Raw genomic sequence first — 72,089 nt, 5'->3', positions numbered from 1 at the left:
TGAATATAGGTTAAGACTAAACGGAGAGCTATACTTGAAAATTGAAAAACTGATATAATGAGGAAGAGGAGACTACAGTTTTTTGGACATATATTCAGAATGGTTAACAACAAACCAAGCGGATATTCACATTACTCAATAGCTACAAATCTAAGCCCGTATGGTTCATAGACACTGCAAAGGACATGGAAAACGCTGTAATTACAATAGACACAATAAAAAACAGAACACATTTCCGAAAGGCAGTTCAACAGGCAGAATTTCAGGAGCAAAGAAAACAACTACACGAAAGTGGACTCAAGAAGAAAGGGAACAACACTCTGAAAGGATGAAGCAAATAGCCAAAGTTGATTCATCGAACCCACCAAATGGGTTATTCGAAAGACGAAGAAGACGGCTTATCGACTTTTTGACGGCGTGCTAGGGTGCTTATATCTATTATAAAATTTAGAGCGCGGACGTAGCTGTTATGAAAGACGAGTAAATCCCAGATTCTTTAAAGGAAAGAACGACAGTGTATACGACCGCTTCACAGAATACGACCGCGAAAATGTAGGAAGCGATAAACTTCCGTTTTAGCATTTTGTGGGGGATGTCAGCCAAAACGTTTCGGGAATTACCTTCTCAGTTTATCAGAAGTCGCTATATGCTCTCATTTTGAAATATTGGCTGAATGTACTCTGGGTAATTTTCGCATCGCCAGCTACGCTGCCTCACGACAGACACGCAGTTTCTAACTGCAGTACTTGTCTGGCGGTGTTGAACCTTTAACGTAACATTATACCTCTTAATGAGTCGATTACGACAACATTTTAAATTGGTCAAGAATTATATAAAAGTCTGAAAATCAAGGATCTGTGTCCCCGGACGGCGTTGGATATGCAATCTGCAACTGTGCCTCACCATCATAAACCATGAACCGTGTTTGCCATTCGAGCATTATGCTATCAAATTTCTTTGACAAAATAAATCGATCAAGTATTCATTATACTTCTTTGACAAAGATCTCTGAGGTGGCGCAAAAAGGCGTATTACATTATCGTCAAATATTTTGTCACAGTGGCGCAAAAAGGCGTATCTATGACATTTTCAACGATTCCTTAATCACAAGAGTTTTCCCTGAGGCCTGCAAACTGGGACAAATTGAGCAGCTGCCGAAAAAGGACGTTGCCACAGCACCCTCTGACTACCGCCCCATCTGCATTCTCCCTGCACTACCAAAAGCTTTTGAATATATAGTCCGTGACCAGCTCACCATGTACCTAATTACTAACAACCTACTAGACGAATACTAATCAGGTTTCCGTAAACATCGAACAACATCCGCATTGATAAAGGTGAAAGATGACCTGAAACTTGCCATGTATCGACAAGAAGCGACTACAATTTGCTTCTTAGACTTCAACAAAGCATTTGATACTGTCGACTTCGACATCTTACTTGCCAAACTTAGCGGTCTAAATTTCTCACCAAGTGCAGTGCAAAAGTTTCACTCATACATGACGTCTCGTCAGAAACGCATCCTGTCCGGGAGTATAAAATCACAATGGCGGCAGATGGTGTCAGGCGTTCCCCAAGGCTCTGTATTATGTCCTGTACTCTTCTCTATGTATGTCAATGACGTGTCATCAGTTCTGACCTATTGCAAATATCACATGTATGCTGATGACCAGTTGCAGCTAAGTGCAAAACCAATCAGAAGAAAGCTATTGAAAATTTCAATACTGACCGCAGTGCACTATCAAAATGGGCACTGAACATAGGACTAAAACTCAACCCATCTAAAACCCAAGCGGTATTTGTTGGTCACTCTAGGCTCACCAGTCCAAAACATCGGGAATCCGTACCATCTCTAATCCTAAATGGAACAAATATCAACTTCTCTCCCTCAGCAAAGAGTTTGGGAGTAATAAAAGACGAAAATCTAAATTGGTCAGAGCATGTAACTGCAATGTGCAAAAAAGCATCAGCATCCCTTCATGCCCTACAAAAATATAAAAAAACTCTTCCCTTTCGATCTGAAAAAGAAATTAGTACAAACGCTTATACTCTCAATCTTTGACTACAGCGATATTATCCTACAAGGTCTCTCTCAGGAAAATTCGCAACGTCTGGAACTGGTCATGAATGCGTGCGTCCGACATATCTGTGACATTCGATTTTTTGATCAGATTTCACCAGCATATACACAACTGTTCTTGCTGCGCGCAGACAAACGCAGAGATTTCCATATACTCCGTCTCATCTGCTGTCTTATAAATATACACTGTCCCTCATATCTCTCCTCGTCCTTAACGCTCATGTCTGAACAACATGACAAAAACACACGTTCTCATCATAATAAAATCCTCTCTGTTCCACTACATCGCTCAGACACCTTCTCGACGTCCTTTACAGTAGCAGGAACCCGACTCTGGAATAACCTCCCTCGTTATATTAGAGAACTTAAAAACATGTCCGGCTTCCAAAAACAGTTATGACGTATCTACTTAAGCAACAGTAATGCCTTCCTCTGTACATGAAGGCACTTCAACCAATTACTTCCTCCTTTCCTACTAGATCTTCCTCAGTTCCCAGTTTTTTCTTAACTGATGACACCTCCTTAAATCTCCCTTCTCCAAATCTCGCTGTACCAATAAACAGCCACTTTATACACCAATATACTAATGTACATCTGCACAAATCTTCATTACTATTGCCAATTTTTCTAATGGTTACCATTACTATTTCATTTTTTCTTTAACTGTTATTATTATTGCTTTTATCATAATTTTTATGTATAGCAGCTGTTATAAAAATACTGCCAGTATTTACTTTATGAGGTCTTAGTCATTACTCTTTAATTCATATTGTCACTAGATTAGTCTATTTTTATTCGAACTACTGTCATGGTGTAACTATGATGTGCAAAAAGGTGCATGTGTGGAACACTGGTCCGATGTAAGAGAGGGACTGATGGCCCTAATCTGATCAGGTTAAATAAATAAATACATTATCGTCAAATATTTCGTCAGAGTTGCTACCGAGTGGGCGACGAAACCTTGTTACTGTGCTCTGCAGTTGTATGTACTACGACTGCATTATGTTTACATTTGGAAGAGAAGAAGGAAAGAAGGAAACATAGTTGGGTGAAGCTGTGGGTTTCATAGCTGCCGCGCGGTTAGAGGTGCGACGTCACGGATTGCGCGGCCCCTCCGGCCGGAGGTTCGTGTCCTCCCTTGGGCATGAGTATGTGTCACGTTCTTAGCGTAAGTAAGTAGTATGTAAGTTTTGGGACCGATGACCTCATCAGTTTAGTCCCTTAGGAATTCACACACATTTGAACCTTTTTTTCATGGCTAAACAATAAAACCATTCAACAAAATTTGTTACGTGAGTTGTAAGTCGAGAACGTATATTTATATGAAAATTACGTCCGTATCAATGAAGGTACGTTTTTGCATGTACTCAGGAAAGTAGTTCCTCACATTCCGAAACGGAATACTTACCTAAGAAATGCTGAACCTGCAAAAGATAGGAATTTAGACTTCCTGTTGCAGTCAACAAAATGCGATTGCCTTCTTTGATCAAATGTAAAGCGAGGCGCTAGGTTTGATCACATAAATTTGTCGAAAGACAATATTTGATAAAAGTTCCCTATTACATCACGTCAAATATTTTTGACAAACCAACTTTGCCAAAAAAACTTGATAGCGTAATACAGGCCTTCGTAACGCAGCAACTTATCGGCCGACCGACCCGCCAACTAGTTTCGCGTCAGTCTACACACGTCCCGACCGACTGCACTCAGTTATTAGAGCGTCGCTCTGTTGCTGTGACTTTTTTTTATCCTAACGAGTAAGTTCATTGAGTTTATGTTCTACGAGATCCCGTTTGGTTTCACATAGAAACAAAAACGGGGGTCTGCCTTGGCTGTTTTAGAGGTAACAAGGTCAAAAAGCAGTGAGAAAGCTATGGGCAAAGAAGTGGGTAAAGTAAGGAAATAATTCACCCTAGTTCAGTTACTTACGCAGCTGGGCAGTTATAACTTTCGTAATTATCTAAGAATAGATGAATCATGCTTCCGGAGCTGCTGAACATCGTTAAACCATTCTTAACGAAAAACAATACTTTCCGTAGAGAGGCTGTTTGCTACATTAAGATTTCCGTACAACGGCAGAAGTTAAGAGAACCTCAAACTGAGTGCTGTTGTATCGCCACAATTATTAACCAAAATGACTCCTGAACTGCGACATGATTTATAGTTAACTGAGGAAATACATCAAGATAAAGCAAAAATAAATAGAACAAAAGTAATTCGTGTAAACTTATTAATTTATCTATGTATGTTGCATAAAATCTGTAAATTTTAAAACTCATTTCAAATGCGAAGGAGAAAGATTATACATGGTGGTGGCGCATATCATCTAATAAATATACAGATGCATAAGAAATGAAGCATTTAGCAATTGTTAGAACGGCGAAATTATCCCACAGTTTGCTCTTCTTAGCAGTGGGCTTGGATATGGGCTGGTATTTTTGTAACACATATAACAATGAAGCAAGTAAATTTTTTGAATTAACGGCCACTGAATGTCGATATTTCGGTTTTTAGATTTCATTTCCTGTAAGTTGTTGTTGTTTTGGTCTTCAGTCCAGAGCCTGGTTTGATGCAGCTTTCCATGCTACTCTACCTTGTGCAAGCTTCTTCGGCTCCCAGTGCCTACTGCAACCTACATCCTTCTGAATCTGTCTAGTGTATTCATCTCTTGATCTCCCTCTGCGATTTTTACCCTCCACGCTGCCCATCAATACTAAATTTGTGATCCCTTGATGTCCTAGAACACGTCCTACCAACCGGTCCCTTCTTCTCGTCACGTTGTGCCACAAACTCCTCCCCAATTCTATTCAATACCTCCTCATTAGTTATGTGATCTACCCATCTAATCTTCAGCATTCTTCTGTAGCACCACATTTCGAAAGCTTCTATTCTCTTCTTGTCTAAACTATTTATCGTCCATGTTTCACTTCCATATATGGCTACACTCCATATAAATACTTTCAGAAACGCCTTCCTGACACTTAAATCTATACTCGATGTTAACAAATTTCTCTTCTTCAGCTACGCTACCCTTGCCATTGCCAGTCTACATTTTACATCCTCTCTACTTCGACCATCATCAGTTATTCTGCTCCCCAAATAGCAAAACTCCTTTACTACTTTAAGTGTCTCATTTCCTAATCTAATTCCCTCCCGCCCTAATTCGACTACATTCCATCATCCTCGTTTTGCTTTTGTCGATGTTCATCTGATATCCTTCTTTCAAGACACTGTCCATTCCGTTCAACTGCTCTTCCAGTTCTTCGGCCAATGTGGCCGAGCGTTTCTAGGCACTTCAGTCTGGAACCGCGCGACCGCTACGGTCGCAAGTTCGAACCCTGCCTCGGGTATGGATGTGTGTGATGTCCTTAGGTTAGTTAGGTTTAAGTAGTTCTAAGTTCTAGCGGACTGATGACCTTAGATGTTAAGTCCCATAGTGCTCAGAGCCATTCGAACCATTTTCTTCCAGGTCCTTTGCTCTGACAGAATTACAATGTCATCGGCGAACCTTAAAGTTTTTATATCTTCTCGATGGATTTTAATTCCTACTCTGAATTCTCTGAATTTTTCTTTTGTTCCTTTCCGGTAAGTATCGGCAATAAAATCCAAAAATAGAGGTAAAGGAGGTCGACGGAGTTTTATTCTTTCCATGTGTCACACGAAACCGAGTCCTACAAACATCTGCAGTCTTTAAGTTTTTCCGGAAACAGTGGCAAAAGATGAACTTCTGTCGGGCTGTTGGCACGACAGCGCTACACGGGGGGTGGGGGGCGAGTGTAGGCTGTCGGGTGGTCCTACCCAACCGACATCCCGACAAGGAAAGTTCGTCAATCGGTCGATCCTATTTGTCGGTCGGTGTAGGAGCCTTAATGTAGACTGGTCCAAAACATTTGACAGTGTAATACGGGATTTTCGCAGGGCAGGGCTGCGACGTGTGGAGTGAACCGATGAATGTCTGACTGGCGACGTTGTCAGGCACTTTGCTTGTCCGTGCCACGACACAGCCGAGGAGAACAGTAGCGGCGGAATAATTATCCAGGGCTGGTGCGAATAGTCGCTGCGCCGGTAGACTCACTACGTAGCTGGTACAGCGGGGGCCAGCCTATTCCACGGTAAGTGCTGCGACTCATCCGAAGCACTGCAACCGCCCGTCGAGAACAACTCTCGTTCAAATTGCTGTCGCATCTGGACAGACAACGGAGGACTCCGGATCATCCGGTTTGCGAATTATCCGTGTGTAGTTGGGTCATTTTCGAAAAAGCAACAAAAAATAAACAGAGCTTGAAATATCGTTAGAACTCGAATATTTTCGTTTCGATCATACATTTCTGATTGTGAAGACGTAGATGACGAAAACCTTCACGAATCATTAGAGTTGCCTATGAATCGGGATTTGAGCAGCTAAGCGATACGGATACGGTGAACAAATTGTGTTAGAGGACGATAGTATCCACGTAGCGCAGGATCTGAAATGCATTGATCTCTTATTAAAGTGTGCAGAAACAGAACTGTCGCCAGGAAAAACATGAAAAACGGAAAAAGGGACGATAGTTTTCAGAACTGAAAGCAAGTTTTTTTTTTAAATAAGTCAGTTTTCGAGGAGTGACTCGTTAAGTATTACAGGTGACTTCACTGTACTGTAAACCGAGTAAATATCAGTATCCTGTGAGAACGTGTTTTTTGGATTATACGTGGCTCACATTTATTCAGACTTGTATTAACCCAAATTTAGGGAGCGTTCTGTATTTGTTAGCATATGATCAGAACACCTCTATTTATTGTTGGTACCTGTAGAACTTCCCTAATGTCACAAGCCGTCTGATCCACACAATGTTACTGATTGATTTTCCAACACCTCTTTCCTCCTCCTCCTCCTCCTCCTCCTCCATTTTCCAAAAATCTTAGCTGTGGCGAGTGCTATGTGTAGTGTCGCCCGAGATCAGCTTGAGTTCGGTTAGAACGTGACAAATTTAGCTGTCGAAGCAACCGAATGTGAATACAAAATGGTGTGGGTGATGCATCTGCTGCATAGCATCATGGGGTCGACAGAAGCGTCCGATCCCACGCGTCGGCTTTGACCCGTGACGTAGGGGTGTTGTCGAGTGTGACGTCATGACGGCGCGGAGTTTGGTTTGAGTGTGGCTGTCTCCAGTTCTGTTTTATCTTATTTTATTTACTTTTCTGATCTGTTCGTTCTATCTCGTGAGATTTTTTAAAATTTAAAAACACTTATTACATATTTTAATTATCTGTTTCCTCCAATTTCAGTTTTAGTTTATTATATTTATCTTTCTGATCTGTTCGTTCTATCCCGTGAGATTTTTTTTTTTAAAAGACAAAAAACACTAATCAGCTACTGAAGCCTCTTTATCTTCTGTGGGTTGCAGGGGTTACGACCCCTGGGGAGGTGGGTGGGTATTCATGCATGGCTGTCTTCACTTACACGTTGTAGCTACGCAAGGCGTCTAAATTTGTTTATATTTAGTTTGCCCCCCACCCAAAACACCCCATTTCCCGCGCTTGACCCGTTAGTGTCATTAGGCTTCTTGTGGAAAGTGTGTGTGTGTGTGTGTGTGTGTGTGTGTGTGTGTGTGTGTGTGTGTGTGTGTGTGTGTGTGTGTGTGTGTGTGTGTGTGTGTGTGTGTGTGTGTTTTTGTTTCCGCCATATTTGTGACGTCATGGGTCAAAGAAGACGGGCGGGATCGGACGCTTCCGTATTTCCGCATCATGACTACATTCGCTCTATATGTAACGCAATTCTCGTTGTAAAAACTAATACTGCAAGGTAAAATTAGACAAACGGTACTAAATTGCACAAAACAGGGACGGGGGATGTTCTAACTCATACTGTGTGCATGTAGCGTACAAAAAATATAAATGTCTGAGATGGAGAGAGGGGGGGGGGGGGGGGGAGAGGAGGAGTTGAGGTCAGCTAACTGCTTAAGTCTTACTGGAGTGAACCACGCTTAATACGAAAGTGAGGGGACCAAAAAAATTTCCGCGAGTTAAAATACACATATGCATGCGAAAAAGAAAAAAACGGTACTCTAATGTCGAATTCCCGTCAAATTTTATTCCAGTTAAGTAATTATGTTTCTCGCTAAAATTAAGTGTACTTAAATACCCTACGTTGAGTGTAAACAGAACTTACCGATACGGGATGGCTGCTCTCACATAAAGTAATAGTATCACAGCAGACAGAGGGATCAGTGTTAGAAATATCGTCTTCCTCAATATGTACATAGGGACTCACACTGATGCTACGTGAGAGTTACATACGAAAGTCCTGTGTGACCGCCCCCCTCCACTTTTCGTAACTGAATTATAGTCAGTTTGCTTACTCTGCGTCTTGTAGACTTTGCCTCAACTGGTTCTTCTCCGTCAGTCGCTAAACAGTGCATAAATATGTGATACGGGGGTTTAAATGCTTCAGCATAATGAGAATCGTAAAATGTCGGTATGTCAACTAATTTTATGTCTCCGATTGCAAAATTAAAAAGATTTCTAGAGCCTAACTATCGTAAATATTCACAAGAACCGCGGTCATTAATCATTTTCCGAGCGCCATAAAAAAAACGCAAAGTGCTTCACAAGATCTTACAGTCCCCATGGTATCGCAGAAATGTTCTTAGAGGCACATTTAACAATTAATTCCGTCTTTATGCGGAGTTGTACTTATGTATACCAGTGTTTTCCAGCATTTCTTAGACCATTCGACTTGAGTGTAATTAGGCTTTAATTAGTAATCCCCTCCCCCCAGCCCCCCCCAGTTTCTGGCCGCTCCTCCCTCACATTAACATCTGTTTTAGCACATAACTAAAATTTAAATGGTACTTTTCTTGGAACATTTTTATTTTTAAAATGCTGGAAGGATGACGACTTAGTGTGACGCATGACAAAGGAAATCGCGGTCCATCGCAAACGCTACTGGCAATTCCTTCTAAGAAAGCTAACTATCCACAGTGAGGGTAGACACTTTTACCAAAATACTTCCCCTGCATTACTCCTTTACATCAATAAGCAATGACAATAAGTAAAATCTGTCATTAGCATTTCCTGATGAACTGAGGATACTGAAATTATTAGTAACAAGTTCTCAGTGCAGGTAACATCAGCACGGTTGGAGCTGTGTGTTGGTATTTAAACGGTAAATAAAACTAATACACGATTCTCTCTCTCTCTCTGCTCCTGTACGACCAGGCTATTGCTCGGCCGGCCGTTATCACTGTGGCTATCTGGCCCGTCGTTTGACGGGTCACTCCCGTAACAAAATATTGCTATACTGTGCATTAAAACAGAGGAACAAAATTGTAATTAAAGTGTGACGTAATACGTGTGCATACAAAACAGTGTCAATAATTTCTGTATTAGTTTTAAGAAGATAGTTGTGACGTGTAGATACTGCAGCCTAGAATAGGTTTGAAAGTGACTGAAAGTCAGTTGGTGAAGCGAAATCGAACGGTTCAGTTCATACACAATGTACTGTCTGTAGTTCTTTTCGTAAGTACTTCTGTTTATCCAAAGTGAAAATCCATATGCTAAACACAGCAGCCGCCAACCATGCCTTCTTGTTTGCCTTATGCTGGACTGTGGATGCTGTTACATGTCTTAACAATCGCGATTTTAGAATTTCCCCATGAGAAATAAGGCTAAGATCTGTCCAATATAGTAATTCATTCCTCTTGACATTTCCACCTCAGAACATGACTATACCTTAAACGATAGTGCTTCCGGTGCGAAGCGATAAAATGAGCCAGTTTCGTCGGCGATGAAGAAAACTGTCGAGTCAGTTGTTAAAGTACTGAAAGAAATATAGGCTGCAAGCAGTCTGTGGTAATAATCCGTAAAAGTTGGTTACCTTCACAGCTAACATATTAACACTGTATAATTCCTAGCTTCTGGAATGTTCCAACCTGGATTGTCATAAAGCTCAGTACCCACTTGTTTTTCAGATTTATAGTCTTTACAGCAATAAAGAGCCTGATGTAGGGGCATTGTGGGATCTAGCTTGTTTCAACTAAACAACGTAATCTCTGTATCTTCGTGTTTAGGCGTCTCGTACGTACTGTTTTTACAGTCAAATATTGCTATGATTCGATCCGTTTTTCTCATCGTCGTCAATTTCGTTATTAATACTAGTTTCAGATTCCCATTTTTAATCAACTACCTTACACAGCTCCCTCTTCATATTAAAAGAAATGTCGCTATGTTCGGCCGAAAAACAGAACGGTAGCCTATCCACATGTAAAAACACAGGATAAGATTTAGATAGGAAATTCACTGACTGAAACACACAGATCAACAATTTCGAGAAATCTGAAACTGAATTCGAAAATAAATGTCTTAAACAGCAGTATACAAAGACAGCGGTAAACTTACAGCAGTATTATGCGGGACAGTGTGAAAGCCAAACACACGTACCAACCGACCGACAGATCGGCCGTCCAGTTTCGTGTGCACCCTACACACGTCCCGACCGATTTCACTCGGAGATTCCAGTGCCGCACTGTTCCTATCGGTGGCTGCGAATTGTTCATAGCAAACACACTGAGGTTATGTTCGACGAGATGTCACTTGGTTTTGCACAGCATAAAGAAGAGGTTTTGTCTTGGCTGTTTCAGACGTGGCAAGACCAAAAGCAGCTGAAAGGAAGTTCACGCACATTGTCACGTACGGAGCTGGCAGCCGACGATTTTCGAAATTATCTAAGAATGCGTGAAACATGCATTTCGGAGCTGCTGAACACCATCAAGCCATTCGTAACGAAAAAGAATGGCCATGAGAGAAGCTGTGAGGAAAGACTGTTATCTACATAGTTAAAAGGACCTCAAATTCAGTCCAGTACATCCTCAAATTTTTTTTATTCAATGTGATTCCTGAAACCGGCAACGTGATTTATAGTTGCCTGAGGAAATATCACGGTAAAGCGAAGTAAATAAAAGATGTTCGTGTAAATTTATTATTTTATATCCATAAAAAATATTTGATGCTTGGCATGTAAATGAGAAAGTTTAGTAAAAATTTGAAATTAGGATTAAAATTCATAAGGTGTCGCTAAGTATTCTCACTATCAGACTATATGTTTAATTTGCTCTCCAGTTTAACCAGATACTAGTGTCTTCGCGCATCTCATTGTTCATGACATATTTCCTGAACGACTAAAGTCTAGCTCATGCGTTGTATATCTACCGCTCATAGATTGGCAACGCGTCAGTGCTCCGTCTACGAAAAAACTGGCATATGACCTGATGGTCCCACGCCACACGTTTACGCTCAATGGACACTGAAGTTCCACCTGGCGAAGTCAACGTCGACTGTCAACTGAATAATAGTGCATGTTTCGGCTGTTTACCTGGCCATAATCGGTAAATGTGGCTTCATAACTAAACGAGTTGTACGATACATCTGGAGTATCCTTTCGTAATGCCCATGTACAGAATTTAACGATTCTCATAATCTTTTCCGTGCACCTCCTGATGGAGGGAGATGTGATACGGACCGAACCTATTTCGATGGAGAATGTGTAGGACACGCGTGACTCATGCCACTTCCTCGTACGACTGCACGGAACCCAATGTGAGGATCAACTGCAACAGCAGCAAGAAAATTGATTTTTTTCCCCCTCTTCTTTCGTCACCTGTTTCCTTCTGTTGTGTGACGCGTTACACTACCACTTTAACGTAACTGGTTGAAGAGGTCGATAAATAATTGCCGAGATGGTTGACGTCTATTGGGATATCTTGCCGCATACGCCGTACAACAACGAAATGCATTCTTCCTACTGTCTCCATACACCATCAGCATACCGGCATTTTTTTGCATTGGTAAAAAATGGAAATGAGCGTATGGTGTCAGTGGCCGGGAGTTCCCAAACGGGAAGTTCGGCCGCCAAGTGCAAGTCTTACTGAGTGCGACGCCACATTGCATGAAATGATGACAGCACAACAGCCAGTCCCTGAGGAGAGAAAATCTCCCTCCCCAGCCGGGAATCGAACCCGGGCCCACGCATTCGAACGCGCTGACCTTTCAGCTATTGGGGCAGACTGCATTGGTAAATCCCATCGTCCACTCACAACCAACTGCTTGAAATGTCACAAACAGACTGTGAAGTTGGAATGCAATCGAGGAACACGCAAGAACACTGTAAGTAAACGTATCATACCTAGCAACTACGCAGACTGAATGGCACAAACAATTGACTGTACGGAAACAATTCAAAATAGTGATCTTGTAAAAGACTGACTAAAATCCTGCAACAAACAACATTGACTTTCTAATTTACCCTACTTTTAATTATTGTCCGTAGACATTGTTCCATTTAAGTGTGTTTCACCAATTTTTATTACAGTTTGTTTATTGGATAACAATGCGAAACCCTGACTACCATTCTATTCTGTGAAAACGGCACATAAATAGAACTTTCCTGTCCGCAGTATTTCGTATGGTGATTCACGCTGTACAAACTGTACATTCTCACTGCCGTACAGTCGTTAAGTGATTGATAAAATAAATCTGACTAAAACTGACTTCAAAATTAGTCCATTCTGTACGTGCAGTTACAGATGTGATCATTGCTGTGTGCTGTCTCTCACGTATCAATCACCAAAGTACAAAACGTGCAGACATGCTTATTACGTCACACTGAGCCTTTATTAACTTGAGACCGAAAACACAAAGTTTATAATCTGCATTAGATGCATCGTGGATGATGAACTAAAATTGTGATTTAATTTGGTGCATTATTTAGACACTACAGGCAATCAGTCACTTTATGAATTTAATACAATTTATTTTATTGTACCACTAGCTGAGTACCCGGCTTTGACTCTGTGTGTTTGTTTTCCAACCTTCTATGAGTCGATCTGCTTCTCCCTCCCTCCCTCCCTCCCTCCCTCCCCTCCCTCCCTCCCTCTCTCTCTCTCTCTCTCTCTCTCTCTCTCTCTCTCTCTCTCTCTCTCTCTCTCTCCCCCCCCCTCCCCTCTCCTCTCCTCCTTCCCCCTCGGTGTCTGTCCGTCTCCCTGTCCTCCCTTCTTCCCTTCAATGTTTCCGCTCTCAACGCAATAGGAGGCTGGTGGTTCTTACCCCTACAGTATTTCGTACCAGATTGTAACTATTCTGTGGCTGAAATCGTTCTAGGGGGCTAGGAACAGCTTTTTACACGTGGATTTGCTCGCATACGCACATGCCAAATATATTTCACACACGTTTAACATTTCATACGTATTTGTACACATCTTCAACCTGTGTCTAGTGAATTTCGTCACGTCTGCGAAATGTGTTGTGAATACTTAGAAGTAAAGTAATAAGTTAAAACGTCATGCCTCATGTGGCAATTTTAATGCTTGAACAACGACAATGTACTAAGCGATAAACTTTTTCTTTTCTTCATTTTGTGCAGGTCGTCGGGGAAAAGAGTGTTGTAGAGGTTTGAAATTAAGTTTTTTGCAAGTCTGTAAGTGCTCTCATTCTAAAATACTGGATGACTGATGTGAGTATTCCCGCATCATGGGCTACACTGCATTTTTACTCCCAACCACTTCGATAGGCGGGTGGTTCTTACCCTCACAGTGACTTCTTCCAGACTGCAAATGATGTGTGTGCCAAGTTTGCTTGCAATGGGTCTAGTGATTTAGGAGGAGATGTGGAACATACATGATGTTGTTGTTGTCTTCAGTCCAGTGACTGGTTTGATGCAGCTTTCCATGCTACTCTATCCCGTGCTACAACCTACGTCCTTCTGAATCTGCTTAGTGTATTCATCTCTTGGTCTCCGTCTACGATTTTTACCCTCCATGCTGCCCTCCAATACTAAACCGGTGATCCCCTGATGCCTCAGAACGTGTCCTACCAACCGGTCCATTCTTCTAGTCACGTTGTGCCATAAACTCCTCACCAATTCTATTCAATACCTCCTCATTAGTTATGTGATCTACCCGTCTGATCTTCAGCATTCTTCTGTAACACCACATTCTTAAAGCTTCTATTCTCTTCTTGTCCAAACTATTTATCGTCCACATTTCACTTCCATACATGGCTACGCTCCATACAAATACTTTCAGAAACGACTTCCTGACACTTAAATCTATTCTAGATGTTAACAAATTTCTCTTCTTCAGAAACGATTTCCTTGCCATTGGCAGTCTACATTTTACATCTCCTCTACTTCGACCATCATCAGTTATTGTTCTTCCCAAATAGCAAAACTCATCTACTACTTTGTGTCTCATTTCCTAATCTAATTCCCTCCCGCCTTAAGTCGACTACATTTCATCATCCTCGTTTTGCTTTTGTTGATGTTCATCTTATATCCCCCTTTCAAGACACTGTCCATTCCGTTCAGCTGCTTTTCCAGGTCTTGTGCTGTCTCTGACAGAATTACAATGACATCGGCGAACCTCAAAGTTTTTATTTCTTCTCCATGGATTTTAATTCCTACTCTGAATTTTTCGTTTGTTTCCTTTACTGCTTGCTCAATATACAGATTGAACATAGAACACTTTTATAATTTGTATTGGTATCTAGTTTTCGAGTTACTGCAGTTAAGTCACGAGGCAGAGATGTACAGGAACACTACATCTTGGCGCATGTGCAGTTAGACGACAGTAGGGTCGAGGTGATTGCATTTTGCTGTGCATCAAAGTGATTCCAAAAAGCTGCCCCTCCGCGTAGAGGAAATAAACTGGCTCCTCCCACGCGCCTACGGCGCTAAGCGTTCGCGCTGGCCGCTCACCTCGCCGCTGGCCGCGTTACCACTGCGACGCCGCATGATCTGCGCCCGGCCTTGAGTAACACTCGCTGTGAGACTTACCTAACGCAGCTCGCGGCTGGACACAGGCGAGCATCAGTAGCCTTGCGGGAGTCTGGACCGTGAAGAAATGCCGTTCTCGCTGTCGTGAGTACCTTCTTAAGTTTGTCGTCTTATTGTTCACTGTTCGAAATCGTGTTGTGGATATAGTGTGCTAGTATCAAAGACAGTTGGGATATATTCTCTGTGATAAATGAAAGTTGCCGTTCGCGAGAGCGTACAATACAACGGTAGCGAAGGAAAGATCGAAACAATATGATTGTTGTTGTTTTGGGGAAGGAGACCAGACAGCGAGGTCATCGGTCTCATCGGATTAGGGAAGGACGGGGAAGGAAGTCTGTGCCCTTTGAAGGGAACCATCCCGGCATTTTCCTGGAGCGATTTAGGGAAATCACGGAAAACCTAAATCAGGATGGCCGGACGCGGGATTGAACCGACGTCCTCCCGAATGCGAGTCCAGTGTCTAACCACTGCGCCACCTCGCTCGATCTCGAAACAATAGATGGCGAATGTTTACTGTACCAATGAGAGAGAACCAGCATGTCATATACCAGTAATTAGGAAAGTACGTCTTCTCACGGTAATTTGAAGACTTTTTAATAAAGAAAAAGCTATTCTTGAAATAGGAAAAAATCATAACCAAAAACTGGCTTTTCACTTGATTCGTTCCTTTGTATACGTCAAAAGATAAGTCTTTTTTTTTTTTTTTTTTTTTCTTTTTTTTTTTTTTTTTTTTGCAAATTCTATTTTTCCTGATTGGAAGAGCCCTGGTAAGAGTAAAATATCTTTGTCTTTGCGAAAACCAAATATGCTAGTCACAAGTTAAATTACAAATTAACTCCTCTTCTGCTCGTCCAAACAAACTACAATTCTGTGGATCTGGCTCCACCCAACCCCAGGAGCCGGAAATGAACACTGAAATTACCAACACCAGAAGAAAGCTGTTTTCCGACGCAAAAGTCTACTTCTCAGCATTCCGCTGTCGTCGACGAGAGCTCAACTGAGCGATTGCAAGCAGACGGCGAGTGAGGCTGCTGCTTCTCTCTTTTCGTCCTCTTCCTTTAGAGGGAGTGTTGGTGGAGGTTATTGTCGCATTTGGAGATTTCCTCTTTTTTTTTTTTTTTTTGATGTGCTGATCTTTTGTTAGTCGTTATTTGTTGTTTTTCTTTCTTATTCTCCTACTGCAGGAGTAGCGACTTGGGTCTTTTGTATTTCTCCCTTTGTTGCTCGTATTGCCCAAGGGTGTTAACGAGTTCATTTTGCGGAGTTTCGCGCCATGGCGTAGAATGCTTCTGCCAGGGCACGGAAATGCCTTGATAGTGGCTCAGTGCTTCATGGCCGCAGTCCATCGGTTTCCTTAAATAGCTGTTCCCCAGGAAGAGGCGTGCTGCCTCGTAGAAACTCGTGACCGGATGTAGGCGCGGTCTTTGAGACGCGGGCAGCGACCTTCTGCTGTTGCCTGGCGAGATAGTTTGCTGGTCCGCAGCTTTCGGTGCACTTCCTGGCCGACTGCAGGCGTCCTTGAAAACGCCGCGTGGCTGCTACGGACTGGTGAGTTTTGCTTTCCGTGACGCGCGCGCTGTAGCCGTCACGTGTGTTGCAGCTCGGGCCTCCGGACAGCACAGCATGCATCCTAAATACACTACTGGCCATTACAACTGCTACACCACGAAGATGACGTGCTCCAGACGCGAAATTTAACCGACAGGAAGAAGATGCTGTGAGATGCAAATGATTAGCTCTTCAGAGCATTCACACATGGTTAGAGCTGGTGGCGATACCTACAACGTGCTGACATGGGGAAAGTTTCCACCCGATTTCTCACACACAAACAACAGTTGACCGGCGTTGTCTGGTGAAACGTTGTTGTGATGCCTCGCGTACGGAAGAGAGATGCGTACCATCACGTTACCGACTTTGATAAAGGTCGGATTGTAGCCCATCGCGATTGCAGTTTATCGTATCGCGACATTGCTGCTCGCGTTGGTCGATATCCGATGACTGTTAGCAGAATATGGAATCGGTGGGTTCAGGAGGGTAATACGGAACGCCGTGCTGGAGTCGAGATGACAGGCATCTTACCCGCATGGCTGTAACGGATCGTGCAGCCACGTCTCGATCCCTGAGTCAACAGATGGGGACGTTTGCAAGACAACAACCATCTGCACGAACAGTTCGACGATTGCAGCAGCATGGACTGTCAGCTCGGAGACCGTGGTTGCGGTTACCCTTGACGCTGCGTCACAGACAGGAGCGTCTGCGATGGTGTACTCAACGACGAACCTGGGTGCACGAATGGCACAACGACATTTTTTCCGGTGAATCCAGGTTCTGTTTACAGCATCATGATGGTCGTATCCGTGTTTGGCGACATTGCGGTGAACGCACATTGGAAGCGTGTATTCGTCATCGCCATACTGGCGTATCACCAGGCGTGATGGTATAGGGTGCCATTGGTTATAGGGTGCCGTTGGTTACACGTCTCGGCCACCTCTTGTTCGCATTGGCGGCACTTTGAACAGTGAACGTTACATTTCAGATGCTTTACGACCCGTGGCTCTACCCTTCATTCGATCCCTGCGAAACCCTACATTTCAGCAGGATAATGCACGACCGCATGTTGCAGGTCCTGTACGGGCGTTTCTGGATAGAGAAAATGTTCGACTGCTGCCCTGGTCAGCACATTCTCCAGACCTCCCATCAACTGAAAACTTCTGGTCAATGGTGGCCGAACAACTGGCTCGTCACAATACGCCAGTCACTACTCTTGATGAACTGTGGTATCGCCTTGAAGCTGCATGGGCAGCTGTACCTGTGCACGCCATCCATGTTCTGTTTGACTCAGTTCCCAGGCGTATCAAGACCGTTATTACGGGCAGAGGTGGTTGTTCTGGGTACTGATTTCTCAGGATCTATGCACCCAAATTGCATGAAAATGTAATCACATGTCAGTTCTAGTATAATATATTTGTACGACGAATACGCGTATATCATCTGCATTTCTTCTTGGTGTAGCAATTTTAATGGCCAGTAGTGTAGCTAGGGGAAGTACTGTGATATTTCTGTTTTAAAGGTCGCGACTGGGTACTACGTCCTCAGTTTACTTTGAAACAGCGCTTGGAGGTTTTCAGAATAGTTTACAAAATGCGACTGCAAGAGATAAAACATAAGATTCATGTTGCTTTGAGCAAAAGATATTTCGCTATTTCAAAGCTAAGGACACTGAAGGCAGAACTCTCCTGCCAGAGGCGAGATAGGATTGTTGTCCTTAGTCCGAAATTGATTTGGTTAAGCTCCTAAAATTTTTATCGTCCCTCCACTCCTTTCATTATCAAACTCACAACTACTTACGGGGAGGTTTACTTTCTTTTGGCCCGAAAAAAGCACGTTCTTTGAGAAACTTTTTCTCGGGATGTCATAGATATTATGTCAAATTTGGTCAAAATGTTTATTGCTGTTTCCTCTACAAACTGGAATTTTTTCGAACGGAAATGTCGGAGAGCAAATGTGGAAGTGCCATCGGAACGAAACAAATATTCGCAGTAGACCTCCACGCGCAGTATGTCACAGGTCAGCCGGCTCGTCTGAAATCAAAATTGAGTTGACGTTAGCGAAGTATATAAGATTCATTAGGAGTTGTACCTCGCTTAAGTTATTTGAATCATAGGAAACTAAATGGCAGCCATTTGAAAAAAATAGGGTTTTTTCATCGATTTTTCGACTTCGTCGACAAAGTAACAATATTTATAATTGATGGATCGGAATAAAAGTGGTACAACTCCTAGACTGTTTAGTTAGCTTCGTCGGAAACAAAGGATCATGCCAATCGGTTCAGTAGATTTGAAGTTACCATACCCCGCTATAAAGTAAGTCATTTCGAAGAAACGTGTTTGAAGTTTTGACTACATACGAATGCAATATTAAGCACCTTATGTCCAATCTGCTATTCCCATTCCATAAACTAGTCCTTGGGCTTTCTGCTCGACCTGGGCCATACTGTGCTGCTTCAGAGCCCCCCCCCCCCCAGGGGGTCCAGAACTCTTTTGTGGATACATGCGTAACGAGCACAGGACCCCGAGCTAATGTGCCCTCCTTCCTTTCCGGGCTGCATATCTTCCTTTTCCGCATCCTTCCCTATCCCCCATCTTCGCCCCCCCCTCCCCCCCTTCCCCTCACCTCTGGCTCTTTCCTTCCCTTTCTCCCCCTCTGGGAGTATGGTTTGTGCCTACGTCCGGAGACGGACGCTTGTAAATGTACCGCATTCTTCGCCTTCCTTGCTTGTATGTCTTCTTCCTTCCTTTGTCCTTTTCTTTTCCTTACCTCTTCTCTTTACCCTTTTCTCCACTGCGGCGTTTGAGACCCCCTCTTCTTTCCTTTCCCTTTCTCTTTCTTCCTCCCTGTGCGTGTCTGAAGGCCGACCCACGCACTTCCATGCGTAGCCGGTGACGGGGTAACGCGTAATTCCCCGCCCCGGGTAGACAGGTAGGACACGTACGTACCCCCTGGTAACGCCCAGGCCCAGGGAGGGGTGATAACCTGAGCTGATACCTTCCGAAAGTGCCGATTGGTCCCTCCGTCCGTTTGTCGGGAAGTGTGACCTGAGGTGTGAACAATCACCTAAGGCGGGAGTGCCCTCAGAGAGGGCCCCCACAAGGGAGGAGCGCGCCATCGGAGACGCCGGTAATCATGGGGGATTCTTCAGCAATGGTTTCCTTACCTTCCACTATGTCTGCTCACAAGCGTAAGTTCACTGAGTCTCAGCCACAGACAGTTCTTCCATCGTTGCCACAGTTCCTTGATGTTTCTTGGTCTGACGAAGGTCACGACTTTTCCACGGTCAACCCTTTCATTACTCAGAAAGGTGTCGACGCAATTGCAGGTCCTGTAAAGTCTTGTTCCAGATTACGGAATGGCACCTTGTTGTTAGAAACCGTCAGTGCCCTCCAGGCACAAAAATTTCTGCATACTTCACTGCTCCACACCTTCCCTGTCCGGGTGGAACTGCACCGTACCTTAAATTCCTCGCGTGGAGTCGTTTATACACGCTCCCTCGATGGATTGTCTGACGAAGAAATTCAGCACTACCTATCTGACCAGGGCGTAACGGCTGTTCATAGAGTTATGAAAAGGGTTGACACGAACATCATTCCAACCCGCACTTTCTTCTTGACATTTAACAAAGTTCGACTCCCATCAAAAATCAAAGCAGGCTATGAGATAATTTCCGTTCGCCCTTACATCCCAAACCCTACGCGTTGCTATCGGTGTCAACGGTTCAATCGCACCAGCCAGTCCTGTTCCAGTCCGGCGAAATGTGTTACGTGTGGCAAGGATGCCCATGAGGGTGCTTGTCGACCTCCATCCCCTCGCTGCATCAACTGTATGGGTGACCACGCTGCTTCCTCTCGAGATTCGCCAGTCGCCAGCCCACCGTGCCTCAGACAGGAAAATACAGCACTGTCCTTGCTTCTCCTCGGCCAACAAAGGAGGCGGCCACGCAGACTTGCGACCTCACCTTTAGTGCCATGGTCGTCAGATCGGCCAGTGCAAAGATCGCCCGTTCAACCTCACCACTTTCGCCTGCCCACTCTCTGGCTCACCCTTCATCGGGTTCTGCTAAATCTCGAGCCCAAAAGTCAGACACCCGGACTTCCAAAAAAGAACACACTCGTGAAGATTTTTTACGTACCCCAACTTTGCAACCATCGGTTCCTCCTCCATCTAAACATCATAATTCCAAGAAGGCTACTAAGAAACCCAGTTCTTCTCCTTCTCCGCCAAGGCGTGTCCCATCTACAGCACCACCTGGCGGAAATCGCCCTCGGCTGTCTTCTGTGTCGCCGAGGCGCACTGCTGGCGGCCGATCAACCGGCCGATCGCTGGTGGCAGGAGCTGCTCCTGAACAACCTATGGATCTTCTGCCTTCGGCAGAATGCCATTCCATGCTGTCGGTCGCAAACTCTGAGCAGTCGATGAGTTGACAGCAACCTTGATCACATTCCTCCATTTTCTGTTCACCCTATGTCCATTATCCACTGGAATATCTGCGGAATTCGAGCCAATCGGGATGAATTGTCGATCCTCTTACGATCCTACTCGCCGGTCATCTTCTGTCTTCAGGAAACAAATCTGCGTCCCCTTGACTGCTTTGTTCTCCCCCATTTTCAGTCCGTCCGATTTGATCTCCCTTCTGTTGAAGGCACTCCAGCCCATGGAGGATTCATGATTCTTCTCCATGATACTCTCCATTATCACCCAATCCATTTAAACACTTCCTTCCAAGCTGTTGCTGTCCGTCTTTCCCTTTCTCGATATACCTTTTCTCTTTGTACTGTATACATTCCATCGTCCACACCAATGGCACGAGCTGATCTCCTTCATCTTCTTGGTCAGCTTCCACCCCCCTATTTGCTGGTTGGGGACTTCAATGCCCACCACCCGCTTTGGGATCTCCACATCCTTGTCCACGTGGCTGCACTGCAGACACCTATGTCCAGAAACGATTTACAAACACATGAATTTATATTCAATGTCAACAAATATACTTCGCACCTGCGCGCTTTCTCTGTGCAGAATCGTATACGTATCTCGTAAATGCAGCCGTCGTTAAACGGTACGAGGCAGCTAACACTGACGTTGGTGCTGACGGGAAATCCAAAGTCACGAGCTACAGCGCCATCGCCACACGGGACGTGCTCGTGCACGCGATTTCACGCTATCAGCTCTACCGACCCAGTTGTTGACTTCATTTGGTTCTCAAGCCATACAACCTGTTTACGAAAATGGAAGCGCGTGGAATTCATACGTTAGCTCTATTAAAAAGCGCATTTCCTGCCTTGTCCATCTGCTAGTCACGTTTCTCTGTCTGGGATACACAAATAAAAACATCAGTATACATTCCCTTGTAATAGGAGCAAGAAGAAACATCAGCTTGTAAAAGATCACAAATCGAAAACTCATTCCTGACAGAGAGCGCGGCTATAACTTCAAATATTACGCAATTATTCCTATCATCCTATTAAGAAAGTCCCACAACCTTATAGAAGAAACGGAGATGGAAAAAATTTGGATGAAGCAGCACGCGAATCTGCTATCCACCGTCTTTAACGTGGTGCCTCTACCAACAAAGATACGCTGAAGCGTTCAAAAAGTCTCTCCGCAGTGCCGTATGATTGTTCGACTGCCTGGGTTACTTCCCTTAAAGTGGACTCTCCCAACATTACTCTGTTTCGTTTCTCAGCCAGCGTCAGTAGTACCTTTGGTGTGTGTGTCGTTACGTGTTGATGTAAACGTTTAAGTTTAGTTCCTTTGTTCATTTGTTTCGTTTTTGTCTCTGTTAAAATGCTAACCATTGAAGAACGTGTGTTTTTAGTTGAACAAGTGTTCAAAGCTGGCGGTAAATACACATTTTCAGTTCATCAAACATTTAATTCAGTTTTCCTGGAGAAAACACTCCCACATCGCGATGCTGTGCGAGATTTGATTAACAAATTTCCAAGTACGAGTTCAGTGAGAGATGCACCGAGAAGTGGTCATCCTAGCGTTTTGTCTGAGGATAAACTACTCGATATTTCTGGTAAAATGTCAGAGTCCGAATAAGTCAGTAAGAAATGTGCTAAGTGAAATACTGAACGGTTATTTTCAACAAGATGGTGCAACCGCGCACACAGCTCGCGTTTCTATGTCACTGCTTGCTGATATTTTTAGTGATCACATAATTTCATGGAGACTTTGGACTCCACGATCGCCTGACCTAACACCACTTGACTTTTTCTTTTGGGGTGCAGCAAAAGCAACTGTCTATAAAAACAGTTCAAAATCCATCGAAGAATTCAAAACTGCAATATCCACTTTCACTGCTTCTTTTACAGAAGAAATGTTACAGCTTGTGTTTGGAAACATGATTAGACGAATTGAATTGTGTAGTCAACAACAGGGGGGACGCTTTCAACATTTAATGTGAAAACTTGTAAGTAAAAATGAATATTCAATAAATTAATAACTTGTATTTCACTGAGTTTCATTTCGGTATATTCACTGCGGCATACGGCACGCGCGGCTATCATACGGCACTGTGGAGAGACTTTTTGAACACCGCGTACAATAACCGACCTCACATTTTATGTTCCGGTCTACTGAAGACTTTAATCGCTGGTATGTCATTGACATATCGTTTTAACAAATCCTACTAAGAACGAAATATTTTTGATGAATCTCCGACGTTTCGTTGCCTTATAACGGCGTACTTTCGTAACACGCGAGTTATAACCGGAAAATAACTAAACACAAAAATACCTTAACCACCAATATGGCGTTTCCCGTCACTATAATGCAATAAGTCGTACTAATAACGACGCACTCCCAAGAGATTCAAAGTATTGGTGCTTAGAAACACCATATAATCACGTGGGGTAAATTGTAGCACAAAAACTAGCAATTGTAGTCTTCAATTGAGCACAACAAATACAATATGGCGTCTCGCAAATTCAGCTCGTGACGTAGAACGGTGCTTGTTTCTCATTGGTTCTACTTCAAGCGGAACGTTGCCGAAATATCGCGGAATTTGTGTGTTTCACGAGAGGAATAGCTTTTCAATGTGAAATATCAGGAAATGCCATCAAAAACTTGAAAAGAGCCACGACAGCTGTCGCCCCCATGTAAGGACGGTTTTGTTTTAAGAAGATTTAGAGTGCAACTTTAATAAATTCAAGGTTCCTTTCATTCGACGAGTATAATTCCACATCCGCAGATATACTACCGCTTTTGTTGCTAAGCACTGTACTTAATGTTTCACATCAGAACGACACAGTGGCGTTCGAAACAATGATTTAAGCTGGTCGCAAAATCTCTCGTGTGGCGGAAACGGAGAGAGCGACTGATCGCGCGCAATAGCGCTGTCGCTGACGAGACTGGCAGCGATATTTGGCATGTGTGGGGCACCATTCAGAAAAGATGCGGTATAATGACAGCAATGGTCCATTAGGTCTACATTTTACGTAAACGGCAAAGCTTGCTATGTGGCGCAAGCTGAGGTCCAACCTGGCAGTTTCAGACACATTTAAATCAAAACATCTCTGCATATTCGCGCTTTTTTACTTGTAGTATTTATAAACGTCTTGTAATATAATGCATCGTGTTACATGATGTAATGTCGTATAACATGACACCAGCCATCATGTCATCCAACATGACATTTCTCATGTCGGGAAAAATCAAACAACGCGTCATTAAAGTTTAATCCTCTTTGGGATAATTCCTACCGTAGATGCATCCCACACTCTAGAAGTACAAAGCTGTCTCTGTCCTTGCATCCCTTACCATACACGTAATAGAGCGTGTGTTTGAGGAAGAAATAGTCCTCTCGGGAAAATAAATCATCCCTTCCACATCCAAAAATCAAAAAATTGTTGTAGCGTTCCCCCTGGAATAATTGCAGCCCCAGAAAAACTTTGTTATTTCATGTACATTCAGCCATATTGTATTATACACTGAAGAGCCGAAGAAAATGGTACACCTGCTTAACACCGCGTAGGGCCCTCCCGAGCCCGCAGAAGTGCTGCAACACGGCGCGACATGGACTCAACTAATGCCTGACGTAGTGATGGAGGGAACTGACACCATGAATCCTGCAGGGCTGTCCATAAATCCATAAGAGTGCGGGGAGGGGGGGGTGGAGATCTCTTCTGAACAGCACGTTGCAAGGCATCCCAGATATGCTTAATGTTCATGTCTGGGGTGTTTGGTGGCCAGCGGGAGTGTTTAAACTCTGTTGAATGTTCCTGGAGCCACTCTGTAGCTACTGTGGACGTGTGGAGTGTCGCACTGTCCTGCTGGAAGTGCCAAAGTCCTTCGGAATGGACAATGGGCATGAACGGATGCAGGTGATGAGACAGGATGCTTACGTAGGTGTCACCTGTCTCAGCCGTATCTAGAGGTCACAGAGGTCCCATATCACACCAACTGCAAACGCCCCACACTATTAAAGGGCCTCCAACAGCTTGAACAGTCCCCTGCCAACATGCAGGGTCCATGGATTCATGAGATTGTCTCCATACCCATACATGTCCATCCGCTCGATACAATCAGAAACGAGACTCGTCCGACCAGGCAACATGTTTCCAGTCATCAACAGTCCATTGTTGGTGTTGAAGGGCCCAGGCGAGGCGTAAAGCTTTGTGTCGTACAGTCATCAAAGGTACACGAGTCAACCATCGTCTCCAAAAGCCCATATCGATTATGTTTTGTCGAATGTATATTTTAAATACGACAGTATGCCATCTTAGGCACTGTATAACATTATAACACTTGATAATGGCAACTTAAAGCCGAAATCATGATCGTGTAAATGTAACACTGCAAATAAAGTCTAATGGCGGTACTGACTTTAAAGTTTCGTTAAATGGTTCGCACGCTGACACTTGTTGATGGCCCACCATTGAAATCTGCAGCAATTTGCGGAAGGGTTGCACTTCTGTCACGTTGAACGATTCTCTTCAGTCGTCGTTGGTCCCGTTCTTGCAGGATCTTTTTCCGGCGGCAGCGATGTCTGAGATTTGATGTTTTACCGGATTCCTGATATTCACGTTATACTTTTGACATGGTCGTAGGAGAAAAGCCCCATTCTTCGCTACCACGGAGATGCTGCCCCTCCGCTCGTGCGCCACCTTCAACAACACTTCCAAACTCAATCAAATCTTGATAACATGCCCTTCTAGCAGCAACAGTAACCGATCTAACAACTGCACCAGACGCTTGTTGTCTTACATAGGCGTTGCCGACCGCAGCACCGTATTCTGCCTGTTTACATATCTCTGTATCTGAATACGCATGCCTATTGGAGTTTCTTTAACGCTTCAGTTTATATTGCTCACTGTGGTTGGCGAATCTTCTGGTTTCTGGCATAGGATCAAGGATTTCAGCCTATAAATTACAAAGTGTAAGTGTGCCGACACCTTGCAGTGAAGAGATCTCTCTGCATTAGGGAGGTAGGGTTAATTCGTTCAGAAGAGCGAATGTCCAGATGTTTTGATTTAAATGTCGTTGAAGCTGTCAGACAGGTCGAGAAGATAGTTTGCTTCTTTTGCATTCCTAACTCTGCCAAGGACGTATTCGCGTTTTTTGTGCTATGATAGCATTTTTAACTCTTTTACTCAACCATAATTTTGACATAGTTTGACCATCGACGTAAATTTTAAGCTGTCTCGGGCGACGACTGGTTCAGTATAGGATTTTTATTGTCTTTCGAACCATGTTGCTTATATCGTGGCAACAGATTATGCTTTAACAAAACAACACGCCGACCATTAATTACATATATTTGACTACCTTCGTAAAAAATTTCAACCGATTCGAACAAGTTTGAAACACAGGTGGAGCGCGTAAAAAACCCAAAAACGCTTTTTGCACGTATAATCCGAATAAGGGAATTTTTGATAGCGAGTTTTCAATTTTATCGTAAGAATGCATTTTTGTCTATTTGTTAAACAGCTCTCTGAAAGCCTTTTGTCGTCTGACGGAATTACAATGTTACTGGGATACCTCAAAATTCTTATTTCTTCTCTTCGAATTTTAATTCCCTTTCCATATTTATGCATGGTTTCGTTACTGCTGGCTTCGTTGCTGCATTTCTACGGATCCCAAACTCATCTTCCCCGAGGTCGGCTTCTACCAATTTTTCAGTTCTTCTATAGGTAAGTTTTGTCAGTATTGTACACTATGTGATCAAAACTATCTGGATATCTGGCTGAAAATGACTTAAAAGTTCGTGGTGTACTTCATCGGTAATGCTGGAATTCAGCATGATGTTGGCCCACCCTTAGCCTGGATGACAGCTTTCACTCTCGCAGGCATAAGTTCAGTCAGGTGCTGGAGCGTTTCTTGGGGAATGGCAGCCCATTCTTCACGGAGTGCTGCACTGATGAAAGGTATCGATGTCTGCCGGTGAGGTCTGGCACGAAGTTGACGTTCCAAAACATACCAAAGGTGTTCTATCGGATTCAAGTCAGGACTCTGTGCAGACCAGTCCATTACAGGGATGTTATTGTCGCGTAACCACTCCGCCACAGGCCGCATTATGAACAGGTACTCGATCATGTTGATAGGTGCAATCGCCATCCCGGATTGCTCTTCAACAGTGGCAAGCAAGAAGATGCTTAAAACATCGATATAGGCTGGTGCTGTGATAGTGCCACGCAAAACAACAAGGGATGTAAGCCCCCCTCCATGAAAAACACGACCACACCATAACACAGCCGCCTCCGAATTTTACTGTTGGCACTACACACGCTGGTAGATGACGTTCACAGGGCATTCGCCATACCCACAACCTGCCATCTGACCACCAAATTGTGTACCGTGATTCGTCACTCCATACAACGTTTTTCCACTGTTCAATCGTCCAATATTTACGCTCCTTACACCAGGCGAGGTGCCGTTTGGCGTTTACCGGCGTGATGTGTGGCTTACGAGGAGCTTCTCGATCACGAAATCTAAGTTTTGTCACCTCCCGCCCAACTGTCATAGTACTAGTAGTGGATTCTGATGCGGTTTGGAATTCCTGTGTGATGGTCTGGATAGGTGTCTGCCTATTACACATCACGGCCCCCCTTCATCTGTCGGCGGTATCTGACAGTCAACAGGCGAGGTCGGCCTGTACGCTTTTGTGGTGTACGTGTCCCTTTTCGTTTCCACTTCACTATGACATCGGAAACAGTGGACCTAGTGATGTTTAGGAATGTGGAAATCTCGCGTACAGAAGTATGACACAAGTGACACCATAACACAAGACAAAGTTAGAAGTCCGTGAGTTCCGTGGAGCGCGCCATTCAGCTCTGACCATTTCGAGTGACTACTGAGGTCGCTGATATGTAGTACCTGGCAGTAGGTGGCAGCACGATGCACCTAATATGAAAAAAGTACGGATACTTTCGAACACGTAGTGTACATACAGGACTTTGGAAAACGATAACTGGATAATATTCGGACCTGTCAGCACATGTCTTCTTTGGAATCTTGGCTGGTTCTATGGATCTCAGTTTTGAAGGAATGTCAGTTCCAGGGTCGTTTACACCCAGGTCTTACAATGGCTTGTGAAATTTATCGTTGGAAACGACAGGTATGGCTCAGTCGAAATGCGGTTTCCTCTGCCTTAAATCTCTGCGTGCTTTGGGCGGGAGATGTGTTATGGGACAGTCTTTGCAAAACTGCTCCGTATCCTGAGTAAAAATCTCTCGGTGTACATGCCGCGTCCATTCAGAATAAAACTCCAAGCTTTCGGCCACTACCCCCATGGTCGTCAGGGCTAAAACTTACTGTCGTGAACTAGCGAGGTTCCCACTTTTATGTGCAAAGGACGGCTTCTGATTGGCTGGAATACGTCATACCAACAGCGATATGGCGCGTGGTGAAGTAGTGCCCTCTACTTCCATAGATTTAGTTTCTATCCCGCGTTGCTTGCAGCGCCATCCCTTGAATCAGGAGGTAAAGTGCGGGAAGTTTTTCTCTGCGATTTTTCTTTAACCAGTGCACTCTTCCAAGTGTTGCTAAGTGCATAGCCGTTGTCTCTGTTAAAGTTATTATCACTAAGTCTAATTTCGACTGCTTCCCGGATCACAGAGTCCGCATCCTGATTAATAACCGACTATTGAAATTGGACCGCCAGGATGCCAATGACTGTCAATGTAATTAGTAGTACTTCATTTCTATGTAGGGTGAAAGATATGTGTCACTTTTTAATATCTCCTAACTTAAGGGGGAAAATGTTGCACTTTAATATCCCTAAACTCGATGAAAAATATAAAAGGAGAATGGTTGTTGTTACTATTTAAATCGTTGCTTTGAAAGTTCGTTTCATACGAAGTTCCAATAAGTTGGATTATGCAACACCGTTACGAGAGTGACGTCCATTTCACGTAACAGTTTTTGTCATCAGTCTACTGACTGGTTTGATGCGGTCCGCCACGAATTCCTTTCCTGTGCTAACCTCATCATCTCAGAGTAGCACTTGCAACCTACATCCTCAATTATTTGCTTGACGTATTCCAATCTCTGTCTTCCTCTACAGGTTTTGCCCTCTACAGCTCCCTCTAGTATCATGGAAGTCATTCCCTCATGTCTTAGCAAATGTCCTATCATCCTATCCCTTCTCCTTATCAGTGTTTTCCACATACTCCTTTCCTCTCCGACTCTCCGTAGAACCTCCTCATTCCTTACCTTATCAGTCCACCTAATTTTCAACATTTGTCTATAGCACCACATCTCAAATGCTTCGATTCTCCTCTGTTCCGGTTTTCCCACACTCCATGTTTCACTACCATACAATGCTGTACTCCAGACGTACATCCTCAGAAATTTCTTCCTCAAATTAAGGCCGGTATTTGATATTAGTAGACTTCTCTTGGCCAGAAATGCCTTTTTTGCCATAGCGAGTCTGCTTTTGATGTCCTCCTTGCTCCGTCCGTCATTGGTTATTTTACTGCCTAGGTAGCAGAATTCCTTAACTTCATTGACTTCGTGACCATCAATCCTGATGTTAAGTTTCTCGCTGTTCTCATTTCTACTCATTACCTTCGTCTTTCTCCGATTTACTCTCAAACCATACTGTGTACTCATTAGACTGTTCATTCCGTTCAGCAGATCATTTAATTCTTCTTCACTTTCACTCAGGATAGCAATGTCATCAGCGAATCGTATCATTGATATCCTTTCACCTTGTATTTTTATTCCACTCCTGAACCTTTCAATTATTACCATCATTGCTTCCTCAATGTACAGATTGAAGAGTAGGGGCGAAAGGCTACAGCCTTGTCTTACACCCTTCTTAATACGAGCACTTCGTTCTTGATCGTCCACTCTTATTATTCCCTCTTGTTTGTTGTACATATTGTATATGACCCGTCTCTCCTTACAGCTTACCCCTACTTTTTTCAGTATCTCGAACAGCTTCCACTATTTTATATTGTCGAACGCTTTTTCCAGGTCGACAAATCCTATGAAAGTGTCTTGATTTTTCTTTAGCCTTGCTTCCATTATTAGCCGTAACGTCAGAATTGCCTCTCCCGTCCCTTTACTTTTCCTAAAGCCAAACTGGTAGTCACCTAGCACATTCTCAACTTTCTTTTCCATTCTTCTTGTAAGCAGCTTCGATGCATGAGCTGTTAAGCTGATTGTGCGATAATTCTCGCACTTGTCAGCCCTTGCCGTCTTCGGAATTGTGTGGATGATGCTTTTCCGAAAGTCAGATGGTATGTCGCCAGACTCATATATTCTACGCACCAACGTGAATAGTAGTTTTGTTGCTACTCCCCCAATGATTTTAGAAATTCTGATTGAATGTTATCTATCCCTTCTGCCTTATTTGACCGTAAGTCCTCCAAAGCTCTTTTAAATTCCGATTCTAATACTGGATCCCCTATCTCTTCTAAATCGACTCCTGTTTCTTCTTCTATCACATGAGACAAATCTTCACCCTCATAGAGGCTTTCAATGTATTCATTCCACCTATCTGCTCTCTCCTCTGCATTTAACAGTGGAATTCCCGTTGCACTCTTAATGTTACCACCGTTGCTTTTAGTGTCACCAAAGGTTGTTTTGACTTTCCTGTATGCTGAGTCTGTGTTTTTCGATGTCTTCACATTTTTCCTGCAGCCATTTCGTCTTAGCTTCCCTGCACTTCCTATTTATTTCATTCCTCAGCGACTTGTATTTCTGTATTCCTGATTTTTCCCGCAACATGTTTGTACTTCCTCCTTTCATCAATCAACTGAAGTATTTCTTCTGTTACCCATGGTTTCTTCGCAGCTACCTTCTTTGTATCTATGTTTTCCTTCCCAACTTCTGTGATGGCCCTTTTTAGAGATGTCCATTCCTCTTCTACTGTACTGCCTACTGCGCTATTCCTTATTGCTGTATCTATAGCGTTAGAGAACTTCAAACTTATCTCGTCATTCCTTAGTACTTCCGTATCCCACTTCTTTACGTATTGATTCTTCCTGACTAATGTCTTGAACTTCAGCCTACTCTTCATCATTACTATATTGTGATCTGAGTCTATATCTGCTCCTGGGTACGCCTTACAATCCAGTATCTGATTGTGGAATCTCTGTCTGACCATTATGTAATCTAATTGAAATCTTCACATATCTCCCGGCCTTTTCCAAGTATACCTCCTCCTCTTGTGATTCTTGAACAGGGTATTCGCTATTACTAGCTGAAACTTGTTACAGAACTCAATTAGTCTTTGTCCTCTTTCATTCCTTGTCCCAAGCCCATATTCTCCTGTAACCTTTTCTTCTACTCCTTCCCCTACAACTGCATTCCAGTCGCCCATGACTATTAGATTTTCGTCCCCCTTTACATACTGCATTACCCTTTCAATATCCTCATACACTTTCTCTATCTGTTCATCTTCAGCTTGCGACGTCGGCATGTATACCTGAACTATCGTTGTCGGTGTTGGTCTGCTGCCGATTCTGATTAGAACAACCCGGTCACTGAACTGTTCACAGTAACACACCCTCTGCCCTACCTTCCTATTCATAACGAATCCTACACCTGTTATACCATTTTCTGCTGCTGTTGATATTTCCCGATACTCATCTGACCAGAAATCCTTGTCTTCCTTCCACTTCACTTCACTGACCCCTACTATATGCAGATTGAGCCTTTGCATTTGCCTTTTTCAGATTTTCTAGTTTCCCTACCACGTTCAAGCTTCTGACATTCCACGCCCCGACTCGTAGAACGTTATCCTTTCGTTGATGATTCAATCTTTTTCTCATAGTAACCTCCCCCTTGGCAGTCCCCTCCCGGAGATCCGAATGGCGGACTATTTCGGAATCTTTTGCCAATGGAGAGATCATCATGACACTTCTTCAAATACAGGCTACATGTCCTGTGGATACACGTTACGTAACAGTATATGTAGTTAGTCGAAAGTCTCACAATAATTACAATTTGCTTATAGATATGGCTAGATTCATAAATGCGTGACGACGACTACTATTCTCTTAAACAGCAGATCAAAAAGAACAGCATGAGTTATCTTCAGGGTAAATGTGAATTATGAAATTACCGCTGCTGATGACCTAAAACATACTTACAAGTTGCTGAAAATAGTAAAAGAATGAGCTGCGTCGTTCTTTAACCTACGCGGCTGGCTGCGTCTTAGTGGATCTGAAATAATTTAAAATTGTGACCATATGTGCCCCTATTCTTTCCACATTTTGCTTCCCTTGATTAACGAACCGAGTTTCTAGCGAATATGTGGGTGCCAGGCGCCACCCCCATGTTTAGATGAACTTAGAGAATGTTGCAGCAATGACTGCTAACAATTAACGTAAATCTGCTAGACTGAAAATGGCAATAATTCAGACGAAATGTAGTTTGCACGCATATGAACATTAAATAAATCATTTATGTTAACTAACAATGCTTATATTCTAAGATAACAAACAGAAACATCCACGTAATAACATGTTAGTTTACAAGTTTGCGTCTTATTGTTCCAAGGACTCGAACGAAAGTATTAATAGTATCACAGTTTAAACACAAGTAGTGTTAACAACGAATATTGTAGTTTCCATGATTTCGTTGCATCGCAGATACGGCTGTTATCTTTATTGGATTTCGTGCTTTTGTCACTTCGTGTCTATTCACTCAAGAAAATATTTGTTTAGTACTTCTCCATTTCCAGGCGACAACACAACTTTTCTGTGAGCTGAGTCCACTGGCTGCTTCCAAGGACGTGAGGGCCACAGGGGTAGAATAGTAAGAGAGTCGTGAAACTGTTCTTTCACCAAAGGTCTGAATCGCTGACAAGTGTGCCCTGGTAGACTGTGGCTCTTCGTGACAGTCGAGGCGTCCCGGCGTCGACCATGGGAGGAGGGAGTAGGTTGAACTCGGCGAGTTGGAAACTGACATTATCGGCCGCAGTGGAAAGAACACTTCCTGAAAAAATAGGGATCTGTGCAGGAGGATGGGAAAACAAAGTGCGAGGCATCTGCTAGACTCAAAGGTGGTCAGCAGTAATTTACATGTAAGTTTGTAAGGGAGCACTCGATTCTCTCACCAAAATTAGCTTCGTAATGGGAATGAAACTTCGCGAGTGCGTACGTGCAGCCACTATCGTTAGGGGAAACACGAAACCAAATTTAGTGGGAGGGAATATCTGCTTTCTACACCATCGTTGAGTGAAATGTGTATTATTGGTTAATCACAGCAGATTTTCCATGAAGAGGGAGACTGCTATGAGTTTTACCAATTTTGCATTGGACGTAACTCGGAAAATCCACAACGAGTGACTGGCAGTACCAGGAGCATGTTTAGTAGCAGAGCACAGGCGCACTTTGCGTAGGGGTTCGGAAACGGAACACTCTGTCTGCATCTGCACAGCCAGCAGATATTTTGGTTGATGGTCGTTCTGAGACTGTCTCAGAGCCGATCAGATGCTGTGGTCAAACTTTCAGCTTTCAGCTATCACTGCAGCCATTCTAAGTTTGAGAACGATGGTGAGCAGGTAGGGAGCACAGAGCAAGTGATCTTAGATGGAGAGTCATTGTCAGATGTAGACGTAATTTCGGTCATGCCCAGGGAAGTGTGTTGTGACCCCTTGCTGTCCATATCGTATATTAATGACCTTGCAGATAATATTAATAGCCGGCCGCGGTGACCGAGGGGTTCTAGGTGCTTCAGTCCGGAACCGCGCGACTACTACGGTCGCAGGTTCGATTCCTGCCTCGGGCATGGCTGTCTGTGATATCCTTGGGTTAGTTAAGTTTAAGTAGTTATAGGGGACTGATGACCTCAGATGTTGCTCAGAGCCATTTGAACCATTTGATAATATTAATAGTAAAATAAGGCTTTTTGCGGATGGTACAGTTATCTACAATGAAGTCTTATCTGAAAGAAGCTGCATAAATATTCAGTCAGATATTAACTTTCCAGAGACTGGCAACATGCTCTAAATGTTCAGAAACGTAAAATGTTGCACTTTACAATACGAAAAAACGTATTCTATGACTATAATGTCTGAGTCGCTATTGGAATCAGCGAACTCGTGTAAATACCTGAGTGTTCCACTTTGTAGGGATATAAAATGGAATGATCATATAGGCTCAGTCGTGGGTAAAGCAGATGGTAGACTTTGGTTTATTGGTAGAATACTGGGAAGTGCGATCGATCTACAAAGGAGATAAGCTTACAAATACCTCGTGTGACCTTTTCTAGACTACTGTTCAAGTGTTTGGGGCCTGTACCATATAGAACTAACAGAGGATGATCAGCATATACAGAGAAGGGCAGCACGAAACCGTGGGAGTTCGTCACAGTGGTTAGCACACTGGACTCGCATTCGGGAGGACGACGGTCCTGATTTACGTTTCCCATGATTTCCCTAAATCGATTTCTGTCAGGATGGTTCGTGTGAAAGGGCACGCCCGACGTCCTTCCCGATCTTTCCCTAATCCGATGGGACCGATTGGATTTTGCGCATGAACTGATCTCCTGATAAGGTCCCATAATGTTTGATTGGATTCATGATGGGTGATCTGCGAGACCAAATCATTCGCTCGAACTGTCCAGAATGTTCCTCAAACCAATCGCGAGCAACTGTGACCCACTGACAGGGTGCATTGACATCCATAAAAATTCCGTCTTTGTTGTTGGGAACATGAAGTCCATGAATGGCTGCAAGTGGTCCCCAAGCAGCCGAACAGAACCGTTTCCAGTCAGTGACCAGTTCAGATGGACCAGAGGACCCAGTCCATTCCATGTCAGCACAGCCCACACCATTATTGAGCTACCGTCAGCTTGCACAGCGCCTTGTTGGCAATTTGGTTTATGAAACGTCCCCTTTGAACAATTATACACGACTGTACTTAACCTGACACACAATATTTTGTTAGCGCAACGCAATCTGACTTTCAAAATTCCCTACAAAAGAATGGCCCCGACTAACATTAAACTATACCTTTCACAAATCACTTACCTCACAAAAATCTTCGCTGCTCAAGCTACTGCAATACAGCGAGCGCCACTACTGCCAGCTAAATAAAAATTCAAACTATGGAAAGCACTAACTACTGATAGGGATAGTTAGCAAATGAAAGATATTAATAGAGAACAAACAATGTATTTACCTTGATATCATCATATATAAATATAGCAGTTCATGACAAATTTCAAAACTCCGCCATCTCTCTCCCCACATCTACCACTGCTGGCGGCTCACCTCCAACTGTGCAACGCTACGCGCTGTTCACATCCAGCTGCCGCTGCCCAACACTACAATGGCGAGTATTACAACAATGCAAAGCAGCCACAGACTGCACACAGCACAGCCAGTGATTTTCATACAGAGGTGGCGTTACCAATGAAAAACCTAAACAGCCTACTTACATAGCCCCCATGCTCCCCACAAAAAATTTTTACAAATGGTGTTGGGCACTGGCCAATACAGATTTGACAAAAATTTTTCACAATTACAGTAACAAAGATATAAAATGCACACACTTATTGATACAATGTTGGTCAAAGACTAAAATTTTCTCACAGTCCATAAAGATAGTCCTGATCATTCATCATAATAGTACTTACAGTTTCTCATTAGTAAAAGAAATTGCACATAGAAGTAGTGGATTTCCATACAGTCTTGAAGAAGTAGTGTTGTCCTTCCAACGGAAAGACAGTGCTGACTCGACATGCAGACAGGTAATGGGCCACAAAAGAGTAAACCCACAGCAGAGTCAGTCGACGTTTTGAAGAATATTGGTAGTTAGGTCATCACAGAGCAGACCCACTGTAGTCCTGGTAGAAATTACGGTGCTGGTGGGCCACCAGAGGTGCAGACCCACTGCAGTCCTTGTAGCAATTGGTGGGCCATCAAAGATGCAGACCCACTGTAGTCCTGGTAGAGACGGCCAGCAGCCATCTGTTGCAATTGTGCAGGTGCACAATCACCATCGAAGAGTCTTGTGGACAATATAGCGAGTCCATAACCACCACTTGTGCACTCACAAAGTTTTTGGAATTGTCCTTAGAACCAGCAATGCTGTTATCCAGTCCCTTGCTGAATTATTAACACATGTGCAAACACTAACAGTCCCGACTTCTCACATATTGTCCATATACTTTGACCAACAGAAATGTGTGCAGTGAAATGAATGCTTACAAGTTACTTAATTTGATTAACTGGCGTCAATTACAATTATATAACATAAGAATACAATTACAAAGATACAAAATACATCATTAAACACATAACAATACAGATAACATTTGTAGTACAGGCTTTACAAAAGAATTTAAATAACATATACATCAGGGTTACAGGAATTATGACATGAGTACAAAAATAAAAGATCAGAATCACTTTCGAAACATCAACTTCACACATGAGCATTAAAACAAAACAGAATAAATAATGTGTAAGCATATTTATAAGGTAAATAACATATTATTAATGCCAATTATATTTGAGGATAACAGTATTCCTCATCATAGTGAATGTAGCTTAATATTAAAAGAAGAAAAAATTCTATGAAACTACACAGAGACAGGAAGAAAACAAATACACAAGGGTACACAAACACATAGTGGGATAACACAAAAGGAAAGGACAGGGTTTGTTTTCAGTGTAACATTTGGTACTGCAGTCCACCCCACAACTTCATTCGATAGATCTTTCGTCTTATTTCAACATTTGTTTCCACCAAAACAATCCTATCCAAGCATGCTTTCTGTATTCTGTTCACATCCTCTTTCAAAAATAGTTTTTCTCCACTGTGCTCTACTTTTTTTTTGGCCAAACTATTTTCTTATAGCTTCTTAATGCATTTCTTCCAATTCATCATAGTTAGTTTCTTATATAGTCTACCCCTCTTAAGCTAACTTAAATCTACTGAGCTCAGATATATACACCAAGGGACGAGGCAATGCAGCATCACATAAAACAGTTAATATAAACAGCAATGAAAAAAAACGCAGATTTGCGAAGCAAGCAGCATTAAGAAATTAGCAAAAGTCAAATTCAATAACACTATGCCTGGCAAACAGCAGCAACTTATACCTAAACATTACATAGCGCAAGCAGAAAAAATATTACACTAAAGACGATAATGCAGACAAGGGAAATGTACATTCACATCTTAATGTCTATTTAATTAAAGTGGTGCACCATAACAACTTATTGTAAAAAAAATATTACCATGTACTTGAAAAGAAAATTATGTGTTACTGTTACTAGTTCCTTCTTATTGTTCTTTCCTTTCCAAGTGCTCCTTTTTTAAAGAATGTGGATCATAAAATAATTATTTAATAGATCTGTTGACAGAAAGTGTTCACATTAGCAAATGCATTTCATTTTATAAAAGCAATGCTGCAACACAGCTGGAAACCAGACATCAAATGAAATAAGCAACTATGAAAAGCAAAGCATAAAAATATCATTCAATAGTAATGTGGCATTTCGTAAGTCAGTAGCACTCAACTCTCGGAGAAAGAGATTTGTCATAATCAGGTGTGCAGATGTACGAATATTTCCCATCAATTCATAAGCATTTCAGTAATTAGCACAAAGTGCGAGTAATCATATGTTTTCAAGTAACGAGGGTGTCGCATTAGCGATGAAAGGCACACCCTAATGGCTTGTTCTCCAGGTGTTTGACACAGCTGTGTGCCGACGACGCACGTGCAGGTGGTCACTTATCTCTCTTACGGAAATATTTACGACAGCAGTTTCCGCTACAGTGACAATCTCATATAAAAATTTCACAGGTCGAGAATTTACGTTGCAAATGTGTAGAAACAAAATCCTATGAATATAACATTGTCTAAAAAAATTTTCGCCGCCATTGTGATATTCACGCATTTTCACGCACATTTCATAACTCTTAAAGTACGATTCTCGGTTTCCAACATCCTTTTTCACAAGTAAAGAGTCCTTAACTTCTTTCATTATTCATATACATATAAACACGTAATCACATTCCTCATATATGGTAGCATCATCTTATTGACATAAACATACCTCAACAGCATAATACACATCGTCGTCGTAAAAATAACATCATAACACCTCAGTCAAATCTCAAAATCGTCGTAGCTTTCTGCAATAATTTCAAAACCTAAAGAAAATTCTCTGCTCATGTCAAAAGTGTCATCTGCCTCAAATGCACTTTAAAAATCATAATCCCATACCAAGTACATCATTCAAAGCTCTCATAGTATCACAATGGTACCAAAAAAATATGAACAGTTCACACAGTACAGACAAAATACAGTTTCGTAAGTGTGAAGTTATCCAAGTCTGTAATTGCGTAAACATGTGTCACTGACGTAATAAAAAAGTTTGTTTCTCTGTTAAATGATCAGATAGCTGTGTAATTTATGTGTTAGAGAAATATGGTACCGATGTGTTAAATTGTATAAGCAAATACCATATTATCTAGGGCTCCTTGTGCTTGCCAAACACATGGTACACAAAGTAGGCGTGTACCCCCCTGAGGTTTATTGTAATTATACCCTCAGGTGTTACAGATTACAAGAATGGAATGAAATATATTACGGAAAACCTTTGTATCATTGTATTTCAAATATCTTTGAAAATAAATGTTTTTAGTACAAAATTGATCACTCAAATACGTGCCCTGTAGCGCTAAACATGCGTCTTGCTGTAAGATAATCTCTGTGGAAGTGTCGTAGTCATCGTCCCCCAAAGCTAAGTTCTGCAGAAGTCAATGTACTGACCTCATGATAAACAAAGTGAAATGCTTTGCGTATAGATATCATACTTATTACGCTTATTGCCGTGATGAAGAAAGTACTGTGCTGTAACGTATTGTTGTGCTACAGAAAAGGCTGTCTCCTTGTAGCTATACCATAAAAGTTACGACTAAAACATGTTTTACTTTCCAGAATAATACAGAAAAACTGTGCAGATATAAAACAGAAACACCGCAAAATCAACATTGTAAATTGTCACTCATTAGTAGCGTCGTGATAAAATCGTGTAGCTGTCACATAAACTAACTATTGTCTCATCTGGTATCTCACAGAAAGTACTTTAAATCCGGAATGTATTTTCAAGTAAACCAAAATGTTGCATTAAAATCTCATTAGCAGTACTGGTAAATGTTCTAATCGTGCAACTAACAAGCAAGAATGTACACACACAATTACACTGTGTCGTCTGTTCGCAATAACAATGCATTCGTAATTTCTGTTTAAATAATTTCTCTTGGTTCTTGGCTGGATATTTAACTTCAAACATTGTTGCATGGTAACAGTTTCTAAAGCATACTAGTAACGTGAAGTGAAACGTTTTATGGCAAAGACAAAGTTAAAAGGCAGATTATCTGTCAATAAATGGTTTTACATGAGAAATGTGGTGTAAACCTTTACTCTTCCTAGTACGCAGAGTTTCAACTTCAACGCAATTATCATGTGGTATACGTCGGATTCTGTAAGGTCCATTGTAAACTAGAAAGAATTTGTGACTCAAGTGTTTCTTCTTATGTGACAATGAATGAGCTTTAATGAGAACTTTTTGACCAATACATAATTTCTTTGCATTTGCTTTACCGTTTAGTTTTCTCCGTTTGTCTGCTGCAGATTTTATATTTTTAAGAGCCAAATCAATTATGTCTTTGTGTCGAAGTTTACGTGTATTCGGGAAAGGTACAAGCTCTCTGATTCTGTTCGGAGGTTCCACATTCTTCAGTACAAGAGTAGGTGGTAAAGCAGTGGAATCATGAGGCATTTCATTCAGCACATTTTGAAATAAGTGTAAATATCTGTCCCAATGCTGATGCTTTCTGTGACAATAAAGTCTGCAAAGCTTACTGATTTCTTTCATAATCCGTTCAGACGGGTTACAATGTGGTGAATACAATGAAATAAAAACAGGTTTGATTTTATGATTCCGAAGCATGCGTGACCAAACAGCAGATCTGAATTGCGGTCCGTTATCTGAAATGACTTTACTAACGTGTCCAACTTCACGTAAGAAATTTTTAACAAAGGCATTGGATACAGACCGTCCAGTGGCTTTACGTAACGGAGTGAAAGAAACAAATTTTGAAGTGAGTTCAACAGCGACTAGAACGTACGAAAATCCATTCCATGTTCTGACAAGGGGTCCCAAAAGGTCAACAGCAGCAAATTCTTTTAATTTAGAAGGAATAATTGGAAACAACGGAGCACGATGTGAGATAGTAGACGGTTTCGCCTTTTGACAAAGTTTACAAATAGACAAGACTCTTCGAATTCGCTTTTCCATATTGTTAAAATAACAAGTCGTTCGAAGAATATGATAACATTTTCGTGGGCCAAAATGTGCGTAGCTGAAATGAATGTACCAAATGAGCTTAACAAAATCGTCTGGAATGCAAAGTACCCATAGCTTGTCATCAACAGTGCAGCGTTTGAAGAGTATGTTGTTTCTAACCAGGTAATAATGCCGAATCTGAGTGTGTGTCTTTTCATGCCATTTACTTTTGATGTCTTTCCAAATCGGATCTTTATCTTGTTCATGAGCAATGTCCTTTAAAGATGTGGTGATGTTTTCAAAGGCGACTTTCTGAATGTAAAGAATACTGAAATTTTTCTCGAGGTTGCCTTCTGTGTCACTTTTCTCAAGCCCAGCCGGTGCGCGTGACAGCGCGTCCGCAACAATGTTCTCCTTGCCGGGAATGTAGACTATTGTGAAGCGGAATTCTTGCAGAAACAATGCCCAACGTTTTAACCTATCATGATTTAATTTTGAAGACATAAGAAATTGTAATGCACGATGATCACTGTATACTTTTACGTGCTTACCAGAAAGAAAGAAACGGAATTTGTTAAATGCCCAAATGATAGCTAAAGCTTCTAATTCAGTAACGGAATAATTTTTTTCAGATTTTGTTAGCACTCGGCTAGCAAAAGCAATGGTTTTCTGAACAGTAGTGTCATTTTCTGTGGCTTCTTGAAATAAATGATCACCAAGACCGACTTTAGAAGAATCCGTGCTAAGGCAGAAATCTTGTGACAGATCAGGATGAGCTAGTATTGGCGCGTGAAGTAACACTTCTCTCAAAGAATTGAATTCCAACTGTGCTTGTTCGTCCCAGTTCCAAATAGTATTTTTTCCAGTGAGAGAACAAAGTTTTGGTGTAACTAGAATTTGCATATTCAGAAAACGACGGTAAAAACTTACGAGACCTAGAAAACTGCGGACTTGTCTTTTTGTGGATGGAACTGGAATGGCTCTGATTGCTTCTAACTTTTCAGGATCCGGCTGAATGCCTTCAGAAGAAATAATATGTCCCAAAAACTTCACCTTTGACCTACCGAATTCAGACTTTTCCAAGTTAACTGTAATTCCAGATTCTGCAAAAATACGTAACAAACTGTTGAGGATGCGGTTGTGTTGTTCCCATGAAGCTTCTGCTATTAGAATATCGTCCACATATAAGGTGATGTGACGTTTTAAGAACTCAGGTAATATGGAATTTAACCCACGAATGAATGCTGCCGAAGAAATGTTCAAACCAAAAGGAAGTTTCCGAAACTGATAACAAACGCCGAAACAAAGGAAAGCTGTGTATTTTCTGCATTCTGGATGAAGTTCGATCTGATAAAAGCTGGATCTGAGATCAATGGAAGACAACACTTTTACACCATTAAAATTTTGAATAAGTTCTTCCATCGTCTGCGGCCTGTCTGTTTCAGGAATAATGATAGTATTGATTTGTCTCGAATCTAAGACAAGTCTGATCGATCCATTTTTCTTCTCAACAACATGTAACGGATTGTTGTATGAGCTTACTGCAGGCTCAATAATGCCCTCGTCAAGCATAGATTGTATTTCTGTTCTAACACGGTCCCTATAATGTGCTGGAATTACGTATGGTCTAACACAAAATTTTGTATGCTCACGAACACGAAATTGGTATTGAAATCCCTTGATTGTTCCTGTTTTGTGAGTAAAAACTGTGGAATGTGCTTGTAAAATCTCAAAAAGGTCCTGCCTATCAGTGTCATTACAATTCTCAATTGTTTGAATTTTATTCTGAATTAACTCATTAATTTCAAATATGCCGTCGATGTCATCCCTGTCAGTACTTGCAGAGTGATTGTTAGTGTCTAGTTCCGTAGAAAATTCCGAACTGTTATCTAACAGAAGGTAAAGCCGATTAATTTCCTCATCATGGTTTGAGAGCCAGTCTTCAAATTTCAAAGCTATTGACTTACCTTCTTTCTCTAAACTTATTTCAGCATCGTGAAAGCTTAAGACTGCTTTGTATTCATTCAAAAAGTCTACTCCCAGTATAATTTCCGTCGACAATAGTGGAACAATAAGAAAGTTCATAAAGAAGCTGTGGCTTTGACAAAAGAATTCTAAGTTGGTTTGTTGGCGTACATCTACACTTTTTCCAAAGATTGCACCTTGTAATTTAATCTTACGTAACGGAAGTGTGGGGCAATCGTTCGATTTGTTGCACTTGCTAAAAGCTGTTTCACTAATTACTGAAATGGGACTGCCAGAGTCAAGTACTGCCGTAAATTTTACGTCATTTACAGTAATGTGAATCACAGGATATGCAATGTTGTTATGTTTTACGTCGTGTTCCTGGAGTAAGATGTCCCTAATGTCTTCCATTTTTACGTAATTACTAGCTACGGCAGCTGCGTCGTCAGTTTCATAAGTACGTATTGTGGCTGCCAGCGGAGTGAGTCATTGCCTATTGTCTCTTTGTTGGCGCGCATCGTTATTGGGATTTGGAGACCTAACTTCTACAAATTCATCGTGACGAGAGTGCTCTGCTCTGTTTAAATCCCGCCAGTTCTGATGCAATTCAGGTCTGTCATTACGATCATATCGTCTGTTGTCATGTCGGTAGATTCGATAGTTTCTTTCTTGTCGGTCACGTGGTGGAGAATTTCTCCCTGAATCGTAACTGCGCGCTGGTCCGTTGCGTCTGAAGTTATTCTGTCTCCCTTGATAATAATTATTTTGGTTCCCATATTGTCTGTTTCTCTGATTGTCTCTGTGATAGTCATTACTGCGGAGAGGTGATCTTTCCCTGTAATTATTACTACTCTGCCAACGGTTGTCATATGGGTGGTGTCTATTTTGGTCACGATTTGTGTGGTGAGAATAGCCTTGTCGCGTCCAGTTATCGTTTCTGTCGTCACGGAATTGTGACGGATGTGACCTGTAGTGATTGTTTTCCTGTTTTCGCATCCCGCGACTGTCTGTGTTAATTTCTAATTCTTGTAACAGTCCCTGAAAAGCTTCAATGTCGTCTTTGCAACGTCCTGCTAAAATAATATGTCGTAAATGTTTAGGCAGTTTGATTAAGCAAATCCGGATGAGTTCTGAGGGGCTGTATGGGTTTGACAGGTATTGATTCTTGTGCAACATGTCTTCAAAATATTTCACAAGACTGGAAAATTCAGATTGTTCGAAGTGTTTCATCATTATGATGTTATGTTTTACACGGTCTTGTGTAGCTTGAGACCAATACGCTGAGAGGAAGGCATGATAAAAATCTCCTTCACTGTGACAATCGTGAATGACCGATCGCATTCTTACACCTGGTTCATTCTCTAAGTAGCCACACATAAATTCTAACCTGTGCTCCAATGACCAGTTGGGAGGGAAACAATGAGAGAATTGATGGAGCCACGCTTGTGGATGAATGTCGTTGGCAGAATTCTTAAACGTTTTGAATTTACGTGTAGTAATGAACAGCTTATAGTCAAAATCATCGTGTCGGCGAGTAGCATCTCGGTCATTGTTACGTCGTGTCGGCGGTTCCATCTCAAAATTCGGTGTAGCTTGCCAATTTCTTTCATAATTACCGAAATGCCCTGTGTTATTATTTTGTGGCTTTTGCGTATTTCTAAGTTCCTCTTCCCGTGTTGGAGCGCGAGTGTCTTCTGAAATACGTAATTCTTGTATTACCTGTGTCAGCTGATCTTGTACTTCCCGGATTTCTCTTTGGTGTTGCGTATCAATTTGATTCAGATTTTGTTTCAGTTTCCTAATTTGTTCGCTCTGTTCTGTGTCATTAAAGACTACCGGTTTTGCGTCATTCAGATTATCATCTACCTTCGTAGATAAATTATTTAGCTGATCCGAAAGTTCAACTACTTTCTCTGATAATGAACACATTTCCTCAGTGTGTTTTTCTGAACCAAGCTTCAGAGTGTCCATTTGTGTTGAAATCGAATCTACTGTGTCCTTTAAGTTTTCCTGAGTTTTTGCAAGTTGCGTAACCGAATCGGTAGATGCAACTGAGTCAATTTTAGCCCACAAGGTCTCATGATTTTCATGAACAATGGTTTGCAGTTCTTTTATGGCTGCTTCGTGATTCTGTAATGCATTTTCATGCCGCGAAAAAATAGGTTGAAAATGCTCACAAATTTGTGTTTTTACGTCATTACACACTTTCTGACATTTCGATTCGATGTTATGTAATTCAGCAGTTAAATCCTCACGTGTTTGTTCGAGAGTTTGTTCCAATGAGTCTAACTTTTGAAGCTTTTGCTGTGTTTGTCTCTGATTTTGTTCCATTGTGTGTAACTGTTGCTGTGTTTGTTTCTGATTTTGTTCAAGCGTTGTGTCTAACTTTTGTAGCCTTTGTCCCATTTGTTGCATTAACTGTAATAACAATGCACTGGTGTCTGAAACATGTTCCTCAGTGCTTTTCGGCAGTGAATTTGCACCGGCAACATTCACATTTTGACAAGCGGAAAACGTGTCTTGACTCATTTGAGAAAACGGTGAGGACGCAAAACCTGAATCTACAGTGTTTGCAAAATTGTGTCCTATCATTTCGGATTCCTGAGGCGAGCTGTTGCCGACCGATCGATCGATAATGCTTCCCTGTTCACTACCTGTTTCACTGCCTACGCCATTGTTTGACGCCCGCTCCATTTCCCTATGCACAGTTACCAAATTACTACTTTGAATATTAGTTAATTCATTACATGGTGGGGCCAACGCACTGCTTTCGTCTTCATTGTCATTTCTCAGTTTACTTTGGAGCCGAGTGTTACGTTTTTCACACGCCATTATTGTCACAATATTTCACACGATAACATAGAAAAGCACAATTTGAAGAGCAAAGATAGGGGAATACATTAACATAGCACTGAAAATAATATCTAGTTAATTACCAGCGCAGCTGCGAAATACTTGGTGCAAATCTACATGCATGCCACAACTGTTTTACAGTACAACAATGAAAGACTGCAACTACAAAGGAGATTCTCTCTACAATTACGCACTGGCAATAAACAAAAGCTACACTAAATACACAAACCACAAGAAAAAATCAGAAGATTCCAGGTTCGAATCCTGGCAGGGTCGCCATATGAAACGTCCCCTTTGAACAATTATACACGACTGTACTTAACCTGACACACAATATTTTGTTAGCGCAACGCAATCTGACTTTCAAAATTCCCTACAAAAGAATGGCCCCGACTAACATTAAACTATACCTTTCACAAATCACTTACCTCACAAAAATCTTCGCTGCTCAAGCTACTGCAATACAGCGAGCACCACTACTGCCAGCTAAATAAAAGATTCAAACTATGGAAAGCACTAACTACTGATAGGGATAGTTAGCAAATGAAAGATATTAATAGAGAACAAACAATGTATTTACCTTGATATCATCATATATAAATATAGCAGTTCATGACAAATTTCAAAACTCCGCCATCTCTCTCCCCACATCCACCACTGCTGGCGGCTCGCCTCCAACTGCGCAACGCTACGCGCTGTTCACATCCAGCTGCCGCTGCCCAACACTACAATGGCGAGTATTACAACAATGCAAAGCAGCCACAGACTGCACACAGCACAGCCAGTGATTTTCATACAGAGGTGGCGTTACCAATGAAAAACCTAAACAGCCTACTTACAGGTTATGTGGCTTCGTGGCGTCTGTGCCACACCAGAATCCTACCATCATCTGTTACCAGCTGGAATCTGGGCTCATATGACAATGCCACGGTTTTCTAGGGTCCAACCGATACGGTCACGACCCCAGGAGAGCCGCTGAAGGCGATGTCGTGCTCTTAGCAAAGGCACTCGCGTCAGCCGTCTGCTGCCATAGCCCATTAGCGCCAAATTTCGCCGCAGTGTCCTAACGGATACGTTTGTTGTATGTCCCACATTGTTTTCTGCGATTACTTCACAGAGATACTTCTCCGTCACCGCTGACAACTATACACAAACGCCGCTGCTCTCGGTCATTAAGTGAAGGCAGCCGGCCAATGCGCTGTCCGTATTGAGAGGTAAAGCCTGAAATTCGGTATTGTCGGCACACTTCTGACGCTATGGATATCGGAATTTGAATTCCCTAACGATTTCCGAAACTGAGTGTCGTATGCGTCTACCTCCAGCTGCCATTCCGCGTTCAAAGTCTGTTAATTCGCGTCGTGTCGCCATAAACGTTGGAAACTCACATGAATCTCGTGAATGCAAACGCAGCTCTGCCAAAGTACTTCCCTTTTATACCTTGTGTAGGTGATACTACCGCCATCTGTATATGTAGCTATTCCACAACTTTTCACACATCATTGTAAGGATTTTCATAAGCGTAGACGTTACGATGATGACTGAAAATCCCGTAAGATGAAATGCCAGCCTTATCGGTGACGAAGTACCAGGTAGTCATAATTAAAGTACAAGTACCTAACAGAGGTCCAGTGTGGGCCGTAATTATAGTATGGAAGGGGAACGTGGTAGACATGCTAATGCGTTAATGCAGCACCGATTTACGCTAGGAAAAATAAATATTTCCTATTTTGGTCAACTGGTGTAAATCTGGCGATGTGAATACGATAAAGATTATAGAAATATTTCCATATGTAGTGAATTAGGAATGGGATATGTGCTGAAAAGGACAAACAAGTGAGGAAGGCATAATGCTGATTTTTGTCATTACCTACCGCATACACAACGTGTTCATTATGAGCCCTAGAGACATCGACGAAATGTTCCGTCCGTAAAACGACGCAATCGACAGTTGCTCGCAGGATTACAGTGGAATCTGAGAAAAGTATTTGTTGTATACCGGTCTTCAGATCAGATAAAGACCGAATATGTCCCTGATAAATGAATTCTTTTGGATACCCCCAGAGCCAAATCTCTCATGGATCAGATCAGGCGATCTTGAAGGACGGTGCATCTGGAAAAACTCGGGGGATAACATGAAGGTGGAAGGTTGAATCAAGCAGATCTTTTACTGGGGGAGCGCCGGGGGTGTTGCCCCCCCCCCCCCCCCATCTTGCATGAAAGTAGTGCTTTCCATATAGATGAGCTTTGCCGATGCAGGAATCACATGTTGGACCAGGTCTCGCTAACATGTAGATGTCGTGATACGCTGGGAGTATTCGCTTCAAGAAAAAACGGATCGAAAATAAAGGTGATCGTGAATCTACACCAATCAATCACATACGGCGGTGTGTAACACGCAGTTGAACAGCACTCCATATTCTGTAGTTCTATGTATTCAGTGCAACCTGTAGTTTAAATGTTCCCGTTCAACAGAACATTGCCTGGCCACATGTCATCAACTTCAGAAATAGACGAGCAAATTCAGAACGTTGCTGCTGATCATGAGGTTCCAGTTGCAGTTATACAGGTACCACTGTAAAATAGACAGCAAAACGTTCCGTGCTGTTGACGGTGGGATGGACATTTCTCGTGACATTGCCTGAGCACTAGCTGCATGGTCAGTTACAGCAGCAACAGCAACCTCGCCAATGAGTTCCTTCAGGATAGGACGCCCCCCCCTCTTCCAGGTGCCACACTAAGCTCACCCGTGTTTTCGAATTTCATTATCATCTTAAAACCATTAAATGACATCGGGCCTCTGCTCAAGACGTTTCAATCGGCGATTCCTTCTCAATTCAGCACTGTAACTGCTACCGTCCGCGTAAAACAGTTTCGCTAACAGCGCACGGTCTCCCTTCTCGATAGTCGTACTGTTCACTCCAGTTATGGCTTGTCAAATGACAGCGAGGATGTCGTACCATCACACACACTTGTAACGTGGCAATTTCTCGCTGAAACTCTCAACGAACATCTTTGAGGTTGATAAGCAAATTCTCTTGATCAAGAAGTCGTTGAGACCACTGCTCTGTAATTTCAAATTGATTAGCACTGCCAGTGGATGTTTTTTCTCACTTGGCGGTGGGTCTGAAGACTTTATCTGGTGACTTCAGTTTTATATTTTATGGAAAGAGCAGTTTTTTTATTATTTTTTATTGGTTGTGACAATGATTTTATCAGATGGTCTGCCTCATGTGCCATGATGTCCATATGGTTTTATAAATGTTAATCCACGTTTCAGATCTGATGATGGCACCTTCAGAGTGCTGAAACCGGTCATCTAATAAACGATTGAGGCGATCGTGGCTTTTCAATTATTTTCAAAACAGAGTGATCGCTCCTTCTAAGACACCAGTTGGTAACTTCCACGTTCAAAGCCAATAAATCTATTTGCTATAGGGTCCATTTAGTTCCATCCATAGCTGAAAGGTCCATCATATTAATGTCTCTGCGAGTAGTGTAGTAGTCATTTTTATTATGCTTAACTGGGCCACCACTATTAATATTAATTTAAATAAGACGTATTCCGTTGCACGACGGTATCCTTGTTTTGAATCAATTTGCATGATTTGTTGGGGTAGTTCCCATTCTGCTGGACTCCAGACTGTGTGTTAGTGCATCCTAGGGTACGCGCTGACCACAACGAGCATACTTTACATCAGCAACAATAATTATTGCTGTACCTACAGGAATTAAGGTATTTGACACACCACACCACAGTGTACAGCACCTGGTTGCCGCAACTGGAACTAATGTTCTCTAACGTAAATGGGTTCCGCATTAACGCATTAGCATGCGTATCTTGTTTCGCTTCGCTGCCGTACGATAATTACAGCCCACACTGTGCCTCTGTGTGTAACTGCACTGTAATTATAACCACGCGGTACGTGCAAGAACTGCAGGAACGCAGCACCTTCCCTAACACGTGTTGTCTGAATGTTGTTCTTGGCTGAAAGTCTGCCTCATTTAATACTTACACCCGTTTAATATGATACGCATACAGGTTGTCATACAGAATGTTTCATTCATCATGTGATTGGCGCCTTCCCTTCAAGCAGTTCTCCTCGTACTGGTTTTAACGGGAGAAATGTGTATTTTCGAGAGCATGTAGAAGTAATGCCGTCTGTTGGTGTATTGTGCGATCCTGAGACTGAACTTGGGGGACTGATGACCTTAGCTGTTTAGTCCCCCTTAAACATCCCAACAACCACCACCACCACCACCAGACTCAACTTTCTTGCTAAACACCACGCAAAAACTGACCCTTCGCAGCATACAGTTTAACTTGGTGGGACATTGTTTTCGCTAGGAGCAACAGGAGCTTGCATTGTCGCAAGATTCGCTACCTAGTGAACTGTTGCCTCGGGCTCAAAATATCAACTCACGTGATACGATACCACGGGATACAAGGAAGTTGATCTGGATGAGCACAGATATGGACCAACCTGAGGATTTATTATATGTTGTAAAGCCATTGAAAAGTACCGAAGAATTGGATAAGTCACAGTGTTTTGTACGCAGAAGTATAATACTCGTCAGTGAAGCGGATGGAGAGTTTATGGTTCAAGTCAGTCTTGATAATTTTGGCAGAGATAAAGTGAGTCTACGTTTACTAATTGCTAATTTAGATATTTTGGAGGAAAATGACGTGGACAGGTGAAGTGAGGACCTCTGCCGTTAGTCAATCATCAATGCATCTGCATTATGTGAGAAAGTGAAACAATTACAGACAAATGATAGAGACGCAGTGGAAGTTTTAAGACTGCAGTTCGTAGGTTGGTTTAATTTGAGTGGTCAGTTACCAGTAACGCAACTCAGGCGAGCCCTTCTGTCCAGATGACCCGTACACGTCATCTGGCGACGAGAATTCCGAACTCACTGCGCTGCATCATTTCCTGTGTCACTTTGCTATTCCTTGCTTGCTTGTTCGTTAACTTTCCCTGCATGTGCAAATTTTCTTGACAGATTGGTACTCTTTTTGCTATTTAATATCTGTGCTCCCATAGTTCATAAGTTAGCTTTAGGATTTCTTGCCGTCCATAAAACTCAGGCGTTGGTGCATTGCGTGGCCTCACACCAACTGCAACTCTTCTCAAATGAGCGTCTCTGGCGCAAACGTTCTTGCACAAGTAGCTGTCTGTCGGGATTATACTCAACATAACATTGACGTGCTGCGTCCACATTCCCGTATCAGGCCATACATGTAGTGCATGTCCGTCATTTGAGACACTGACAACATCACTGTGATGTAAGTTACCCTATAACAAGACAAACACAATCAGGCAAAACGAAACATGACCAACTGTAAACTAAAAGAACTCACTAAAAGGAATTCCTTTCAAACGTCCCTGACGAAGGATTTTTGGACTCGAGCTCATATGAATTTTTTGTAATGTTTTGATGTCAAGAATGCTTTCCCTAGAGTTTGATTTGTGTTTTTTACATGCCCTGAAAATCTGCAGATGCCCCCCGATCTGTGCAGAACTTCAGGTATAGGTACTTCTCACGTTGTTGGACTCAAAATACTATACGGCAATGAATAGAGAGAATTGCCACCCGCCTTAAGTCACCAGACTCCAAAGCTGATCAGCAAATAATGGAACGACAAGTTAATGCTTTGTGCTTTATTGCAAGGTTACTGTTTAATTTCGATGACTGGTTGCACATATTTTCTGTTTATATCCGTCCTCTGTATCAAAACGAAATTAGACATATCTCAGTCGGCCCAAGGTAATTGACTTGTGGCTTAGTGTCTACACATGGTTCTTCTACCTCTGACCTGACCAGTAAATTACTAAAACTTTTGAAAAAGTGGACTCGCTTTCAAGAGAGTCGCATATCAAACTCCGGGAGCTCTAGGCAATGAGACTTCGTGGGGAACGTCACCAGATATCTAAACTTAGTTCATGGCGACGCTACAGGTTGAGGTGGTGATGCGGTAGCGTTCTCGCTTCCCACGCCCGGGTTCCCGGGTTCGATTCCCGGCGGGGTCAGGGATTTTCTCTGCCTCGTGATGGCTGGGTGTTGTGTGCTGTCCTTAGGTTAGTTAGGTTTAAGTAGTTCTAAGTTCTAGGGGACTGATGACCATAGCTGTTAAGTCCCATAGTGCTCAGAGCCATTTGAACCATTTTGAGGTGGTGAGTGATGCCTGTGCAGGTTCCTAGGGAAGTTAATAGTTCATATGAAATGAATTTTGGAGCAATGCATGTGGAATCAATACTGTGCTGCTCTGTCCACAGTATACTTGCGATAAGTACAACTCAATATCTGAAGAATGTCATATTTCCTATCTTTCACTTTAACAACCATTTCTGAGCTACCACGACAAAGAACATAAAGATTGGCAACATTAATCCACTGAATAATTTCAGGTAATACCAAAGCAGGGTTTGCGTCAACTGAGCAGGTAACACCTTCTATGAAATTTATTGCTTTTCACAAAGTGTGCTAGTTTTGTTTAGACCTGTTTCAGATTTTGCCAGAAACTATAGTGTTTCGTCTGAATCCGCCATCCAGCTTCGATTTCGCATTAGCTTTGTTAATGACACACGGTTAGTCTTTCTCAGCTCTCGCTATCTTCCATGAATAGTTTGCTAGCAGGTGACACACAATATTCGAAAATTTGTACCACAGAAACTGCAAGTTGTCCAGAAAGCTAAATGTTCACCGCAGGCCGCGCGGGTACTTGATCAACATTTTATTTTTTAACTAGTAAGCAGAAATGCTTTCGCATGTATCATACATAGCCTTCTGTTGGGGACCAGTAATCAACACAGCTACAATAATCCTCTCGTTGTCTGTTCCCACACCTGTTTCCACTGAATCGAAATGTTCGGGCATTCCTGTCGAAGCAGATCTAATGCGTTTATTTCCCGTATTTTTATAACCATTTATCTTCGATCATTTTGCCAATACTAGCTTGTAGTTCGCCTGTAACGAAGTCAGCGCCACCTGGAAGTGAAACGCTAACATTCATCTCATTGCTGTTTTGTTCCTTCTGTCTCACCTTCATTTATAACTTCCTGTTTTCGTTTTCTTCTTTCCGTCATTTACATTTCTCTTCATACCTTCCTTCTATTTTGTGGTTTTTGTCATTTCTTTTATACTGTCATTACAGAGTTTTCCTTTTTTTCGATTTTTCTTAGTCTTCTTTATTTGTTTATTATTTATTTACTTATTTCCTTTCTATCCTTTATTTCCTTTTTTTCCTCTCTTTATTTTCTTTATTTACTTTACTTTCTCTTTGTTCGTCTCCTCTTTGTTCGTCTCCTCTTTGTTCGTCTCCCCCATCTCTTTGTTCGTCTCCCCCATCTCTTTGTTCGTCTCCCCCATCTCTTTGTTCGTCTCCCCCATCTCTTTGTTCGTCTCCCCCATCTCTTTGTTCGTCTCCCCCATCTCTTTGTTCGTCTCCCCCATCTCTTTGTTCGTCTCCCCCATCTCTTTGTTCGTCTCCCCCATCTCTTTGTTCGTCTCCCCCATCTCTTTGTTCGTCTCCCCCATCTCTTTGTTCGTCTCCCCCATCTCTTTGTTCGTCTCCCCCATCTCTTTGTTCGTCTCCCCCATCTCTTTGTTCGTCTCCCCCATCTCTTTGTTCGTCTCCCCCATCTCTTTGTTCGTCTCCCCCATCTCTTTGTTCGTCTCCCCCATCTCTTTGTTCGTCTCCCCCATCTCTTTGTTCGTCTCCCCCATCTCTTTGTTCGTCTCCCCCATCTCTTTGTTCGTCTCCCCCATCTCTTTGTTCGTCTCCCCCATCTCTTTGTTCGTCTCCCCCATCTCTTTGTTCGTCTCCCCCATCTCTTTGTTCGTCTCCCCCATCTCTTTGTTCGTCTCCCCCATCTCTTTGTTCGTCTCCCCCATCTCTTTGTTCGTCTCCCCCATCTCTTTGTTCGTCTCCCCCATCTCTTTGTTCGTCTCCCCCATCTCTTTGTTCGTCTCCCCCATCTCTTTGTTCGTCTCCCCCATCTCTTTGTTCGTCTCCCCCATCTCTTTGTTCGTCTCACCCATCTCTTTGTTCGTCTCACCCATCTCTTTGTTCGTCTCACCCATCTCTTTGTTCGTCTCACCCATCTCTTTGTTCGTCTCACCCATCTCTTTGTTCGTCTCACCCATCTCTTTGTTCGTCTCACCCATCTCTTTGTTCGTCTCACCCATCTCTTTGTTCGTCTCACCCATCTCTTACTTTCCTTAGAGTTTCTTTACTTTTCCCCTTTCCTCTTGTTTTCCCTTTCCCATTTCTTTTTCTTTTCTTTGGCTCTTTACTTTCCTTTTTCTCTTTCTTTCCTTTCCCCCCTTTTATTTCCTTTTTCTGACTTACCTTACCTCCATCCAAATTACCACCTCAAGTTACCTTCTATTGATTGGTCTTTGTATTTGGTCTATACTATTCTTTTCGGTGCTGGAAGGGTAGTAGTAGAGACTTATTTATTGGAAGTAGTATGTACAACATCAGCATTGTTTTCTTTTAGACAGTGCCAGCTCATGGAATGAGTGTCAGAAACCAGCCCTTTTCTGGGAAACCTGGTCCCCATATTGTCTTTCGTGAATTTTCCCATTTCTGGCATTAGACACACATACAATTAGATGCAAATGGCATCGCCGTTTCGGGTTCCAGGTGCACCATGATCAAGCTGGTGCTGGTGGTGAACGCGGCCGGGAAGGTGCGGCTGAGCAAGTTCTACGACCCGCGGCCGGCCGAGCCCCAGTCGCAGCAGCGGCTCACCCGCGGCCTGCACTCGCGCCTCGCCGCGCGCCAGAAGCACAACTGCAGCTTCTTCGACGTCAGCGACCTCTTGGGCCCCGACTCCACGGCCGTCTACCGCCGCTACGCAGACCTGTTCGTCGTCTTCGTGGCCGACGGCGCCGAGTCGCCGCTCGCCACGGTGGACCTCATCCAAGAGTTCGTGGACGCCGTCGACCGCTGCTTCGGCCTGGCGTGTGAGCTGGACTTCGTGTACCACGCGGACCAGGTGCACCACATCCTGAACGAGGTGCTGCAGGGCGGCCTGGTGTTGACCGTAAACTCGGCAGAGATCGCCGGTCACGCGCTGGAGCAGCAGGCCGCCGAGGACCGCCAGACCAGGCCGCTGAGGGCGGCGGCCGCTCAGGTGCTCAGCTCCATACAGGAGTTCCACGTCTTCCACAGTACGTGACTCCCAGAAGCCGACCGCTCCATCCATTGGTTTTCCAGTGTCCGATCCCAAACCCCTGCAGCAGCCATCGAGGACTGCATAATCGGGCCTCTGAGGGTGGCCACTGTCCAGGTGCTCAGTTCCATACAGGAATTCCGTGTCTTCCACGGTGTGTGACCCCCCAGAAACCAACAGCTTCATGCAGCCGATCGTCTTCCAGTGTCTGATCTCAAAGCTCTGTATAAGGCTGACAAGGACTGCCGAGTCAGGTTACTGATGGCAGAGGAGTTCAGTCTTCCCCAGTGTGTGACCTCAGAATCCACCAGCTGAGTCCAGGGGTTAAAAGTCTAACACCGTTTCTGGACCCAAAACCCAAAAACAGGCTATCAATAAGCGCCATACCGTTCCCAAAGACTGGCAGCTGCCAGGTGCTAAACTCCAAGCAGGAGTTCCACACTTGCGACAGCACCTGACCTCAAAAGTGAACAGCTCCAACCAGCTGTCCAATGTCCTTCAGTGCCTGACCTCAAAACTCAACAGCAGGCTGACTACGACCACCACCACCACCACCGCTACCACTGCCACCTAATTTTGTTACAAAGTGGGTCTAACAGAAATTTAATAAGTAGAAACTGGGGAGGGAATTGTTTCCTGCTGCCTCTCACACAAAATGCATCATCTCAATTTTTAGAAACTGAATCATTACTTAATGAGTAAAGCTGAATAAAACCGAATTCTTCATGCATCATGAAATGCCGCCTGCAGCAGAAAACATCCCAGTAAACTGAAATCATGCACGCTATGCCCTACTGTCATGAGATAGAAAACTCATTTATAACAGCATTATACATGGTAAATACTATATGAACACGACCAACATTTTTTAATGTTCTTCCAAAATGTTAGGCTGAACGAAAAATACTCTAAGTGAAGACTGCACAATCTCATTGCTTTTTTGGGGGTGATCCTGCTACTGTCTCGTAACGAACATAATATACGTAATTTCATTTCCGTTGTAATGAAATTCAAGAACACTTGAGCACTGCGAGAAGAAAAAGAAAATACAAATCAACCCAGTGCATCTAGTACTAAAGCGGACATGCACAAGATACAAGTTAGCATTTCAACTGTGTAATGCGTAATACAGTGCAGTAAATACATTAATACAGGATGCACGCCAATGAGGAAATTTGTGTCTTATAAGACACTGAAATTGTTTCGAGTGTGTGTATGCATTACTTCGTGTCATAGGAATATGCAACAGTGTTTTTGAAGATTACCTAACTTTGCTCTTACAGGTATCTTTCGTAAACTCCAGTGTTGCCGTGTGAAGCAATATCCACATTCACTAAACCAACGTTATCACTCCTATCTGACAGTGAGCCAGAAGTAGCCTTCTTGTGTTCCTAACTAGAAATTTTTGTTAAACACATGTTGGCAATTTCTTTTCTTCGACATTTTTATGTTTGAATATTTTCAAGACTTTTTTTCACAGTACATGTTGTGAAACTGCAAAACTTGAAATCATACACTGCCATGAAATATCTTTGTGGTGCAATGTAATAAATATTTTATCAGTATCAGTTAATTTTTTTATTTATATGCTCTCTCTCTCTCTCTCTCTCTCTCTCTCTCTCTCTCTCTCTCTCTCTCTCTCTCTCTCTCTTTGTGTGTGTGTGTGTGTGTGTGTGTGTGTGTGTGTGTGTGTGTGTGTGTGTGTGTGTTTGGGGAGGGGGGTGGGGGACAAGTCGCTATTTCTGAAGGTACAACGACCACGTAACACCATACCAGTTAATAAGTAACCTTCATAAAATCATATGGATGTATAATCAACTTCTCCTTCTGAAATTAAGAAAGCTATAGATTCTTTCAAAAATAAGATTACGTGGTTTCGATGATGTTTCTAACACAATTCTTTAGTTTTGTACCCATATAATATGCCCAGTTTTATCTGAAACATGCAATGCATCACTAACTCGGTGCAGTTTTCCAGAGATACTGAAATATGCCTTCGTTAAACCCTTCTTTAAGAAAGGTGATAAGAGTCCTGTTTCACTGCAGATATTCTTTTCTTAAAACACATCAAGTAATGGTAAAACAGTTAGCAAAGGTATTGGCTCAGCAATCGTGGAAATAAGTGGCGCAAAAATAAATGGATGGACGGAGCGAACTCCGCCATTGTCGTGCATTCCAGATGCACTTTCTGTAAGGTAGTCTGTTGAAACTGCGCATTTTCGAAGGTGGTGGTATACAGTGCGATGCCAATGAACTGGAAACTGCTTCGAAATTGTGTAACCAATAACTCGGACTACATAAAGCAAAATTAAACGCTGGATTTGATGTCTGCTATTGTAGTGCTGTTGGGTGCTGTACTGTTTGATTGATATCACAGGCAATCACGTGACAAAAAACAGTTGCAGTCTGTAGTTTTCATATATCTAGAAATTTTCAAAGTTTGTGAAATCACTGATAACAACAAGTTTCCAGATAGTACTACCGAATTACCTCGCACACTTACTACTTATATACGAGGTGCAATTGAACTCTGTTCCAAAATAGAAATCACTTATCCGTGACAAGCCTGCACTCTCGAACTATTTAATATCATAAAACAGACACGCACCACAAATGGAAGGTGGAGTACAAAATTCCTTGATACAATGGTGAGATAAAGGGCCATCGATTTCGAAGTACCATAGCGAAACTAAAATGGACAATGGATCCGAAATGCTGCTATTGGAGATGTGATTTTGAAAATATCAAGATTGCATGGTTTGACAAGAATTACGTAGAAGAATAAGTGTACTGCAAAAAAATATGGACCTATAACACCTCCACGCTAGTGAATGTCTTTCAGTTGCTTAAAACCATGCAGAAGCTACAGTTCCCGAAGAAAAATAATGGATGTGGTATGGAATGAAAACTGAAATTTCAAAGCAATGGGAAAGCCCATCAGACCGTGGAGCCCTTATCACAGATTCTGAGCTGGACACTGACAGCTGCAGTAGAACTAGACTATCACTGTAAATAACACAATCACTGCTTTAACTCCCTGTAGGTGGAGCAATATTTTCTCATCTCACTCTACTGATTCTGCTCATTATCCATTACTGTAGTAAAAGGAACATAAATCTGTTCCATACTGCTCATTCAGATTCCACATTATACCAAAGAAATGCGAATACATACAGTATCCAATATTTTGCTTTAAAAAAAATGTTGCCCATTTTCTATAAAGCACTCTCGTAAATGAGTCTTCACATTTCTGACATATATTGCGTATACTAGCCTTTCGTCGCAGCGCTGTGTAACGTTTGGCGGAGGTTTGAATTTATGGCGACGATGCATATGGATGCATCTAAGGTAAGATATGAACAGTGGACCAAAGTTAGAATGCGACGACATGTCACGACTCGCTTTGTGATAGCGATTTGAACAACCGAAATTCGGTTGTAATATCACGTATCGGTTGAATATTTACTCTTTTGAACCGAATGAAAACAATCGACATACTCCGGCGCATTCACTTTTGAGCAGAAACATTCGATCGTTTTTCTATTGTTAAATTATTGTTGTTGATTGCACTGTTATCGCCTAACATCACTGTTATACTAGTATATTTGCAAAACGTAGGGACATGTCTCTACTCGTACGGACTTTGGCTCTTTTTTCCCCAAAATGTAGGGACGGATTATCCATCGTTTTCATTTGCAGCTCCTTGTACTGGCCGTGTTTGCAGTTAGAAATTTTTGGATGTGAGGTCCGCCAGTTACGCAAAACACCGTTTTTCTCAGTATCCAAACATGTTTCGGCACCACTGTGCCATCATCAGTGGGTTTTCGTTTTTATTTATTCTGCAATGTGAACATTTTGTTAAATGATTATAAAATTATGTGCGTTTTTAGGTCAAACAACAGATCGTGTCTTTTTGTAAACACCTTTACATTTGGTGAACATGAATTATCTGGATCACTTTTGCGTTAATTGTTACAGTTAGCTTTTCATCTGCAACCAAACGATGTTGATGAGAAAAGTTTTTTGCTGGGAGTTAACCTATCTTCTAGAATGTAATTTAGTTTTTCGCGACGTTTTCGCGCCTATTTTCGTATTTACAAAAGTTTTCGTGTGGCAAGCACTTTCATTCTCCGCATCATGCTGAGATGTTGCGATGCATACGTAACTATAACAAGTGTTTTCCACAAGAAAACGTAGTAAAACACCTTACTACCCTAGAACACAGTGTGATTGTGGTTTGTGTCCCAGCCCAGTCACTGTTCATTTGTTCACCAGTGTGTTCGGCGTCAAATTTGAATTTTATTTGCATTTTATCTCTGTGTGTGTGTGTGTGTGTGTGTGTGTGTGTGTGTGTGTGTGTGTGTGTGTGTGTCCGCGTGCAGACTTTATCTGTTTGTGCTGGTTTTATTTGTAATGTTATTTTAATGTGTTAAGTAGTGTGTCCTTGTAGAGTGTACCGTATTTGTTTGAGACCTGTTTGCCTTCTGCTATTGCCTTCTGTATATGTACGGACGGATTTCCGCTCCCTCTGTAAAACTTAGGGAATTTTTGTCCAAGAAAGAACAATTGGAAAATTAAAGAGAGAAAGTTCCGAAACAGTGTAATTGTGGAACATTGTACACGTCTGTGGCCATTGCGTACGGAAAATTAACCGAAAGGGCCTATCTCAAAGATGAAACCAGGTGCATAAGGAAAGTACACTCACGTTCAGAAAAACAGAATACCCTGAACGACCGGGGACAGGACACTTACATTCATAGGCCATTATATTATGTTCTGCAGAAAGGACTAGCATTTGAACCATGTTGGTCTGCGGTTTCAATGCCAACAATGATAACGTGGCGCAATGCACCTACCAGTAACTTGTGCCTGCGGCTATCGTTGGCGCCATAAACCGGAGGTAAAGGATCACTGTGACGTGCAGGATGCCTCCCAGAAGTATTCGCAAACCGTATCGTCAAATCAGTGAATTTGAAAGAGGGCGTATTATTGGCATGAGAGAATTTCCTAGGAAATTGCTGCTAGTGTGGGGCTGCTTCAGCAGTGCAACGATGTGTACAGAGTGGTTCATGGAAGGCCCTAGAAGACGAGAAGCCTCACGGCGCAACATTCAGGTCACTGCCCTCCCCTCCCCTCCCTTCCCCCTGGGTAGACAGACAACTCATCCGAATGGCATTGCAGGACAGATCTGCGTTCTCCTCGGCTCTGGAGCAACAGTGGAATAGTATCTCACACCGTACATTAACAGGGGTGACAGTTACCGTTTATTGCAGTATGGGTTACATGCGTGTCGCCCACTTCTCCACACACCTATGACGAATGTGCAGAAACATGCTAGATAGCAATGGTGTATGGAACGACATCACTGGGGACAGGAATCCAGGTTCTGTTTGTTTGAAAATGATGGCCGCATTATGCTTCGCCGCAGACAGGAGCAGCAGCATCATCATCAACAGTGACCGTATTCGCACAAAACGTATAGCGCCAACTTAAGGCCTTATTGTGTGGGGTGCTACTGGGTACAACCACAAATCGCAATTCGTGTGTTGCCCAGGGCACTGTGACGAGTATGATCTACGTGAATGACGCTCTGCGATACGTAGCCATACCCTTTCTGCACAACACCCCAGACGCCATTTTTCAGCAAGACAATGCACGACAGAATGTTGCTGCACGAACACGTGCCTTCTTAGAGTGACAGGATGTCAGCCTTTTGCCCTGCCTCACCAGACTTGTCGCCAATCAAAAATGTGTGGGATATGGTGAAACGGCAGGTGCAGCACTGTGACCCAATGCCAATCTTCAGAGATAAACTTTGGAGCCAGGTGAACGCAGAATGGATGGCTATACCACAGGACGCAGTTAGCGCCTTAAATGCGTCGGTGGCGCCACACGTGGAACAAGTTATGGCCCATGGGAGACTGCCTACTAGGCAACAGGACACACGCTGAACCGATGTGACTGAAATCAAGCTGTTCTGTTTCTTCTGAAAATGTGTGTATTTTAGACACTGTAGAGGGGGTACGTGACGGGGGAAATACTGACGTGTTTGTTGCTTACAAGAGAACCTCCCCATCGCACCCCCCTCAGATTTACTTTTAAGTTGGCACAGTGGGTAGGCCTTGTAAAACTGAACACAGATCAATCGAGAAAACAGGAAGTAGTTGTGTGGAACTGTGAAAAAATAAGCAAAATATACAAACTGAGTAGTTTATGTGCAAGATCAGCAACATTAAGGACAATGTGAGCTCAGAAGGGCCGTGGTCCCGTGGTTAACGTGAGCAGCTGCGGAACGAGAGGTCCTTGGTTCAAGTCTTCCCCCGAGTGAAAAGTTTAATTTTTTATGTTCAGACAATTATTATCTGTCCGTCCGGCCGGCCGATGCGAGGTAACTGCGCCGTAGTATGGGGACGCTACACCTAAACAAACATCGAAACACCCCCCAGGGGATCCACAACTCTTTTGTGGATACGTGCGTAGCGAGCACGGGGCCCCGAGCTAATGTGGCCTTCCTTCCTTTCCGGGCTGCATACCTTCCCTTTCCGCATCCTTCCCCATCCCTTGTCTTCACCACCCCCGCCTCCTCACCTCTGGCTCTTTCCTTCACTTTCTCCCCCTCTGGGAGTATGGTTTGCGCCTACGTCCGGAGACGGACGCTTGTAAATGTACCGCACTCTTCTTCTTCCTTGCTTGTATGTCTTCTTCCTTCCTTTGTCCTTCTCCTTTCCTTACCTCTTCTCTTTACCCTTTTCTCCGCTGCGGCGTTTGAGACCCCCTCTTCTTTCCTTTCCCTTTCTCTTTCTTCCTCCCTGTGCGTGTCTGAAGGCCGACCCACGCACTTCCATGCGTAGCCGGTGACGGGGTAACTCGAAAGTTACTCGCCAGTCGACAGCCCACCGTGCCTCAGAAAGGAAAATACAGCACTGTCCTTGCTTCTCCTCGGCCAACCAAGGAGGCGGCCATGCAGACTTGCGACCTCACATTTAGTACCACGGTCGTCAGATCGGCCAGCGCAAAGATCGCCCGTTCAACCTCACCACTTTCGCCTGCCCACTCTATGGCTCACCCTTCGTCGGGTTCTGCTAAATCTCGAGCCCAAAAGTCAGACGCCAAGTCTTCGAAAAAAGAGCATTCTCGTGAAGAGTTTTTACGTACTGCAACTTCACAACCATCGGTTCCTCCTTCATCTAAACATCATACCTCCAAGAAGGCTACGAAGAAACACAGTTCCTCTCCTTCTCCGCCAAGGCGTGTCCCAACTACAGCACCACCTGGCGGAAATCGCCCTCGGCCATCTTCCGTGTCGCCGAGGCGCACTGCTGGTGGCCGGTCAACTGGCCGATCGTTGGTGGCAGGAGCTGCTCCTGACCAACCTATGGATCAGGATCTTCTGCCTTCGACTGAATGCCATTCCATGCTGTCGGTCGCAAGCTCTGAGCAGTCGTTGAGTTGACAGCACCCTTGGTCACGTTTCTCCACTTTCTGTTCACCCTATGTCCATTATCCACTGGAATATCCGCGGCATTCGCGCCAATCGGGATGAATTGTCGATCCTCTTACGATCCTACTCGCCGGTCATCTTCTGTCTTCAGGAAACAAAGCTGCGTCCCCATGACCGCTTTGTTCTCCCTCATTTTCAGTCCGTCCGATATGACCTCCCCTCTGTTGAAGGCACTCCAGCCCATGGTGGACTCATGATTCTGCTCCATGATACTCTCCATTATCACCCAATCCCCTTAAACAGTTCCTTCCAAGCTGTCGCCGTCCGTCTTTCCCTTTCTGGATACACGTTCTCTCTATGTACGGTATACATTCCATCGTCTACACCACTGGCACGAGCTGATCTCCTTCATCTTCTTGATCAGCTTCCACCCCCCTATTTGCTGGTTGGGGACTTCAATGCCCACCACCCGCTTTGGGGATCTCCACATCCTTGTCCACGTGGCTCACTATTGCTAGACGTCTTCCACCAAGCGGATCTAGTCTGCCTCAACACTGGGTTCCCCACGTTTTTGTCTGCCTCCACGGCAAATTTATCTCATTTGGACCTTCCGGTCGGTACTGTTCCGCTAGCCCGGCGCTTCGAATGGTTCGCCCTTGATGATACACACTCGAGTGACCACTTTCCATGTGTCCTTCGACTGCAGCCTCAACTGCCATATCTGCGCTCGCGACGCTGGAAGTTTGCCCAAGCCGATTGGACACTTTTTTCGTCTCTAGCGACATTCGATGACCGTCGCTTTCCCAGCGTCGACGATGAGGTCACACATTTTACCGACGTTATTCTCACAGCTGCGGAACGTTCAATACCACGCACCTCCGAATTGCCCCGGCGCCCCCCAGTTCCTTGGTGGAACGAGGCATGCCGTGACGCAATACGTGAGCGGCGACGTGCTCTTCGCATTTTCCGTCACCATCCAACTTTGGCCAACTGCATCCGATATAAGCAGCTCCGTGCGCGATGCCGTCGCGTCATCCGCGATAGCAAGAAGGCAAGCTGGCAATTCTTTATTAGCTCATTTAACACCTTCACTCCCTCCTCGGAAGTTTGGAGTCGGCTTCGACGGTTCTCAGGCGCGCCTAGTTTCTCCCCGGTCTCTGGGCTCACTGTCGCGCATGATACCTTAGTGGACCCCGTCGCAATTTCTAACTCATTGGGTCAGCACTTTGCTGAGATTTCGAGCTCTTCAAATTACCCGCCAGCGTTTCTCCCGAAGAAACGTGCAGCGGAAGTGCGACATCTTGCTTTCTCCTCTCAAAATCGCGAAAGCTACAATACTGTTTTCTCCATGCGCGAACTCCAACATGCACTCTCTTCTTCTCGCTCCTCCGCCCCAGGACCGGATGGTATCCATGTCCAAATGTTGCTGCATTTATCAACCCATAGCCTGCGCTACCTCCTTCGCCTTTATAATCGAATTTGGACCGACAGTACCTTTCCCAGGCGATGGCGGGAAGCTATTGTCGTTCCCGTTCCGAAACCTGGAAAGGACAAACATCTCCCCTCTAGCTATCGCCCCATTTCTCTCACGAGTAGCGTCTGTAAGGTTTTGGAGCGTATGGTGAATTACCGTTTAGCTTGGTGGCTGGAAACCCGCAGTCTTTTAACACCAGCCCAATGCGGATTCCGACAACATCGTTCTGCCGTTGACCATCTTGTTGCTCTCTCCACTTATATCATGAACAATTTTCTCCGGAAACGCCAAACGGTAGCAATATTTTTTGATCTGGAGAGAGCATACGATACCTGTCGGAGGACAGGCATCCTCCGCACACTGTTCTCTTGGGGCTTTCGAGGCCGGCTGCCCCTTTTTCTTCGCGAATTTATGGCAGAGCGCACATTTAGGGTGCGGGTGAACACTACTCTATCCCGTATTTTCTCCCAAGAAAACGGGGTACCCCAGGGCTCCGTGCTGAGTGTTGTACTGTTTGCCATTGCCATTAATCCAATTATGGATTGTCTCCTTCCTGATGTCTCGGGCTCCCTCTTTGTGGACGATTTTGCGATCTACTACAGCTCTCAACGGACCAGCCTTCTTGAAAGACGTCTTCAAGGATGTCTCGATCGCCTCCACTCGTGGAGCATCGAAACCGGCTTTCGTTTCTCACCCAGTAAGACCGTTTGTGTTAATTTTTGGCGACGTAAGGAGTTTCTTCCGCCCTCCTTACATCTAGGTCCTGTCAACCTTCCGTTCTCCGACGTCGCTAAATTCTTGGGTCTTATGTTTGACAGAAAACTGTGCTGGTCCTCCCACGTTTCCTATCTTTCGGCTCGCTGTCTGCGTTCCCTTAACACCCTCCGTGTCCTGAATGGCACCTCTTGGGGAGCGGACCGAGTGGTCCTTCTCCGCCTCTATCGCGCCTTAGTGCGCTCGAAATTGGATTATGGAAGCATAGTCTACTCCTCTGCTCGGCCGTCTATTCTTCGGCGTCTCGACTCTATCCACCACCGTGGATTACGTTTAGTGTCTGGAGCTTTTTACACCAGCCCTGTGGAAAGCCTTTATGCTGAGACTGCTGAACCTCCGCCATCCAATCGGCGGGCAGTCCTTCTGAGTCGTTATGCTAGCCATTTGTCTTCCATGCCTGCTAATCCAGCCCATGACCTTTTTTTCGACGCCTCCCTTGATGTCGGGTATGCAGGCCGCTCCTCCTCCCTACTACCCCCGGGAGTCCGCTTCCGTCAACTGCTCCATTCTCTTTCCTTCCGCTTTCCTAAAACCTTCTTGACAACTTGGGGTACAGCACCGCCTTGGCTCCGTCCCCGGATCGACTTGCTCAGAGACCTATGTCAATTTCCCAAGGATGGTACCCCTACACTTGTTTACCGTCGGGCATTTGCTGCTCTATGTGCACAAATGACGGAAGCCACATTTATTTACACCGATGGCTCGAAAACATCGTTAGGTGTAGGGAGTGCCTATATTGTTGGCGACACCCCAAATCACTTTCGGCTTCCCGACCAGTGTTCGGTTTATACTGCGGAGCGTTACGCTATTCTCCAGGCTGTCCACTACATCCGCCGCCATCAGCGGATACAGTACGTAATCTGCTCAGATTCTCTCAGCTCTCTCCTCAGTCTCCAAGCTCTTTATCCTGTCCACCCTCTGGTCCACCGGATTCAGGACTGTCTGCGCTTGCTCCACCTGGGGGGCGTCTCAGTGGCGTTCCTCTGGCTCCCAGGACACGCTGGTATCTGTGGAAATGAGGCGGCCGATATAGCGGCCAAGGCTGCAGTCTCTCTTCCTCGGCCAGCTATTCAGTCTCTTCCGTTTACCGATCTACGGAGCGGTTTATGTCGCCAAGTTGCTCATTTATGGCATGCGCATTGGTCAACACTTCCCCATAATAAATTGCGGGAAGTGAAAGCCCTTCCTTGCGCCTCTTCCTCCCGATCGCGTCGTCGGGAGGAGGTAATTTTAGCTAGACTCCGGATAGGGCACTGTCTTTTTAGTCATCGACATCTTTTAAGCGGTGATCCTCCCCCACTCTGTCCCCACTGCTCTCAGCCGTGGACGGTCAGACACCTTTTAATTGAATGCCCCTATTTTAATCCGTTGCGCTCCCGTCTACAGCTATCGCCTGATCTATCGTCGATTTTAGCAGATGACACGTGCTCACCTGACCGCGTTCTACAGTTTATTAGTGACAGTGAAATGACGTCAGTCATTTGAAGCCTTTTTTTTTGGGGGACAACCAACCCCTTTCTATAGTGGATTTTTAAGCATTCCTTCTGCCTTTAGTTTCTCAAATTTTATGACTTTGTTCCCATTGCTGCTGATTTTAAATATCGTTTTTTTCCTGTTTTCTACGTCACGGGCTGGGCGCTAATGACCATAGAAGTTTTGCGCCCTAAAACCACAAAAAAAAAAAACATCGAAACACGACGTCAGTGGACCACAGCGCACGGATGAGAGTGTATTCCTGCTAACGAGGCTCCCTGACTGGCAGTTGACTGTTCGCTACTTTGGACGGGAGTGCATTAAATACGTAAGATGTATTCCGTGGGCAATATGAATCCAGCAAATATAGCTTACGACTTCAATAACAAGGTCAATGAATATTTTCCGAACTGTAAGGAATCGGAAAGTTCCTTAAGGGATCGAACGATTGTCGAACATTTGTATGATTATTTCCTATATTTGTTGATAAACAGTACGTGTGGTAATGATACCTTGCACTTCCTTTCGTCTACTAATCGCACGGTTTTTCGGTGCGGTCGCAAAACACAGACAATAAACTTATTACAGTGTACAGAGACGTCAATGAACGAACGGACAGATCATAACTTTGCGAAAATAAAGGAAGTAAACTTTTCACTCGAGGGAAGACTTGAACCAAGGACCTCTCGTTCCGCAGCTGCTCACGCTAACCACGGGACCACGGCGCTCCTGAACTCATACGATCCTTGATGTCTGGGGGGGGGGGGGTGCGATGGGGAGGTTCCCTTGTTAGCTCTCCTCACGCAGCTGGCCACAATGGCCGAGCGGTTCTAGGCGCTTCAGTCCTTAACCACGCGGCTGCTACAGTTGCAGGTTGGAATCCTGCCTCGGGCATGGATGTGTGTGATGTCCTTAGGTTAGTTAGGTTTAAGTAGTTTTGCCGCGTGGTATTAGCCGAGCGGTCTAGGGTGTTGCAGTCATAGACGGTGCGGCTGGTCCCGGCGGAGGTTAGAGTCCTCCTTCGGGCGTGTGTGTGTGTGTGTGTGTGTGTGTGTGTGTGTGTGTGTGTGTGTGTGTGTGTGTGTGTGTGTGTGTTCGTTCGTCCTTAGTATAATTTAGGTTAAGTAGTATATAAGCTTAGGGACTGATGACCTTAGCAGTTAAGTCCCATAAGATTTCACACACTATTCTAATCTAGTTCTATGTCTAGGGGACTGATGACCTCAGAGGTTAAGTCCCATAGTGCTTAAAGCCATTTGAACCATTTTTCTCCTTGCGCCGAAGAACTGTTGCCAGCTAATGTAACACACCACAAATTGCCGAGCAAAGTAATAGATGCACAACAGACCGCTTGCATAATGAGGCAACGCCTGCACACAAGAACGCGCATGTGTACATGCGTTCTTTCTAATAATTTTAGTGCATGCCCATTTGTTCCCGTGCATCACCGATCGTGCACGGGGAAAGATGCATTACGTTGACATACATTCAATTTCTCAAGTGCTTACCACTTCACCACGAGCTTTACGTTGGTGGAATGCGTAATATCCGCAATGGTACTTGAAACCGGTGGCGTAGAAAAAGAAAATATCAACAAAAAGCAGCTGTTGCGTTCTTATTTACCTCGCGTAATGAGACTAACAGGCTACTGCAGATTTGCATGAACGTCTCTGTGACGCGCTTTTATGAAACATTGATACTTCTGTGCGACGATTTCAGTCACAGCAAGTGTTCGGTAAAAATCAAGAGGTGCCGAAGTTGCCGAAAATAATTTGAGAATTTTGGCAGTGATACTAGTAAACGCTTAACTTGCGCCACTTTTCTTTCAACATTATACAAAAAAAGGTCAGCATTCAAATGAAAATTTTTATTTCTTCAGATAAGCATTTCGGCATTTCACAATACCATAATCTGAAGATTGGAACTTCGTCAAACCACAAAACTAGTCATTTGAAGAAATAAAAATTTCCGTCTGGATCTTACCTTTTTTCTGTATAATGCGTAACATGTATTTCTCGCCGCACCCGGACTAGCTTCAGTGCGCTTCCCAAGTACCCATATAAAAATTTAAAGTAAAAACAAAAAACGAATGTTTTCTTTTTGGATACCTCCACTGGAGAACTGGATATGGTGCGTCACTTCCAAAACAAAAGACATTTCTCTGCGTCTCTTGGCGCCTATAGTAGGAAGTCCAAAATGATGTACTGCCGCCCATGGCGTAAAGACCAGCAGCAGCACGCTTCCCAAATAACACTGAGACTATTTTGTTGTTTGAAAACAGTGACCGTTCAGTGTACAGCGTTGTTAATAAAGGGGGAACGTTACTACCCAATACGTGATTTTGTCGTCAGTCTGGAATATTTTGCGTCCGTAGATACTTTCTAGATCCAAATTATTGCCAATAAGATAATGACAACACTTGCAAAGTTTGGTTCAATTACCTCTCAAACTGTAAAGGTTACATTAGCCCCCTTCCCCTAAATGAGTATGCGACGATTAATTACTTGTGCTAAACTTCTGAAGACCGAAAAACCACGGAATTTTTGACCTTTTTTCAGGTTTTCGCTAATAACTCAAAAGCGATACATTCTACAGCGAATTTTCAAAGGCATAAATTTTCCCACAGAATGACCTATTTAAAATCGGATCAGCCGTTTACCCGCACGTGATCGTCAAAGATGGGTAATCTTTACCAGCTTGCTGGCGGGAAAGCGAATTCTGCTCAAGTTCTGATGGGTGTTACCGAAAAAACGGCTCCTCCAAATAAGTGTTATGCACGAAAGTTGCAGGGAACCAAATTGTACTCAGAAAGGGCTTCTAAATTTTAAAATTCAGTCATTCCTTTGCAAAGATGCAAATCAAAACGTGTAATACTATACATATGTATGATGTCTGTTCTGCCAGGCATGTCCAAGTGAAGACAGCACACTGTTGATACAGCGGCCGTAAGTACCACATGTCGAAGGAAAGTCCAACGCCAGCCACAATCGAGCATCGAAATAATTCGATGGGGAAAGCTGAAAGAGTGTGACGGGTCAGGACCTGAACCCGGATCTCCCATTTAACGCGAGCAGTTGCCTTAACTGCATCGGCAATCCGACCAAAATTCTCAATGCGTCACGCACTATATTTAAATTGCTTAGTTGTTGACACTTGGCGCGTTGTAGCTGTTTTTCTCCAACCGGAGCGCTCAAGGTCACACACGAACTGTTCGCTGTTGCCAAACTGCCATAACATATGGTCAGCTCACATTCAATTTCTTCTCAGGCATTGATGTACACAGCAATAAGCACACTACCGGATCCCTCCCCACAGGTAGCGATTAAGTGTAACATATACAGTTATTCTAACCAGATAGCAGCTTACATTAGATAAGCTTCGCATGACATTGCTTGAAGCCAAATTTTTGAAGGCTGCACTTAATCGCCACCAGACTCAAAAATACAACTTCTTGCACTGCAGTAGCACAGCGTAATGCTTAACAAATAAACCATACATGTGGAAGGGTGTAGGTTCGAACTTTGTCAAATGTAGTGATTTCTTTATTTTTCTAAAACTAATCAAAGTGTTTGTAATTTGTATTCAATTAGTTGCTTTAAATGCAATTTTTCTTTATTTCAAAGACTTTTTTCATATTTTTATCATCGTATTGACTTTTTTACTTTCTCTTATTTTTTTTCCTATCATATTTTTTCCGTTCGGAATCTGCTTGTGCAGCCTGTAATCTGCAACGAAGTGCCAACCAGAACTGCTTATCAGTTGAGAACGTGGCAGCCTGTGTAGACAGTGTGAGGATATTTCAACGTAAGCAATGACAGCTAGAAATTACTGTTAGCTTTCAATGCTAAAACTGAAATTTCCCTGCTAAAGATGACTACGTAAAGAAACGTATTATGAACGTTTTCTGGCATGACTTTGCTTGTAGAGCCTTGAATGCCAAGAACAAAGCGACTGTGATTTTACATCTGCTGCAGGTTGTTGAGTGCTGTTTTCTTGGATGCATTGCACATCACGATGATGTGGTTTGGTTAGGACACGAGTTTCAATTCTAGGCTACAAAACGCATCATCTGCCACAGTCCAGTCATTAGTCACTTAAAATTAGTTGTCGACAGAATATCTTATTTCTGTCACACCTCCCAGTGGCCACTTCCAAAATGCTCCTCTTTACACATTAACAGCATTTGTGAAGTGACCTGCCATGTTTTTTATGTAGCCCTTTACCAATCAGTAGCCAGAAATTGATGTGGCAACTCTGTAGCGGCAAACAGATGTCAACTATCAAGTAATTTTAATCGAACTATAGGTGCGCTCACTGTCCATTTACCTACCTGCTCGTAGCTAGTCCTATATTCCCACAAGAAGCTGGGAATCTATTGTGCATCCACACTTGATGACTTAATTGATGATTCACAACAGTGTCTGAGTCTCTTGTCGGAAAACAGGACTCGCCAGCAAGTAGATGAACAGACGGTGGACGCAACTACTGTTAGCGTCATGTAGGAAGGCGGCCCAATTTTCAACCATTCTGTGCATCCCCTCCACTCGCCACTGGCGCTCGATAATATTCATTCTCTTTCGAGCGGAGAGCAGCTACGAAGGCGGGTGACGGCCACATGCGCAGAAGCATGCGGAAGTGTACCATGTGACTCACAGCCAATCACAAGCCAGTGACGTTCTTTGTCTTCGTTCTGTGTGCGCTGTGCTGGGTTCGGAAGGTCTAACTGTTGATTTCAGTCATTGTGTTTCGTGCTGAGTGTTCACTACATTCATAGTGTTCATTATGAGTGATGGTAAGCAATCACACCAAGTGCTACACAAAAGAATTTGCCCCCTTTCTAACAGCCGTGTACTGCGAGTCTCTAGAGGAACGGAAGGTTCCAAATGATTGGAAAAGAGCACAGGTAGTTCCAGTTTTCAAGAAGGGTCGTTGAGCAGATGCGCAAAACTGTAGGCCCATATCTCTGAAATCGATCTGTTGTAGAATTTCAAAACATGTTTTTTGCTGTCATATCATTTCATTTCTGTAAACTGAGAATCTATTCTGTAGGAATCAACATGGATTCCGGAAACAGCGATCGTGAGAGACCAAACTCGCTTTATTTGTTCATGAGACCCAGAAAATATTAGATACGGGCTCCCAGGTAAATGCCATTTTCCTTGACGTCTGGAAGGCATTCGAAACAGTTCCACACTGTTACCTGATGAACAAAGTAAGAGCATACAGAATGTCAGACCAGCTGTGTGGCTGGATTGAAGAGTTCTTAGCAAACAGAACACAGCATGTTGTTATCAATGGAGAGACGTCTACAGACCTCTGGCGTGCCACAGAGGAGTGTTACTGGACCATTGCTTTTCACAATATATAGTAGATAGTGTCGGAAGTTCCATGCGGATTTTCGCGGATGATGCTGTAGTATACAGAGAAGTTGCAGCATTAGAAAATTGCAGCGAAATGAAGGAAGATCTGCAGCGGATAGGCACTTGTTGCAGGGAGTGGCAACTGACCCTTAACATAGACAAATGTAATGTATTGCGAATACATAGAAAAGATCCTTTATTGTATGATTATCTGATAGTGGAAAAAACACTGGTAGCAGTTACTTCTGTAAGATATATGGAAGTATGTGTACGGAATGGTTTGAAGTGGAATGATCATATAAAATTAATTGTTGGTAAGGCAGGTACCAGGTTGAGATTCATTGGGAGAGTCCTTAGAAAATATAGTCGATGAACAAAGGAGATGGCTTACGAAACACTCGCTCGACCTATACTTAAGTACTGGTCATCAGTGTGGGATCCGTACCAGATTGGGTTGACAGAGGAGATAGAGAAGATCCAAAGAAGAGCGGCGCGTTTCGTCACAGGGTTATTTGGCAAGCGTGATAGCGTTACGGAAATGTTTAGCAAATTCAAGTGGCAGACTCTGTAAGAGAGGTGCTCTGCATCGTGGTGTAGCTTGCTGTCCAAGTTTCGAGAGAGTGCGTTTCTGGATGAGGTATCGAATATATTGCTTCCCTCTACTTATACCTCCCGAGGAGATCACGAATGTTAAATTTGAGACTTTCGAGCGCGCACGGAGGGTTTCCGGCAGTCGTTCTTCCCGCGAACCATACGCGACTGGAACAGGAAAGTGAGGTAATGACAGTGGCACGTAAAGTGCCCTCCGCAACCCACCGTTGGGTGGGTTGTGGAGCATAAATGTAGATGTAGATGAACAGGCAAGAAGACTAGTGTTCCAATACTTTAAGAGACAATCTTCCGCTGAATCCACGCCAGCACAAGGCGCGGGTCGTTCTGTTGCCAAATGCCAGGAGTAGAGAGCTGAAGCCTGTGGTGTTGGTTTGAGGACCGTTCTGAGAATATCCAGCGAAGCTAAGACAGCTATACAAGCCTGCGGCTCAGCTGTTTTCAAATCACCAGGGAAGCAACACAACCGCAAATAGAAGTGGGTGAGCTGGACGATTTTGCGAAAAACGTTTTGCGGTGCATAGTGTTCAGTATGTATGCAGAAGGCGAGTATCAAACCGCAGAAAAACTACACTCCTGGAAATGGAAAAAAGAGCAACATTGACACCGGTGTGTCAGACCCACCATACTTGCTCCGGACACTGCGAGAGGGCTGTACAAGCAATGATCACACGCACGGCACAGCGGACACACCAGGAACTGCGGTGTTGGCCGTCGAATGGCGCTAGCTGCGCAGCATTTGTGCACCGCCGCCGTCAGTGTCAGCCAGTTTGCCGTGGCATACGGAGCTCCATCGCAGTCTTTAACACTGGTAG

The 72,089-nt window shown here is 43.4% G+C and overlaps 1 protein-coding gene across 1 annotated transcript; it reads left to right on the top strand.

Annotated features, from left to right (window-relative positions):
* Nucleotides 1-14,886: 14,886 nt before the first annotated feature.
* Nucleotides 14,887-55,658, top strand: LOC124717232 (AP-3 complex subunit sigma-like). The gene is made up of 2 exons (XM_047244032.1): nucleotides 14,887-14,972; nucleotides 53,612-55,658. The coding sequence occupies exons 1-2, from the start codon at nucleotides 14,956-14,958 to the stop codon at nucleotides 54,147-54,149; spliced, it is 555 nt and encodes a 184-aa protein (XP_047099988.1). The 5' UTR covers nucleotides 14,887-14,955; the 3' UTR covers nucleotides 54,150-55,658.
* Nucleotides 55,659-72,089: the final 16,431 nt, after the last annotated feature.

Source organism: Schistocerca piceifrons, chromosome 9 (genome assembly GCF_021461385.2).
Source record: "Schistocerca piceifrons isolate TAMUIC-IGC-003096 chromosome 9, iqSchPice1.1, whole genome shotgun sequence".
Lineage (NCBI taxonomy): Eukaryota > Metazoa > Arthropoda > Insecta > Orthoptera > Acrididae > Schistocerca > Schistocerca piceifrons.
Note: the sequence above shows the minus strand (reverse complement) of the source record. Positions and strands in the feature narration are given on the sequence as shown.